At 36.4% G+C, this 71,340-nt stretch overlaps 7 protein-coding genes and 1 non-coding gene across 14 annotated transcripts in view; 1 reads left to right on the top strand and 7 right to left on the bottom strand.

The window, feature by feature from the left end:
- Positions 1,902-5,925, bottom strand: LOC18786918 (thioredoxin-like protein CITRX1, chloroplastic). Its single transcript, XM_007219582.2, has 4 exons — positions 5,585-5,925; positions 4,996-5,118; positions 2,772-2,852; positions 1,902-2,345 (listed from the first exon to the last, which is right to left on the bottom strand). The coding sequence occupies exons 1-4, from the start codon at positions 5,840-5,842 to the stop codon at positions 2,229-2,231; spliced, it is 579 nt and encodes a 192-aa protein (XP_007219644.1). The 5' UTR covers positions 5,843-5,925; the 3' UTR covers positions 1,902-2,228.
- Positions 9,755-12,227, bottom strand: LOC18786399 (trihelix transcription factor ASIL2). The gene is made up of 2 exons (XM_007218171.2): positions 11,183-12,227; positions 9,755-10,396 (listed from the first exon to the last, which is right to left on the bottom strand). Exons 1-2 carry the CDS (start codon positions 11,837-11,839, stop codon positions 10,001-10,003), a joined length of 1,053 nt encoding a protein of 350 aa, XP_007218233.1. The 5' UTR covers positions 11,840-12,227; the 3' UTR covers positions 9,755-10,000.
- Positions 14,831-14,904, bottom strand: TRNAN-GUU. The gene has a single exon. It is a non-coding gene; the product is annotated as a tRNA-Asn (tRNA).
- LOC18784649 (U-box domain-containing protein 11) lies at positions 37,516-38,794 on the bottom strand. The gene has a single exon (XM_007218634.2). It carries the CDS (start codon positions 38,594-38,596, stop codon positions 37,637-37,639), a length of 960 nt encoding a protein of 319 aa, XP_007218696.1. The 5' UTR covers positions 38,597-38,794; the 3' UTR covers positions 37,516-37,636.
- Positions 43,025-45,916, bottom strand: LOC18786829 (aspartyl protease AED3). Its single transcript, XM_007217965.2, has 3 exons — positions 45,181-45,916; positions 44,311-44,785; positions 43,025-43,783 (listed from the first exon to the last, which is right to left on the bottom strand). The coding sequence occupies exons 1-3, from the start codon at positions 45,655-45,657 to the stop codon at positions 43,428-43,430; spliced, it is 1,308 nt and encodes a 435-aa protein (XP_007218027.1). The 5' UTR covers positions 45,658-45,916; the 3' UTR covers positions 43,025-43,427.
- Positions 57,221-60,374, bottom strand: LOC109947116 (protein ENHANCED DISEASE RESISTANCE 2-like). Of its 2 annotated transcripts, XM_020556578.1 has the most exons (3): positions 60,232-60,285; positions 57,657-59,925; positions 57,221-57,481 (listed from the first exon to the last, which is right to left on the bottom strand). In XM_020556578.1, exons 1-2 carry the CDS (start codon positions 60,259-60,261, stop codon positions 57,658-57,660), a joined length of 2,298 nt encoding a protein of 765 aa, XP_020412167.1. In that variant the 5' UTR covers positions 60,262-60,285; the 3' UTR covers positions 57,221-57,481; position 57,657. The 2 variants fall into 2 exon arrangements, with proteins under 2 accessions (XP_020412167.1, XP_020412168.1); XM_020556579.1 differs by having other exon boundaries at positions 57,249-59,925; positions 60,285-60,374.
- Positions 60,427-69,313, top strand: LOC18784770 (lon protease homolog, mitochondrial). 4 transcript variants are annotated; one of them, XM_020556576.1, is made up of 20 exons: positions 60,427-60,906; positions 61,069-61,134; positions 61,357-61,548; positions 61,670-61,735; positions 61,977-62,018; positions 62,117-62,239; positions 62,498-62,596; positions 62,747-62,812; positions 62,909-62,995; positions 63,159-63,198; positions 63,457-63,628; positions 64,774-64,898; positions 65,098-65,228; positions 65,322-65,426; positions 65,585-65,698; positions 66,217-66,384; positions 66,486-66,587; positions 66,786-67,103; positions 67,501-68,034; positions 68,222-68,445. In XM_020556576.1, the coding sequence occupies exons 1-20, from the start codon at positions 60,604-60,606 to the stop codon at positions 68,261-68,263; spliced, it is 2,895 nt and encodes a 964-aa protein (XP_020412165.1). In that variant the 5' UTR covers positions 60,427-60,603; the 3' UTR covers positions 68,264-68,445. The 4 variants fall into 4 exon arrangements, with proteins under 4 accessions (XP_020412165.1, XP_020412163.1, XP_020412164.1 ...); XM_020556574.1 differs by lacking the exon at positions 68,222-68,445 and adding an exon at positions 68,726-69,313 and having other exon boundaries at positions 60,429-60,906; XM_020556575.1 differs by lacking the exon at positions 68,222-68,445 and adding an exon at positions 68,726-69,313 and having other exon boundaries at positions 60,492-60,906; positions 67,513-68,034.
- The window catches only part of LOC18785031 (hydroxyproline O-arabinosyltransferase 3), a 5,824-nt gene continuing 5,588 nt past the window's right edge, over positions 71,105-71,340 (bottom strand). For all 3 annotated transcript variants that reach the window (XM_020558070.1, XM_007218096.2, XM_020558071.1), the window contains exon 9: positions 71,105-71,340. This exon is cut by the window's right edge and continues 314 nt beyond it. The gene's annotated coding sequence lies outside the window, so the exon portion shown is untranslated.

Here is a 71,340-nt window from a genome sequence, read left to right as displayed (position 1 = left end):
TTCTACCCCCTACGGCACCCTAGTTGGAACCCATACAACTCCAATGTAAACCAAGAAGAAACGCGTAGGGTGGTGGCAAGTCATTTAAATTTTGTCCCTAGTGAGAAAGGAAAGAAGTTTCACGAAAATAACATTTAACACATTTGGTTGGCGTAGAAGTCTGATTATTTCCGTGGATGGAAAAAAAGGTGAACTGAAAGGAAAGAAAGATAATGAAAGGGATGTGTGAATACGAAGAAGAATTGTGGCTTATTCTACTTTTGCTATATAGGTGATCATGTTCAATTAATGTTGTGTTGTGACCTCTCGCCTAAGTTCAAAGAATACTCGGGAAGAAAACGAAAGGTTGAAGGGAAAATATAGGAGAAAGGGAAGTGAGGTGAGAAAGAAATGGAAAAGGATGTATAGAAGCTTCGAACCAAGAAATTTTGGTACCATAAAAAGGGAATGGAAGACTTGGAGGTGATCTTTAGGTGTTAAAAAAATGTAAATTTGGAGACGTAAAACTACTTTTGCATCCCACTTTATATTTTCGGAAGATGTAAATGTAATTTTTTGCTATAATATGAGAATGTAAAATTTGGATTTGATATTTTTTGTGTGGGTTTAATATATATTTGGCTTATTTTTACAAATGGTTCTTGAGGTTCACGAAATTGTCACATTGGTTTTTTAGGTTTTTTTTGTGCCATAGTTGGTCTTTAAGGTTACTCTTGGTACATCAAGTTGGTCCTTAATTTTGACAGAACCTCACGACAAGGACCAACTTGATGTACCAAGAGTAACCTTAACCAATTATGTCACAAAAAAAAACATAAATGATCAAATATGATAATTTCGTGAACTTCAGGGACTATTTGTGAAAATAAGCATACATATTTAATATTAGTTTTTTTTTTTTTTTTTGGTGATGCAAGCGATACTGCAGGATGGTGGTTTTCTCACCCATATACTATCAATGTGTTATGGGGGTTAGAAACTGAGACTACTAATTTACAAATCAATGCTATTTTGCACTAGACTAGACCCCGTTATCTAATATTAGCTTCATTTTAAATAACTTTCTAATGTAGTGGTGGTTCACATGTAAACTTCTGTGTCTCTTTCCCTTTATCAGAAGCGGAGGACCGTCAATGGAGATGTAAACTCTCTCATATGCAAACTAGCAAACTTTTTTGTTAACATTTTCCAGGTGGTTGGCTCTTGTACATCTCAAATATCTTTCCCATTTTTGGGAAGTACAAACAAATTATATGCCGAATCACATTTTTGGTCCATGTGGTTCGGTTCATGTTTCACTTTGGTACTTGTCATTTTAATTTTTGACACAGGCACAAAAGTATAGAACTAGTCACTGTAAATTTGTGTGATCTCTCCGATATGTCAAATTGCTCTAAACCACTATACCAGTCGGTCTTTTGACTAAGAATGAAATAAATAAAAAGCGAGAAACTATGATAAATAAAATAAAATGTGAGAAATCCAGCAAGGCACTCATAATTCGATAGAAATTAGTAAAAAAAAATCAAGTGGTTGGTTGATCTGTTAAATCCAAGTGCCTTCCAGATCGCATAAGCTTTTAAGAAGTCAAGTGAGGCATAATTGAAGTCTTTACCATGAGTTTGTAGCTATGCTTTTAGTAAGTTATATACGGACTTTTGTCTTTCTAAAAGAAGTATAATATCAAGCATCTACGCGATTCTGTTTCCACTGCGTCATCAACTTTTACTCTTATCTTATTCTTTTTACTTTAAAACGGAAAAAGAAAATTTGGGGGTTTCTAGTGCAGATATAAACGAAGTATAACATCCAGATCACAAGCCTCCTTGTATTCATTCACTTCCAAATGCAACCCTAATTGTGCATGTTGTAGGGAAGCATGACACCAAATGTCAGCCATAGAAGCTCCGCAATCAGACCTGGTTAATATATTTTCCATGCCCTAAGGCTTGTAGCATCACCAAACATCCTTATAATTTAAACAGTAAAAGGAATCGTAATCGTGCAAGGATGTACGACAGACACATCATATATCTAAACACACCTACAAACCGCATCTATTAGATATCATATGGCTACAAAATTGTTGACTCCAAGGAAATATTCCAATTAGTAAATTAGGACATTACAAACCTCAACAAGCAATGATAATGCTTGTACCATCACCAAACAGAACCATGGCCCCCCAATTGTATGGAGCAATAACCAAATCATTTTCCCGGACTCCTTCACATTTCGTTATCAATGATATCCCGCATCATCTGTAATGGGATGAGCCCTTCAGTCCGGATGGCATCTTTACTTGGATCTGGACTGACAAAGAGCAATGTCGGCAATCCTCGAACCTGATTTGAAAGAGTTTAGGAGGTATTATTTCCCTAGTTAATTGCCATTCAAACTCCAAGATATTAGCAATAAGAGTTTACAATGCTTCATCTGTTGCATAAAACTTTTCCAACAGTGACATTGTATACCAATAAATCTAGATCTCTTCAACCAGTGATATTAGTCAAAGCAATATATCCACCCAGTTTATGTTTATCCAGAATATTTATCACTGAGACTAATATAAAATCTGTGATTTTCTATGAAAAATATCTAGCTAAAAACACATAAATTCTTAAGAGGCATAAAACGTAGAGTACTAAATGCCATAAATTCCATAAAGAAATTTCAGTGCAACAAGTAGGGCTTGAGAGAATGGAAGAAGCTGAGAGAATAGAGACAAAATAAAACTATAAAAATAAAAGGTAAAAAAGAAATGCAATTACCTGCATGTCACGTGCAAACTCGTACTCATCATCTGTATCAACCTTAATAATTTTAACATTGCTCTCATACTCCACAGCAAGCTGTTACGAAAATTCAAATTTCAACGTTACTCATATACTTACAAACCAAGTTTTTTTTAATCAAATTCTGAACAGGGTAGATTCAATTTGATTAACATTAGAATCCTAATACGGAATATAATTTATATGTTAGCTAACACTTGGAATATAAAGACTTTTACCATTACATTCACTTTCAAAAGAAATCTGCATACATGGGTATTTTTATTTTGGATTGGTAAAGATAGTAGGATAAATACTCATATTTGATTTTTGCCTATCTGATTGATAGCCCATCGTTTATAGATCAGAAGTTTGCTCTGAAAAGTTCTAAAATAACCCTTAGCTTAGTTTTCAATTAAGCTAACTACTGTAAGACTGCATCATGGATATGGCTTTGAGTTACCTGGGTTTCCTAATCTTATAACAAGTGGAACATTGGGTTTACTATCAAACTGTTCACAATTGGGTCAATTGACTTAGTTATTCATATATCTTTTGGCTTACATAAAGATATGAACCAGGACAATAAGAACACAAGTTTATCAAAGCTTTTGGTGAAACAAGTGAAAATGTCATGCTCAAATACCCTTTTGAGGATTCATACAACATGAGCTGAATAAATTTAATGCCTCCAGTTTATTTCCTTGAAATGGCAGACATTAATTAGAAAAAAGAGAACCATGTTATTTCTTTCACTTTTGTTGATGTCTATTACCAAGTAAATAGGATTTCATAATGCAAGCACAACATTATCCGACATATTTCAATACCTTTTCTACTTTACAAGATGCACTTTCCCCAAATGCACTATGCAGCAGTTCTACAGTATGGGAATGGTACAAGAAAATATAAAGCTAAGTTTGCAAATGCAATCGTGGTGCATAGACTTGCATCTCACACTTCATTCATCTCATATTCTAGCATTTGATAGAATAAAAAGCTAGCATCACTACCATAAGACCATAGATCCCCTCCAGTAACCAACAACAATGGTACTCTCCTTCTGAAGATTTTGTAATAAAGTAAAACATGCAGAATCACAGATCACAATATGCATATGAACAACTGGACAGGCAAGAAATGTTTTACAAAAAGTTTGGCCAACTTTTATTATATTTAATGTTTTACACGAAATGGGCATCCACATTTGGCAGCATGGAAAGAGTCTTAATCTAATCACCGTTGTAACTAGCACTCAGTAAGCATCTTAAAAGTAAATGTTAATCACATGTCAAAGACATATACTAGCTAATGTTCAGAAATAGCTTGTGCAAATAATGTACCTCACACATCTAAAGACACCACATTTCTCACGTATTATATTTCACTTTCAGCTTTTTAGAAACTTCTATCCAGGAAATACACTTGCGGTTCGCACTTCATTCAGTCATATTACAGCATTTCAGATGAGATTAAAACGCTAACTAAGGTACACTCGTCTTGAAGATGTTGTCATCAATTAAAACATGTTGGATCAGGATTTTCTCCATTTACCACCCACTTGAAGAGGAACACTTCTAAAATCTCATTCATATAATCAACATCATTTTTACAGCCAGCCATGAATGTTTTAAAAAAAGGTGGGGTACCTTTAATAATATTTCTTGCTTTTCAGAAACACTCAAAATCGTCCAATCATGATCAAACAGCCACCATACAAGAAATGGACCCCTACAATTGGGCAGCATATGAAAGTCCTAATCTACGAGAAGTGATATTGGGTTGTTGTTAGTCAAGACTAAAACTTACAAGTGAGAGTGGTTCTCGTTCTACAGTCAATACTAATACATACAAGTGAGAGTGGTTTTCTTTCTACAGACACGATTAAGACATACAAGTGAGAGTGGTTTTCTTTCTACAGTACTAAAACATACAAGTGACAATGGTTTAAAACATAGTGGGCATGCATACTGTGTGCAGTTCAAATTTTCAAATTTCCCCCTTAAAAGATCTTTCCACACACAAAAGATTAGGAAGGTCTAGAAAGGCAGTAAAACAGAATTTCTCTAACAACCAGTTTGAAATCCATATCAAAGTACTAAATACAAGTATTTTATCAAATTGCACAGATGAACCATCAAAACTTCAAAAGAAAAAAAAAAGCCATATATGAATACAGAGTAGCGTCGCTAAAAGTAGTATGCATATGTGTAAAGCATACCATTTCAAGTTCTTGAGCCATCAATATACAAGGTCCACACCATGTTGCAAAGAAATCAACGACAAGGGGTACATTTCTTTCTCCTTTTACCAGTTCCTGAACCTCCTGGGCCGACACCTTCTTCTGCGCTCCCCAAAAAAAGAAATAAATAAGCTCAAATTTATAATTTAAAAATAAAGAAAGATCAGAGAATTCCTAAAACCAATAATTGTTTTGTTTCAATCTCACTACTAATAACTATGCTTGCTTGCTTCTATCAGATGCCTCCATAACTGATAAAAGGAAAATAATAAAGTAAAACTCTATATCCCAAGTTGGCTTTCAAACTAAGCCAAATCAAAAGAAAAGTTCCATGCTTTCCCTTCCCATACAGAGGTAAATCCCAGAATATCAATTCAATAAACTGTAATCCTTTCACGTTTCCTACATTTTCTCACCAATCAGATAAATAATTTGAATATACAAACTGACCCATAAAATCATTACTATATCAAGGAGGAAAAACATATGAATTAAAGGAAAAAAAAAACCAACAAGTAATGGGTAATTGCAATGCTAAAGAAAATAAGCATTTCTAGGGAGAACTTACCACAAGATAGTCTTCTCTGACATGTTTCCCTTGAGGGGGTCTGCAAAGCAACTTCCTTGTAACTGTTGAGAGTGAAAGCGGTGTGTTCTGGATAGAAAATAGTGAATTTTGCTGATGGGTTTTCACGGAGAAGTGAGTAACAAGGCGAGAAGGTGGAGGAAAATGAAATGATAAGACCATGGGAGAATGACTATGGGTTTTCGAGCTAAAGCCATAGCTATGGATAGGAGGAGCTGTTTGGGTTTGGAAGAGAGCCATCTTTTTACAGAGCGAAAGCAATCAAAGTAATCTTTTCGTAAATCCCAGATAAACAAAAAAGGCAATCTGGTTGTAGATATAGTGACTGGGCTTTTGAAGCTTCAAAATCCATCGCCAAAGCGCATAAAATTTCTTTTGGGTTTGATTCCTGTGGACTATAAGTTGAGAATTAAGCCCACATAAAAGCCTATTTGCACATTCTTTTATTGATTTTTTTTTAATCGCGAGTAGTCTCTGTATCACTTTGAATATATTATTTTTGCCCCTAAGTCCATTAATGTCATGTATATCTATCTATATCTTCCTGTAAATCAATGTCATTCTTGACGTGAATTAATCATGTGAGAATAAGGACAGAGCCAAGTACATGCTAGAAGTGGCACGGACTTAGCTCGATCTTCTTTTCTTCATGATTATAGTGCAAAATTACCATTCTTAAACTTATGCCCTCCTAGCCAGCAATAAATATTTTACAAAGTCACATTTTGACATGAATATATAGTGTAAATTTACAAGGTGACATGAATATATAATACTGCACAAACCATTCTTCTTCCACTTGGTACTTTAGTGGGTAATAGCTTTATTAGGACAGAACGAGTATGCAACCAAATGATACCTATACAAGGGTTCAAGTTTCAATCGATATTTGCGGAGTTGATCATCCTTCTCGAAAACGAAGATTTGAAGTGGTCTATAATTTATTGAGTAGTCGGTATAATTCACGCATTCGTGTACAAATTAGTGCAGACGTAGTAACACGAATATCTCTAGTAGTTAGTCTAGTTCCATCAACCGGCCATTAAGAATTCAAGAGGACATTATGCTTGTTCGGGATAGGTCGACCTATCTGTTTTCTTATGCGTCGAGGCTTCCGATAATATAAAATTCTGGCTTCGCTTATGAGTGTGAGTAAGGATGACAAAAATTGGGTACCTGCCCCTAACGGGTGAAGATTTGGGGTAAATCGCTAGGGGGTTGGGTGTGGCGGCAGTGTTATGGGGATCCTTAAAAATCCCCGGTTGGAGATGGGCCGAGGATGGTATTGGTTGACCAAGAAACATATGGAAATTGTTTTTTAATGTGTTCTCCCTTCGTTATTAGAACCTCCTTCCATTCCATTTTGTCTGATGAAGCTACGGTGTTGGTGCTATAGTGCTACCTATTTTTTTGATCTTTTATTTTCGTATGTCTTTAATGTGTTTTGTTGTTCTTAATTTTAGCAATAAAATAAGAATTTTGAGACAAAATTTTTAGTTTTGCTATGGAATATATGATTTCTATTAGTTTGTTAAATTGTTTAGATGATTTTAAGTAGTTAAGTTGAATTTTAGGGTTTAATTGAATGTAATTGAGTTTATTTTTTGGTCAAAATTGAGTGTAGTATATTTTTGATAATAAAAACCGGGGATTTGGGGCTGGTTTGGGAGACAACCTCCCGACGGAGACGAGGATAGGGATTCCCCGAAATTTCTTAATGGGGATTGGGGCAGGGACAGGTGCGGGGATGGGGAGTTGTAGGTGGAAGTGTTAATACAAATTTGCCCTTTAAAAGTTGATCACCGCTTTTGATAACAGAAAATTCAACGAATTTGATATCGAATATGACATTGATGTATGGCATAATAACGGGGACATAAATAGAATTGAAGAAATAGGAACAAAAATGACGTGTTTGGAGTTGTTTCCAATACACATTACCAACTTTCATATTTATGGTCCTTAGCCTACATCAGTTCAAAACTTAAATAAATACATAAAACAAAGAATCCTTGCCTACTTCATGACTTAGATACATCTTATCATTTCACTGATGTAGTTATGGCACACTGAGCATAACTACAACCTGTCCACTTATGAATTTGACCTCATGCTGTGTTGCCCTTACATCAACTTGTTCGATGAATAATATGAGAACATGCTGCTTTCAGAAAATATTCGTTCCACTAACAGAGATGGTCTCAAAGATTAGGAGACATTTTGATGCCATCTATGCTTCGTACTACTATCAGAATGGGATGCCATGTATATACTTAAAAAAGTTGTTTATGCACCTCTTTTTTTTTTTTTCTTCTTCTTCTGTTTCAAGTAAAGAGCACCTTTTTTCTTCCATAAGTAAAGTAGAGTTAGACCGGAGTTAGGGAGCTCCACTTTTAGGCTAAAAATTGAACGATGTTGACTTGAGGAAGAAGAAGAATAATAATTTTAGGAGTTAGGGTTTCTGTAGGTTAAACTTGGGTACCTAGTCTTTGAAGTGTGAAGTTTACGTGTTGATTCAAGTTCAAGTGAAGTGAGAGTTAATTGTGGGAGCAAAAATTTACGTGTCAATAACACGACACCACGTGGCCATCAAGATGACCACACGAATTAAATTTCTTCTAATTAGGATAGGAGAAAGTGGAATGCATTGTATCATGCATTAATCAAGAGCAGTAAGCATTATTACTGACGTTGACGTCGCTGCCTCCGCCGAGATAGAGAGCACTACCACTAGCCACCCAAAACCCTTGTCTATCTCGAACACAAAGATCTGAAGTCTAGTGCAGAAGCTCCAAATCTGCAAAAAGAAAACAAACAAAAACAACCAAACACACCCAACAAACTAACCAAAAGGGGAAAACATCAACAAGAAGCCAAAGGGGAAGCAAAGCAATGGGAAGAGTGAAGTAAGTTGAGGTTCTACCTCAAAACCAATTGGCAATAGGAAAGTAGTCCAACTTCTTATAAATCTAGACTAGATCCCTTAACTTTTCAATGTGGGACAAATACTATCAACAAAGAATAGAGTGAGGGGAAGGATTAAGAGAGGAAAGAGGGGAGGAAGCCACCCACCCCAAAACGGGGGTGGTGGCTGGGAGGTTTTTCTACGGCCTAGCCTTACGAAACCTCCTATTCTCTGCCAGGGTAATAAGAAGTGTGGGCTCCGCTTGAGCCCACATGATACAAGAAGGCCTAGCAATGCCTCTGACCGAGCAAGGCTTACGAAGAAGTCATCCCAGCACAGGCACAAGTGCCTTGCAAGGACAGCACGCCTCTGGCAAAATCAGCGCAAATCCTAAGATCTCCTTATCAATTACAGCAACAAGAACTAAGGGGACTACAGTCACCCACTTTGAGTAAATATCTCACATGTCCCAAGTCAAACGGCTAATCAAATTGACGTTCCAATCAATGAGACTTAACACCCCCAATCAACGTTGAACATGCATCTTCTCAAGGCGATAAACCACCCAACAAAGAGTCATATTTAAACCACCACCATCTCCTGGAGAAGGTAAACGTTCCTTGATTTGAAAAACCCTACTTTGCTTAAAGCTTACGACTTTGATATCGGAGGCTCTTTGGCTCACATCACACCGATGTGTCTAAGGACTAACCTTGCCTTTTTATCTCAATTTCAGGGTATACCAAGGTCTTTACATACTATTGGAGAGATTCATTCCCCACATGATTTAAAGATTGAAATTTGAATTTGAAGATACAACTTCATTTAGATAACTAAGCCACACATTTTTCCCCCGACGTAGAATAAGCGAAGATCAATAGACCAATTCATGCAAATTTAGGCGATTAGGTGCATTATCCATTTTGGAAACCTAACTCTTTAGACGCTAGAGCATCTCATGGGAAGCTTGAGCAAACTGATGATATAGATTAACTAGGAACCATGATCAAATAATAGAAAAAAACTAAATGCAAATTAAAAAAACTTACTTGGCATACATACACTCCCATCTTCCTCTCGTAAAACTTACAGTACCAAATCATCACGGAGCAAGTATCTAGATTCCTCAACACTTAGAAGTTAGGTGGACTCAAAGGCCGTCCTCTTCCTCTCGTAAAACTTCCATTTAACATCTTTCATACACTTTTCTCTATATCTCTCATTGCGTGAAACATGGGATAGGCAAGTTTTTCTAGGTCTAAACACTGATATTGCTTGCTGAAAGAGAGAACATGTACATTACAATGAGGTAGATATGTTATTGTACCTACAATAACTACTTAATTCGCATTATATATTACATGTTAATTAGTTGACTCTTCCTCACCTTTGCTTCCAAAAGGTTCTCCTTTCTTTTCTCTCAGTGTTACATACTACATAAATTCTATACATTATATATCATACTTACTCACAAACCTCACGATTATTGTTCCTCAACTTCTTCCAATTCTTAAAGAAGAATCAACCCCTTTGCCAACACCAGCTGCAAAGAGCCTTGCAATCTCCAACTGTGTATTGGCAATAATTTCTGTGCGCTTGAGATCCATTTCTCCTCTCTTAGCCTCTGCCTCAACTCTCATCCTCTCTATCTCTCTCATTGTGTCCATTCTTGCTTGCTCTGATCTCACCACAACCTCTGCTAACCATCTTATGCTCTCTGCTATCTCTACTTCCTCCCGTCTTCGCCGCTTCTTTTTCTCTATCTTCCTCTTCATTCTCTTGGACCTTAATTTTTCCTTGTCACTGTAAAGAGCTGGGGTGCTACTGTCTATCTCCAAAGGGTTCTTGTCTGATGCATGATCTGACAATTTCATCCCCATTCCATCTTCCTGCATGTTAACATGACTGCAGGTTAAATTAACTTAGTAAGATTTACAAACAATCACATACACATTAATATTTTTTTTCTCTAGACTAGAGTTGTCTAAGAAAATCTTGGGGAGTACAATTGGTTTACTTGGACCTTCTAGAGTGCATTGTAACTTCAATTGTTTACCTCAAATGTGTGTACAATTGCACTACAATAATTGGAACTTTAACCTCAAGTGTTTGTATTACAATTTTTTCTGTACAATTACTGCAAAGCTTGTACCTTCATTGAAATTCAGATGCCAAACATGATGCATCCTTATGTTAGGTGAAGTGAAATTAATGTCTAAATTAATGCCAACTAACCCTTCTTAACTTATATTCCAAAACAGAGATAGTAAATTCCTCTGTCTGTTCAATTTTGATTTTATGAAGGGCTTCTGCACATGATTCAGTAATTTCACTGCATTTGGACAAAGCATCTGAAATCTTCATTCATATTGAACTATGATGAATTCAATGTCACAATATGATCAGAAATAACAATGTTAAGCTTGAAAAATGTTTATCTGTGAGACCACCAAGGCATTCATGTAGGACATATTGGGTTCCAAGAACATACTATGACTAGGGTAGGGAAACAATTTAATACCCAATTATCTCCAGAAAAAATTGTGAGGGCTAAAAGACAACAATCTCCAGGTAACAAGAAGTGTTTATCTGGTTAATTTCAATTGAAAATTCAAAAAACAAAAGGAAATAGGTGTGAAAAAACAAAACAGAGGTGGGGGGTCATGTAGACTGACCTTGGCCACCCTATGATCAACACCATTGGATCCATATGAATTTTGGGCAGTTCCTATAGGTTGAGGAGGAGCAGTAGGTGGTGGCTGTGGCGGCAGCGACACTGATGGCTCCAGTAGCATCAAAGGATGATTGTTCTGAGGCGGCGGAGGAGGCAATTGTACTGGCAGTGGTGGTGGTGGTGGTGGTGGTGGTATAGCTGCAGCTGTTACAGTTGCTGCTGCTGATGCTGCTGTTGGGGATGGCCCACTGCCACGTAGCAGAAGATCAAGCCGTGGATAGAGAGGCCATGATGAACCATCAGCAGTGGCAGACTCAGAACGGTATCGTTTCTTCATGGACTCAATCTTGTTCTTGCACTGGGTTTGAGTCTTGGGGGACTTGGTACAATTGGCACGAGACGAGACATGTCTTGCAACATCTTCCCAATCATGGCCTTTGAGTTTTGCTCTGTTTCTGAGAACCCATTTGGTCTCATAGGCCTCAAGGAGGCTAGAAACTGCTCCTTCACTCCACTCATCTCTTTTTAGCCTGTCACTGCTGCCACCAACACCAAGAGGTTGTTGGGGTTTTGATCTTGGAGACTCTAATTCCTTGGTTGTGGAGGTGTAATTGTTTGGGGGGAGAGATGGGTTTTCTTGGTTAGTTTCGTTGTCCATCTCTCTTTCTCTCTCTCTTTCTCTCTCTCTCTCTCTCCCCTAATGCTTCAATAAGTTTTACCCTTTTGTGGGCTTAAGCTGCTAACATCTTGAAGCCACCAAACAAGTTTAAGCACAAGAAATTGTGAAGAGGGAGGAGAACCACTAGCATTTTAGCGAGAAAAAGAATAATGGGTAGTAAGTAGAAATGACCAACCGAAAATAAAAGATCAAAGAGAGAGAGAGAGAGAGAGAGAGAGAGAGAGAGAGAGTACCCACTAGCTGCTGACTATAGCATGAGGGGGAGAAGAAAGGAGAAAGGAGAAAGGAAAGGCTTAATGTTAGTGGGCAAGGCAACCAAGGAAAATGGGATCACTTTTGTCAAATGAGTTAATGATGTGAACCTGTTAACTTTTCTTTTTCACTTTTTGGGGTGGTGGTGGTGTTATGTGATTGTGGGTATATTGGTTTTATTGTTGTGGTTGGGTTATTTTGGCTGTTAGCGTTGATATGAAGCCAACCAAGACATCCACTGGCCCTCCTCCTCCTATTCCTTCTTCATATTAGAGAGAGAGAGAGAGAGAGAGAGAGAGAGGTGAGAGAGAGGGAGAGGTTTTCTTCCTATTAGTGGTGGTGGTGGGTCAGTCACGTGGGTCTGTCACCCACTCTCCATCCCAATCACCAATTCACCACCATCACCATCTCTCTTCATCTCTCCATCTCTCCATCTCCTCCACCACCACCATCCAATATGCTATATCGCCATTCAAACTTAGCTTCCCTTTTGGGTCCTCCCTTTTTTTGTTAGCTTTACTTTATGCCCTTTTGAGAACTTTTGGTGGATTCATCACCACTTGAGATGAGAGAGTAAGTTGTAAGGCCTTTTTAGTGAGCAACGGCTTGTAATATAACCAACCACCTTCATCCAATTGGCACCAACTACTGATTCCGCCTGCTCATTGTTGGTGGTGCCACTGGCACATCTAGGCATGAAACTTCATTTGTTAGTTGATTTTATAATTAAAGAAAGATTGCTTAAAAGCACTTTTTTTATTCTGCTACAAAAAATTTAATTTGAAACCTCTTCAAACTAATTCGAGTGGAAATGTTTTGTTTGTAGTTGTAATATTATCACATGTTATAATGTCATTGACGAATTTGTTAAATTCAAAGTGACGGACTAGCAGGCCACTACTAACAACACTGATATTGTCACCAACTTAACCACCTACAATGCCCAGTAAGTGTGGGGTTTTATCACAAAAAGCCTCGGTGTTATTAGTAGTAGAACCATTCATTATATTTTGTATTTTATTTAGTCAAGTTTTTAATGTGCGACTCATATTCTTCAACAGAGTTTATACTTGTACGATATTAGTTACAATATAATTGGATAAGTAACATCATCAGCAACATCACTCAGATAAGATTTTTGGGAATCATCCACCGTTGGTATAATGTTGACTCGCCACACACTCTCCAGCTATGTCTCACATTACAATCTTCTATTGTTCTTCAACATCATCATTGTTGTTTTCAATTAAGGAGTGGCTGTAAGCATTTCAAGAACAACCTGATCATTTTGAAGAGCGGTGTGAATCATTTTGAGTGATCGGAAAGCACTTGCAGCGGCCAAATCACTTTCAAGCATTTCAAAAGCCACCTAAGAGACCCAAGAGCTATAGGAACCAAGGTTCCTAGGACTTACTTCTTCTTCGGGACACTTTGGGCCTACTTTCGCGTACTCAAAAAAGGAATCAAGATACTTTTGATCATCATACTCAAAAGTACAATACCAAGCACATAGCAAATGTGCCTTTAGTAGTACTATGCATAAGGAAATATTGAAGAGGTAAATCAAGTTGAAAGAACAAAGTTTCATGGTGGGTGACCACGATGGTTGGATTAAATTTTTTTTTTTTTCAAAATACAATTGAAGTTTATGTAATTTTAACCTTTTAATTATTATCGTGAATATTTAGTTAATAATAATCGAATTGTAAATTGTTTAACTATTTGATTACTATTGTGAATATTTTCCCTATTTATGATTAGTATTGTGAGTCGTCTATTTATTTGACTGAAGTTAGATGACTAAATGTTGTCTGATTTAGTTTTTTTTTTTTTGGTTTTGTTTTTGGGCATGAGTGAATTTTGTATAATGACCTAAAAATAAATTGTTCGGATCATGAGATGATGGTGTGGAATGGGTGAAAACAATCAGATAGTTCTTTTAGTTTATTCCATGATCTAAACCATTCTTTTTTTGTTGTTGTCTGATACACGACTCAAAACCCACAAGGAAAATTAGCGAGTCAACCCGCACGATTAAATTTTTGAGTCATTTTTGGGTCAACTCTTCATGATCCGTTTAATAAACATGTGAGTTTGGAGTCGACTCGCCAACCCGCTAAAATAACTATGTAACCCTTTTATTAAACAAGTCAACTCGCCAACCCGCTAAAATACTCGTGTAACCCGTCAACCCGCTAACCTGTTTCTTTGTTTATTCTTAATTTTTCTTAATTTTTCTAATTGTTTTTAGTTCTTTTAGTTGCTACCACTTAGTGACTCAACCTAATACCCGACTCAAAACCCCGCACGAAAAATTAACTAGTCAATCCGACACGATACGTTTATTAAACAGGTCGTGTTTAGGTTGATTGTTCTTGACACGTATATGATACTGACACGACACGACTCATTGTCAGCCTTAGAAAGTGGGAAAAATTCACACACCCACGAGTACCATGATGATTTGAACCCAAAACCACTTGAAAGCACACCAAAAATCTGAGCCAATCTAAATAACACCCGTTGATTCAAGAGCGGTATTTATATTGGCAGATGTCTTCTTCATACGATTTTAAGCTGGAACGAATTTCATACAAATATTTATAATTACAAACATCTTCTATAAATAAATAAAAATTAAAAAAGAAAAAAGAAAAAGAAGGAAACATCTTATTGTATCTCAGAACGTGTAAAGATTAAAAAAACTGACATTTGTTGCGCTAGAAGGAGGGCTTGAACCTCCGACCTTGTGGTTAACAGCCACACGCTCTAACCAACTGAGCTATTCCAGCTTTTGATCGGTGCTATCTCACAAATACTATTTGTACGTTATAGTTATTAGCAATGGATGATCCATTTTGAGTAGGCTTTTTTTTATTTATTGATAGTTTATTGCTCATATTAGCTCTTGACCATTTTTCCTTTACAAGCTGATTTCGCTCTATCCAACGGCTCTTAACAATATTGGACAATAAATTATCATAAACAGAAGGGAACAACAAAATAATATACAAATGGCCAACTTTTTATGTTAAATTTATGATTGCAGATCATAATCGACACAGCTAAGATGTACCAATTACCAAGTAGACGTCTCCATTTCAATGACTGAATGGAGATCCCAAACATGACCAAAAGAAAATAGCTTTGGGGTACCATTGGGCACTGATCAATCTGATACCACTTTTCTCCCCCTTTCTTAAGTTTCTTTTTGAAGAAAAGTGAAACAAATAGAACCAAAATAACCGAAAGTGAGAAGCCTGCATCATTATGGAGAAAGAAAAAAAGATTTAATAATAATAATAATAATGAAAGGAGAGGAGAAAGTGGTGAACTTTCAGGTGATTGAGTGGACCGATAGTCTGATTGAATTCGAGTAGACTTTGGACAAGGTAATTGGATTTCAGTAGACTTATTAAGACAATGTTGCTGACAAAGATTAGATTAATTAATCATAATATGATATCAAAGTTGGGTCAGCATGGAACAAAATTGACGAAGCAATGATTAAGAACTTTTTAGCTTGGTCTTTACAAAGCTTGGAGTTTACGAAAGGGTTCCGGATTTCAGTGATCTTCTCAAATTCAGACTAACCTAAACACACCGAACAAACTTAGAGAATGTACGTCTTGTGTAACTATTTCACCCATTACTTTCAAGCATGTATGTCTCCCTAGTCCCCAATCTTAGAAGTCGATTAGGAAGCTCTTTTTTGGATGGATTTGAGATTAACAGAATAGAAAATGTGTTAGAAAAAGTTAAGTGGAGAATAACCTGCCCGGATCTAATGGGATTTTCTTTAGGTTACCTTTGTCATATATTTGTCTTATATAATCTTTCTGTTTTGCAATCCACATAATTCCAATATACTTAGCATCATTTTTAGTTTTTCTGTCCCTGTCAAATGGTTGCATACCACTATAAGTGTCAATAAATATTCTCCTCCCATTAATTGAATTGGAACTACCCATTTTAAAAATGATGAAGTAGGCACCTAGAAGAACTCACTTGGTGCCTCCATAACCGTTGGTAATAACACTTCCAAAACAGGCTACCAAACACATAGTTTGCAAAGTATGAGAGATAATGGTTGGGATTCTTTACTTGATCAAGTTTCTTTCTTTTGTGGCAAGTATCATATTGAAATTCTTAAAATGGATTATATTTTTTCCAGTGGAGGGGGACCAAAACGTAAAGCTCAGCCCATCATTATGGTGTTGAAGTTTTTATTATTTATATTTTGTAAGAGGCCCCCAGACACATGAAATCGTGGCTTCGCCACTGATTGTTGGTTGTTTTTTGTTGAGTCATATGGAATAAGTTGTCTCTATAATAACATTATCCCCACTCTTATTACAACTTTCTTACATGATATAAGATTCATGAGATTATAAAATCAAGTGATCTATATACGGCATATTCTATGTGAAAAATTAAAAGAACTGGTGCGTGTAGCATTACTCATTTTCTATGGAACAACTACCAAACTAGAGAGCTGCTCTCCACTTGTTAGAAATGCCGTGCAACATTGGCTCATTATCTTTTGAACTTAATTATATAAAAACTATAGAACTTTACCACCAAATGGATGTCTTTTTATAATTGAGGTAGCCGGATTTCATTCATTAACCCGAACAACATAATACAAGTGAAAAGGAGGAAAAACCCAAAAGCTGCAAAAATAAAAGCAGAAAAAGAAAATAGAATATTTGCCTTTAAAGAGTCTAACAAAAAAGTCACTTTTCAAAGTAGAACATAAGTCACTATAGTAAAAATTTGAAGTAAAAATTTCCTCATGGTCTTGAACCCTAAAATCATTAGGCCTATTTGTGAACATCATTGTTGAAAACCCATAATTTAATCTAATAATCTGAAACATCCATGAGAATCATTCTCCCCCAATTGAAGGTAACTGATGATATGTGGAATCTTCCCATTAGCCCAAATCCTTTCTTCTCATATACTGGATCCACCACTTCTTTATGAAAACATCCACTTAATGCAAAAGCCAAACTCCATGTGCCCTGAAAATGCAGACACAAAAGCCAACAACTTGACCAAGCACCTTTGAAAGGAGAAGCATTCTAGCAGAAGATTGTGGCTCCAGCTGAAAAGAACCTAACCAGTCAACTAACAGTATGGCTTCTGGTCCAATTTTAATAGACAGCTTAACATTGAAACCACAGATGGTACCGATTCACATTCAGTTCCTAAAGCAGATAAGCTTTCGGCGATTGGATTTGATTGGTGAAAAGCACTTAAGCATCACCTAAATGGACTTTGTTTAGTACACACTGTGACAATGATAGTTTTAAAAACGAAAACAATTTTCTGCCTGAGAACGAAAGATACGGATTGTTCTTAGGCCTGTGGCTTTGGCCTTTGGAAAAGTAATGTTAGATAAAGCTGCAGGTTTTAAGCTAACGGTGGGAATGAGACTTTTCTTTTGACCCTCCTCAATCTAGACATTTCCACAAGGTATTTCAGACCCAATTACTAAAATAATTAAAAATCTGATAAATCTTTTTTGTCATAGAGTTTTTAATGATGAAATTATGATTAGTTGTGGAGCCAAATAACATCAACCTCCAGCAGACTTTTCAAAAGCATTATATATCTTCAGGGTCAAAATTAACATGCTCAAGCAGGCAGCGTCTATATCAGGCTGCATTTATTATTATTTTTTTTTGGTCAAGGTTTTGAAGGGGAGGAGAGGGTTCGAACTTGAGCCAACTAATCTGTAAGCAAATACTCTTACCACTAAATTATGGACCGTTGGCTAAATCAAGCTGCAATTAAGCTGCTTCCACAACACCTCTTATATGCCAGTTAAAATTGACCAATTGGCCAAAGACTTCTGAATTTTGCATTGATGAATCAAAGCTCTACCCCTAGGGTTGTCATCAGTGAGCTTCCAAAATTTTATTTATAAGCATTTCGTCTCTGCCTTGATCACATATATGTGATGCTTCAACTCCCTACCTACCAACAACTACCTCTTGACTATATAACGTGGACTTTGTCTAAGATTGTACCGTCTGCTACATCCGTAGTTTGGTTTTGACAGCCACCTAACAGCCTCAAGGAAAGAGGGCTACAAAAGATGAAGGCGTTGGGGTGCATCTTCAATGCCAGCGAATTCATACAGGGAATGCGTTGCATTGGACTGTGATTAATCTATACCTAATTGAAACGATTTAATGACTACAACCGCTTTTGTTTCAAATACGAGTGCCCCACTAATTCAGTGTCAAGTTGACTACAATTCCACTGTGCTCGGGCACTGAGCTAATAATAGCGCATTGTAATTATCAGTCAACAAGCCACTCACTGTCACTACAGTGCCATAGAAACATATGCTTATGCACTCTTTTTGTTTTTGTTTTTTCCTAAAAGTGCAACTCAATTAGACAGGGAGAACCCCAAAGAGCATACAACAGAGGGAAAAGTCTAGTCTAAACCAGGAAAGACCAAATGCGACATTGGTGAAAAAACTAGAAGTACAACAAAAGCAAAGAAATATAGCAAACTAGAAGTGGAGATAATAAAATGCGACAGTGGATTCAGAGCCAAATAGAATACGACGTAGCACCAACAACCACGTCACAGGAGCAGAGCCACATACAGGTCTGTAGTAACTTTTAAACACCTGTTGTAATATTAGTTGAAATATAATGCTATAAAACCTTATAATTATAGTACGCTTCCTTCATTTCAATAGGACCTCTACAATTTCTTATTTAAATAGGATTGGGTGTTCTTTTTATTTAATTGGGCTTTAATAGGGCTTGCACAATTCTTTATTAAGTGGGATTAAGAATTCTCTTTATAAAGGACAAATTTAATATCACCCAATTTTATCAAAGTGTACATGCATCACAAGAATCCTACGGTTTTTTAATTTATTTTTCCTTCTTGAGTACGCCAATCCAAAGTAAGTTGGATGCATATTTTTTTTCTTCTTGAGCAAATGCCAATTTTGTTTATTCATTTTATTAATAATTTTTTTTCTTATTTAGCTCTTTCTCTATTAGTAAGATCAGTATCAAATTCGAGGAGGAAGAGGCTGCGTGACACACGATTCGAGGTATAATTAATTTTTATTTGTTTATTTAATTGATAAACTATAGTCAATTAGTCATAGTTATAGATATAAAACCCTTATTTTATTTTAGTTATACAGTTATGGAACGGTACTTTAAGAAAAAGAGTTTAAATCCTCCTTCAAATAATCTGGGTAGTTCAAATTCTCCTTCAAATAATCCGGCTAGTTCCAACCATCCTTCACATAATCCGGCTAGTTCAAATCCTCCTTCAAATAATCCGGGTAATTCACATCCTTCCTTGAATAATTCGAATAGTCCAACAAAATTGGAGGTCACTGAGTTGGATGAAATATTGGCTAATCTTCCTGCAAACCCTGGACTTAGACCTCTAATGACTTATTATAATCCCAATTTTCAAGAACAAATTTGAAGAGCATTAGATGCTTTGTTTGCTATCCGTCGAATCCAGTTCCAGGCAACTCTGGATAAACTAGGATTTTCAAGTACGACATGACTTTTATAGGTATGAAAAATAACACAATCTTTGCCCCTGCCGAATCAAATACACCTTGCCAATAGCCTGTAGCTACTAGCCTGACCCCTTTTTTTTTCTTTTTTTTTTTAAATTTTAAATTTAATATAAATGTTTTTTTTTTGGTTGGTTAGTTGATATATAAACTGCTAAAATATGAGAAACTATAAGAGAATATTTTTTCTGGAATTTTTGTGTGTTTTCTTCTCCTTGTAAGAGGCCATATTTATAGTACAATAAAACCTTGAAGGCCAAGGAAAGTAATAATTCTTAATTCTATTTATGGTAGTAAATCAGAAATAAAAATGAAATCAAATACAATTAATATGGGACTCCTTGGTGTGCAAGGAAAGTCACAAGTCACAAGTCACACCATCACTCCCTCTCAAGTTGGTGCATAGATGTCGACAATACCCAACTTATCCAGTGACGTATAGAATGCTTTACAGGAAATCTCTTTTGTCAAAATATCTGCCAATTGATCCTCGAACTCCATGAAAAGGAGCTGAATCACTTTAGCCTCAAACTTCTGTAAGATGAAGTGTTGATCCACCTCAACATGTTTGTTGAAATCATGTTGAACTGAATTTTGTGCAATGACTATTGCAGCTTTGTTGTCACAAAATAGATTCATTATGGATATAGGTTCATACCCAAGTTCAATAAGCAACTTCCTTAACCAAATGAGCTCACAAATTCCTTTAGTCATACCTCTGAACTCAGCTTCTGCACTAGTTAAAGCCACTACCTTCTGTTTCTTGCTCCTCCATGTCACCAAATTACCTCCCACGAATGTGAAGTAACCAAATGTGGATCTTCTATCTGTTACACTACCTGCCCAATCTGCATCTATATAACCATCAATATTCATATGATCATGTTTTGGGAACATAAGTCTTTTTCTGAGTGCAGACTTCAAATATCTAAGTATTTGAACAATTGTATTCATGGGGTCTTCACTTGGAGAATGCATAAACTGACTAACTACGCTCATAGCATAAGCAATGTTTAGTCGAGTATGTGACAAATAGTTCAGTCTTCCTACTAGCTTTTAGTATCTTTCTTTGTTAGATGGAACTTGATCCAGGTATTCTCCAAGATGATGATTTTGAATAATAGAAATGTCTGCAGATTTGCAATCTAACATTCCAGTGTCTGTCAACAAGTCCAAGACATTTCCTTTGAGAGAGAAATATGCATTACTTTGATCAAGCCACCTCAATCCCCAAGAAATATTTGAGTCCACCTAGATTCTTCATCTCAAATTCAGTAGCCAAATAGTCTTATAACTAAGATATTTCATGTTCATCATTCCAAGTAATAATTATATTGTCAACATAGATTTTTAAAGTTGTTACCTTCCCTTTTCAAGAACAAAGAATGATCTGAGTTATTCTGCCAGAAACCATTGTTCTTCATTGCCATGGTGAACCATCCAAACCATTCACGAGGTGACTGTTTAGATCCGTACAAAGCCTTTCACAACTTGCTCATCGTTCCAGTCTGAGTAGAAGTGGTATATCTGGGTGGAATGTCCATGCATACCTCTTTTGTGAGTTATGTTAGAAATGTTCCCTAAGAGCCAATACATTTGATGTAATCTCCTTAGAATACATTTCGTATATGATAAATAAAGGGCAAGTTTATCTTGTTATCTTTTGCACCGTGTAAAAGAAAAATGTCCAAGGTATGCTAAATAAAAAATAAACTAATCTAAAAAAGATTAGATCCGGGAGACCTTTAATCTATAACTATAGTGTCCCAAATATTCCTAATCATAGGATTATCAAAATGGGCATTGATAAACCGTCAAGAATAGCACATACTATGTATGCTCAGTTAGGAGGATGATTAGTCTTAAACCATTTGTGTAGATGAAACTAATACAAGTATGTGGGTGTTCATTGGTGAATGAGTACACTGAACACGATCAACTGAAGTTCTCATATGGAGTTTTATCTACATGTCAAACGAGGACTACTAGTTGCAATAACGCAAACTAGTCCTTAGACGTGAGGCATCATGGTTGTCTTGTGATGCGTTATTGATCTTTGATAGCTCGCAAAGGCAAGTCGTAAGAAATTTTCCTTATGTGTTATTGGGATCTCTCATTATGGGGGCATGTGAATGTACAATAAGGAATCTCTACCTTTGATAAAGAAGGAGAATGTTTCAAGATATGATTCAATGAATCTTCGGCCGAAGTTCTTGAGCATGATTTATAAAGTGGTTCGTAATCATGTTCTATTGAATCACATGAGGTTAATCATATTAGGGGTTTAACATAATCAATCCGTACACTAATAATATGATTTAAAATATTGTATTAGCGAAGGACCGTATTGTATTGCAATTCCAACTAAATAGGTTCTTCAACTATTTTGGTTAGCTTGGGTGGCCTTGATATATATTGCTAGATGTCATTCTTGGCTAATCGAAGTCCCACGATTGATTGTGATCGATCCATATAAAGGAAGAACTAAAAAGGGGTTTTAATTCCAGATGATTAGAAAGATTTCTAATATTTTTCCACTGCCTTACTAATTAGAACCTAATGAATCGCACACCATAAATAGTTATCTTTGAGAAATACATTTGAAATTGTAGAAATTAATTTGATCAATTTGATGCGAATGATTTACTACGTGTAAAAGTGTGTTTGGGCCTCAGTAATAGTTAACAGGAAGCCCAAATGGTTAGGTAACAAGCACAAGGGCTTAAGACACCTAAATACTATGATTTAAGTGTCATAAGGCCCAAAATTGGAAGCCCAAAAGGGTTTGGCCGAAATTGCATAAGTAATTGTGTATGGAAATTGTTTCAACAAGCTCATTAACACACAAACACAATCCAACATCAACCAAATAGGTTTAGGAGATCAAAGAGAGAGAGAGAGAGAGAGAGAGAGAGAGAGAAAAAAGAGTTTTTAAGAGTGAAACACTTTCATCTTTCAAGGGGTTTAGATTGAAACCCAAGTCTTTAGGATCTTGCACTAGCATCCTTGAATTCCCAAGATTCTTCTCTCTCATCTCAAGGTTCCATTGGTGTGGAGACTTAGAGGCCATATCCTTTTGTGGTTCACAAGAAGGAGAAAGATCAAAGAGGAGATCGACAAAGGAAAGTCATCAAGAGAAGACCAAACCACAGTTTGGTTCATATTATAGCTTCAAGGGTAATTAGAACTTATCATTTTCTCTTGTACTTTCACTTTTATGAAAACATATCAATGTTCATGATTTAAGATACTTGGAAGAAGTTTTGGTTTTTGAATTTAAACAACCACCATATACTTCCGCTGTGATTAATTTGATTAAATGCACGTTTAATATTCAAATGAACTTCGTAAAAATATTTTAAAATAAAAAATTGGTATCAAAGCCACAGGTCATGAACTTGATATATTTTTAGGGTTTAGAGATGCATATATGGGTTGGAAATGCATTTAAAAGTATAATGGTTATACTTGATTTATTTTCATAGGATTAAATGAAAATCAAATGGAGTGAAATAGGTTGCTTGGGATTTTAAATTTTTGGATTTATGTTTTAATGATTGATGCTCCATTTGTATGCATATGTGTATGTACGAACATTAGAGCATAGTTGCATCAAAACCCCATGATTTTAACTTCATGAAAATATGATTAATAGCATGAGATGGTTAAAATGGAATATGGATTTTTTCGAAAATAGCATGAATATTCATATTAGTTCATATGTTTTTTGTTGGTGTTCTTGATGTTCGTGTTATGGGATCTTTTTGATCCATAAGTTAGGTGACTAATTTTAATGATTGTGTTAGTGGATTTTTCCACCAAGATAGGTTATAAAGATGATGATGATGTTTTGTCATAAATCTAGAAAGTTGGTCAAAGTGTTTCCACTCAAAAAAAACCTTTACCCACCACACTAAATTAATAAGATTATTTTTTGTGAATGTGTAAGGAATATCCAGATGTTGATAATGGTCATATGATATAAAATGCAAAAGTTGATCAAATTATTCCTATCACTTATTCACCCCCCACAGTAAAATTAATTATGATTACTTTGGTAAGTGTAGTTGGCCTACCTAGTCACACTCATGATTATTCACCTAGTTGGACTAATCATGATCACCATTTGTGTTAAACAAATCATGATTTAACCCCCACAGCTTAGTGTATTAACATTGGATCCATTATTAATTGTTGAATAATTTTGAACGTACTTGCTTTTGAGATCCAAAGAATCCACGGTTCTGCCCAAATATATTTCAGGCCCAATGTGATACCTTACCAATAAGAAACCCGATTTGGGCATGCCAATGTTCGTCATATGCACTTACACACATGCCACGCCAAACAAATGAGCAACATGCCACGCTACAAGCCTAAGTGGGCCCAAGCCACTCAAATGCTCGGGGCTTGCTTGAGTGGGTTGTGGTATGGATAGTGATAAATCGACATGAGGCCCATTGATAGGCCGACAAATGGAAGTCTCGGGTTGCTTGGGAGCATCGGGACTCAAGCTCATTTCTTAAGCCCAACATGTGGGTGAGCACAAAAGAGGAAAAAAATAGCCCAATCAAAAATAGCACAATCAGAATAGCCTATTGACTCAACCAAAAGCCCAACATTTAATAAAAATAGCCCACTTACTTAATGAACCACCTTGGCCCAAACAATTACCATAATGAACTACAAAGGCCCCAGCATCTGGCTGGAAAAACAAAAGCCATGAAGGGGAGGTCTGAAGGTTCATTGAACAAAGCTGCTGGGAGGTTCCAGCACATGGGGGAGCAAGTTTCAAACAAAAAACATTCAAGGAACCAAGGGATATAAAGCGCAAGCTGCCAGGAGGAGAAGCACCCTTCGAACCAGCATGTACATCCATTTGTTTTCCTTCATCAGATCTAGCCATGGAAGGAGGAAGGAAAGAATAAGAAAAAATAGTTGAGAATGAGAAGTCTCCCACTGAAACAGCTGCGGGAAAGGGGCCTTGAGCTCCCAAAAATCCCTGATTTTGTGCAAATAGGCAGAGGAAATTTCACCAAGATAGGAAAATTCAAGGGAGGAGAGGAGAAAGGAAGGGAAAAGCTTTGCCAAATTAGGTAGAAACCATTAGGGTTTCTTGGGAAAGGATGGTTTCCAGCGACTATAAAATGAGGCCTCTTTTACCCAACAAAACGAACCCACATCCAGAGAGCAAGCTTCCTCTCTTGCCTGCAAAACCCAGCAATTTCGTGCACTATTCACCCTTCTTCTCCATTTTCCTCTTCTAGCAGACCACTTTCAGAATCTCTGTCAAGCTGCCAGAAAGAAAATTGTTCTTTCTTTCTCTCTTCTCAGCCAAATCTTCTTGCAAACATTTCATTTCTTACCTTAACACTCCTTTTTTTCCCAAGAAAGCATAATTTTCTCTTCAGTGCTAAACTCATGTCGATTTTGCTTCCATGCCACAAACCTCTCATGCCAAGCTAGAAAATTTATCTGTAAGCATTAAGAAATCATCATAAGCTGCTGTTATTTTAGTTGGTGAAGGTAACTAAGATGCTTCCTAAAGCTCTATTGCCCTTTCGAAGTATTTTTGCGGCTTGATTTTCGAATTCAGACACAGGGGACAATTTCATCAATCCGCCCTTCACGACAGCCCATCCAATTTACAGCTGTCGGAATAAAAAGCCCCCTACACTTGCAATATATGATAAGTGTAACTATGCCCACAAAAAGATTTTTACAATTGCTTTTGCTATTGTAGAAAAACGTTTTCACTCCATGGTAAATTCATTTTGAATATGGTTACCACTATGATTAAAGGGTAATTATGGACTTAGACCAAACAATTGAGCTATGTGATTTGCTGCCTATTGGATTTGTATGTGATTTTGATTAGCTATTTTATGCACGCGTAATTAAAATGAATCCCCCTCCAAGACCATGATCCAACATAGTGGCTCAATTGGGTCACCAAAAAAGTCCATAATCATCCTATAATCCCAATGCAATTGGAATGTTCGGTAATTGTGATAATTAATCAATTAGTAGTATTATGTATTCTCACTATATTAAGCAAACAGTTTCTAAAACATTTAGTGGGAGTATTATATGCTACTAATATGTTCCATTGGGAACTATTTAATGAGATTAAATAAGTAATTTTAATTGGATTAAAATTGGATTAAAATGAGACGAATTTAACTACCCTCAAAGCAATATTAAGTTGTTAAGTGAAATGGCACTTTGAATGCTATTTTGTTGCCTTCCACTGTGGTAGTCTCTTATTGGGTGGCACATATACACTTTGTTGTACCTCAGTGAGGCAACATCCAATACTTGTAACCATCCCAAGGAAGCTTGTTAAACATACTTGATGTAGTGCAGATAGATAACAAGTATGGCCAACAAATCGTTAGGTTGAGAACATACTTGAAACCCTATACCCACAAGCATTGTGGGAATAACTTAACTAAGACGAACGAAACCAACAAACTGTTAGGTTGAGGTCTAGTTCTCTAGAGGCCATAGTGATGAGTATTCACATTAATGGTGTGATTGGATAAGAGTATCCTCTGATAGTAACATAGCAATCCAACAAACTGTTAAGTTGTGGAAAACTATGTGAAAATTAGACTCCCATCCCCACTAAGAGTTTCAAGGAAACTCTCGGATTTCAAGAAGGACATGAAATTTGCTAAAAATAGTGGAAGCTACACAAGCCCCATCACATATTCCTCTCGACCCAACATCTACTCAGAAACAAAGAACTCCTTATGAGAAGCATGTCAAGGATGATAGTAGAGGTAAATGTTACTTACTAGCATCCATGAACGATGAGCTACTTAAACAACATGAAGATATGGATGATTGTGCTTCCATATTGTTTCACCTCAAAAAAATTTATGATGAAGTTACTCGTAACTTGCATTACAATACAATATGTGAACTTGTCAATGCAAAGATGACAAGAGGGACTCCGGTTAATCAACATGGTCTCAAGATGATAGATAACTTTTTGCCAAACTTAAGCAATGATATTATCTTAAGACCATGCTGATTAACTTGAGTCACTCTTGTCATCTTTGTATTGACAAGTCCACATATTATATTGTAACACAAGCTACGAGTAACTTCATCATAAAGGTTTTTGAGGTAAAGCAATATGAAAGTACAATCATCCATATCTTCATGTTGTTTAAGTAGCTCATCGTTCATGGATGCTAGTAAGTAACTTTAACCTCTACTATCATCCTTAACATGCATCTCATAAGCAGTTCTTTATTTCTGAGTAGCTGTTGGGTTTGGAGGAATATGTGGTGGGCATCTGTTAACACATAATCAATTTCATCCATTGTAAGGACAAGTTTCACTTTATGAAGCTAGGCCGGATAGTTCGTGCCATCAAGGATGTAATTGTTAAGTATCGATGAGATTGGGTTTTCAAAGTCCATTTGAAGATTATGCAACAACGTAAACAAAGTTTAGTTTAGATTAATCTTCTATCAAGGACTTAAGGTCATTAAGTCATAATGGTAGCTCCCACTATTTTTGGTAAATTTCTTATCCTTCTTGAAATCCAAGAGTTTCCGTTGAAACTTTTAGTGGGGACGGAAGTCTCATTTTCACATAGTTTTTCGCAACCTAATAGTTTGTTTGATTGATATGTTACTAATTAGATAATACTCTTATCCAATCACATTATTAATGTGAATACCCATCACAATGGCCTTATAAAACTAGACCTCAACCTAACAGTTTGTTCGTTTTGTTCGTCTTAGTTAAGTTATTCACACAATGATTGTGGGCATAGGGTTTCCAGTATGTCATCATCCTTACGATTTGTTGGCCATACTCGTTATCTATCGACACTACATCAAGTATGTTTAATAGGCTTCCCTTGGATGGTTACAAGTACTGGATGTTGCCTCAGTGAGGTACAACAAAGTGTATATGTGCCACCCAATAAGAGACTACCACGGTGGAAGGTCACAAAATAGCATTCAGAGTGTCATTTCTCTTATCTATTTAATATTTCTTTTATGGTAGTTAAATTGGTCTCATTTTAATCCAATTTTAATTCTATTAAAATTACCTATCTAATCTTATTAAATGGTTCCCGGTACAACATATTAGTAGCACATAATACTCCCACTAAATGTTTTAGAAATCATTTACTTGAGATAGTGGGAGTACATGATACTACTAATTGATTAATTATTATCATTACCGAACATTCCAATTGCATTGGGGTTATAGGATGATTATGGACTTTCTTGGTGATCAATACGAGCCAACTTATTGGATCATAGTCTTGGATGGTGATTCATTTTAATTACTCATGCATAAAAATAAATTAGACATGAAAGTCATTTCATTATTACATAACCAATCAAAATCGAATACAAATCCAATAAGCGGCCAATCATATAGCTCAATTGTTTGGTCTAAGTCCATAACTATCCTTTAATTATACAAACCCTTTAAACAATTACACTGGCAATGTAAATACATGCTCTTGGAGTGCATACATATATGGGTTTAATTATAGTGGTAACCATATTCATAATGAATTTACCAGGGAGTGAAAACGTTTTACTACAATAACAAAATCAATTGTGAAAATCTTTTAGGCATAGTTCCACTTATCATATATTGCAAGTAAATTAAAAATTATTCAACAATTAATAATGGATCCAATGTTAATCCACTAGGGTGAGGGGTTAAATCATACATTTATTTAATACAAAGTGGCGATCATGATTATTCCAACTAGGTAAATAATCATGAATATGACTACGTAGGCCAACTACACTCACCAAAGTAATCATAATTAATTTTAGTGTGATGGGTGAATAAGTGATAGGAATAAATTGATCAACTTTTGCGTTTTGTATCATATCACCATTATCAACATCTAGATTTTGCACATTCATAAAAAATAATCTTATTAATTTCATGTGATAGGTAAAGGTTTATTGAGCGGAAACAACGAACTTTCTATATTTTTGACAAATCACCATCATTGTGGGAACCAAATTCTAGCCAAACCCTATGTCAAATATTTCCTTCCATTTGGGGATTATTTGACCTAATTGGGAGTTACTTAATTTAATTAGGAGTTACTCAATTTAATTGGGAGTTACCTGATTGAATTGTGATTGATTTGATTCCTACCTTAATTAGGGATTAAATCAAATCCCTTTAATCCCTAATTAGAATAATTTCTTTTCATCTACGGAATTATTCTTCTGAAACCCTAGCCTCCGAGACCCCTATAAATAGATGACTATGCACAAGGGTTGAGGTACGTCTAAATTCTTATCTAAAACTCTGCAAAAATTATCCCTCACAACCCTAGCCCCTATACTCTTTCTCTCTCTCACACAAGGCTCCAATCACCACACATGGCTCTGGCCACCCGGTTCTCCCCACGAGAGCTTTGTACTCATTTTAGCTATTGTTTCTCTACGAATCAATCGAACTAACTTAGGCATTGGAGGGCCTTTGGCCAACACCCCCCTGGAGTGGTCCCTTTACTCCGATTTGTTTTGCAGGGAGAAAGAGAAGCGAAGAAGACGAAGGAATCTTAAGCGAATATTCTTGTGGGACGAAAATCACTCCCACAGTCATCATCTTTATGACCTATCTTGGTAGAAATATTCACTAGCACAATCATCAAAATTAGTTACCTAACTTATGGATCAAAAAGATCTCATCACAAGGACACCAACAACATACATATGAACTAATATGAATGTTCATGCTATTTCTGGAAAAATCCATATTCCATTTTAACCATCTCATAAAATCATAGGGTTTTGATGCAACTATGCTCTAAGTTCATACATACACATATGCATACAAAGAGAGCATCAATCATCAAAACATAAATCCGGAAATTTAAAATCCCAAGCAACCTCTTTCACTCAATTTGATTTTCATTTAATCCTATCAAAATAAATCAAGTATAACCATTATACTTTTAAATGAATTTACAACCCATATACGCATCTCTAAACTCTAGAAACATATCAAGTTCATTACCTATGGCTCTGATACCAATTTTTAGTTTTAAACATTTCTAAGAAGTTCATTTGAATATTAAAGTGCATTTAATCAAATTAATTGCAACGGAAGTATATGGTGGTTGTTTAAATTCAAAAACCAAAACTTCTTCCTAGTATCTTAAACCATGAACATTGATATGTTTCCATAAAAGTGAAAGTACAAGAGAAAAAGATAAGTTCTAATTACCTTTGAAGCTATAATATGAACCAAGTTGTATTTGGGTATTCTCTTGATGACTTTTTTTTGTTGATCTCCTTTTTTATTTTTCTCGTTCTTGTGAGCCACAAAAGGATATGGCCTCTAAGTCTCCACACAATGGACAATGGCGGACCTATTAAGGTGTAAGAAGGTGCAGTTGTACCTCCCTTCACCAAAAAAACTATTGTAAGTACTTCAAATTGCCTCGCTGCTCAACTGGTGGTGGTGCATTCCATGTGTACAGATTACCTTATTTCCACTTTCAGCATTTAAGTAAATGTCTTTATCATTTTACTTTCATTTATTTTTATATTACTCTATTTACTTAAGTTTACAATGTAATTATATGAATGCATGAAGGGACCTAAGGTCAATCTAGGTATAAAAAAAACCTTAGATGTTCAATCCACAAAGAGTTTTTAGCCTTTCAAAATTGCACCTCCGCTGAAAAATTCCTCAGTTCGCCAGTGCCAATGGAACCTTGAGATGAGAGATTTACTTGATTTCAATCTAAACCCCTTGAAATATGAAAGTGTTTCACTCTTGAAAACTCTCTTTTTTCTCTCACCTATTTGGTTGATGTTGGATTGTGTTTGTGTGTTAATGAGTTTGTTGAAACAATTTCCATACACAATTACTTATGCATTTTTGGCCAAACCCTTTGGGCTTCCAATTTTGGGCCTTATGACACTTAAATCATAGTATTTAGGTGTCTTAAGCCCTTGGGCTCGTTACCCAACCATTTGAGCTTCCCGTTAACTATTATCGAAGCCCAAATACACTTTTACACGTTGTAAATCATCTGCATCAAATCGATCAAATTTATTTCCACAATTTCAAATGTATTTCTCAAAGAAACCATTAAGGTGTGCGATCTATTATGTTTTAATTAGCAAGGTAGTGGGAAAATATTAGAACTCTTTCTAATCAACTGGTATTAAAACTTCTTTTTAATTCATCCTTTATATGGATCGATCACAATTAATCCTAGGACTTCCATGAGCCAAGAGTGATATCTAGCAATATAGGTTACCCAAGCTAATTAGAATAGTTGAAGAACCTATTCTGTTGAAATTGCAATGCAATACGGTCATTCCCTAATACAATGTTTCAAATCATATTATTAGGGTACGGATTGGTTATGTCAAACCCCTAATATGATTAACCTCATGTGATTCAATAGAACATGATTACGAACCATTTTCTAAATCATGCTCAGGTACTTCGACCGAAGATTCACTTAATCATATCTTAAAACATTCTTCTTTTTTATCAGAGATAGAGATTCCTTATTGTACATTTACATGGCCCCATAATGAATTAAGAGATCCCAATAACATATAAGGAAAATCTTTTACGACTTGCCTTTGCGAGCTATCAAAGATCAATAACGTATCATAAGACAACCATGATGCCTTAGGTCTAAGGATTAATTTGCATTATTGCATTTATGAGTTCTCATTTGACATGTTGATAAAACTCCATACGAGAACTTCGGTTGATCGCGTTCAATGTACTTATTCACAAATGAGCACCCACATACTTGTATTAGTCTCATCTACACAAATGGTTTGAGACTAACCATCCTCCTAATTGAGCATACATAGTATGTGCTAATCTTAACGGTTTATCAATGCTCATTTGATAATCCTATGATTAGGAACATTTGAGAAACTACAGTTCGAGATTAAAGGCCTCCCAAATCTAATCTTCTTCAAATTACTTTATCTCTTATTTAGCATATTGTGGACATTTGTTTCTTTACACAAAGAAAATGATAACAAAATAAACTTGCCTTTTATTTATCATATACGAAATGTATTCTAAGGAGATTACATTAAATGTATTGGCTCTTAGGCCACATTTTTAAGGCAAGACATAAAATGTATTGGAATGTCCATGTATACCTCTTTTGTGAGTTCTCCATGCAAGAAAGCATTTTTTACATCAAACTATTGTAATGACCAATTCAAATTAGGTGCAAGAGACAGTAAGACTCTAACGGTGTTTAACTTTGCTAATGGAGCAAAGGTCTCTTCATAGTCTATACCGTAGGTTTGTGTGTACTACTTTGTCACAAGCCTTGCCTTATATCATTCGATATATCCACCAACATTGTGATTTACAGTGAACACCCATCTACAACTAACGGTCCTTTTCCCTTGTGGTAAAGGTTCCATTGTCTATGTCTGATTCTTTTCGAGAGCCTTCATCTCTTCCTTTATAGCTTGAACCCACTTAAGATCTTTCAATGCCTCAGTTATCTTGGTTGGGATATGGATATCAGACAACTAATGCACAAAAACCTTGAGTGGTTCAGGTAGTCTCTGAGTGGATAAATGATTGGCAATCGGATGCTTCGATATTTTGCCAATCTCTGAGGAATACCGATTTGGTAGTTTTCCACGGTTTTCCCTGAAAGATAATTTATATCCAATATAATTATCAACCAAATTTGTAGGTGTCGTAGGAGCATTTACTTCAAGGATATTTTCAGAAAATTGATTAATAGGTACTGCTGGCGGTTCTGGATCGTCTTCAAGAGCGAGACCCAAATATGAAATATCTTCATTGGTGGAAAGCGATAGATCGTCAGGGTCTAGACGATCAATCATTTTCTGGCCGAGAGGAGTATAATCTTTAGGACTCCGAAGCGATCGATTTTCGGGGTGGCAACGATCGATCATTTCTAGGCAGAAACGAATTCCTCCATCTTCCAGGTTGCTCTAATTGTGCTCTTCACTCCTTATCCCCCCAAAGCGTAGAATTGGATGTTGGGTCATGGAAGAACATCTCAGCTTCCAAAATGGTCACATCCAAAGTGACATAGGTACGCTGTGTAGTTGGGTGATAACATCGGTAACCTTTCTGATGAGTGGAATATCCTACAAAAACACAACGAAGCGCACAAAGATAAAATTTGCTGCGATGATTTATGTGGAGATGAACGAAGGCCACACATTGAAAGATTCAGGTGTGAGCACCAAAATATAGGGCAATGGCCCAAGTTGTGCAAGAACTTGTAAGGGAGTTTTAAAGTTCAAGACACTGGAAAGCATGATGAACTGCGGTGACAATAACATCATCCCAGTGATTGAGAGGAACATGAGCACCAATCAGAAATGCTCAGGCTATTTCAAGAAGATGTCGATTCTTTCATTCAGTAACATTATTTTGTTATGGTATCTGGACAAGTCGTCTCATGGATAATTTCATGTTGTTGTGGTATTTGAAAGTCATGATTGACAAATTATCCACTATTGTCAGAGCGAAGAATCTGTATTTGAGCATTGAAGTGAGTTTTCATCTGTTTGTGGAAGAATTGAAACCGTGAAAACACTTCTTTTTTATTCTTCATGAAATAAAATCATGTCATCCGGGTACAATCGTCTACGAACGTGACAAACCATAGAATTCCAAACGAAGTAGTGATATGTTAAGGTCTCTAGACATTAGAGTGAATTAATATAACGGAGTAGTACACTTGCTCGTACTCAATGGATAGGGCACACGGTGACTCTTGGCAAAATACAAGTGTCACATTTGAAGTCGGAGTCTTTGAAACCTGAGAATAAATCTGGTTCATATAACTAAAGGATGGATGTCCCAAACGCGGTGCCACAACCAGATTTGCCTTTGTTTGCTATCAGAGGAATGCGTCACACTGTTAACCATGCATGTGCTGAAGGCATCTACATAATATAGCCCTCATCTTTTAATACCACGACCAATAATCTCCTTAGTGTGAATATCCTGAAGCAAACAAAAAGTCTGATAGATTAGTACATAATAATTCAATTATTCAGTAACCTGACCAACTAACATCAACTTATTGGATAGAGATTGAACAAGTAAAGTGTTAGGAAATGATATAGAGGATGAGAGAGCAACCGTGTCAGCCCATGTCACAAGATAAGTAACTCCATTGGCGTTAGCAATACTAGTTCATCTGGTCATTAGGACCAAATGTCATATGATCGATTGAGTCGGAGTCAATGATCCATCTCGTGGAATCACTCGTATTTGAAGTACGGAATACATAACCAAAACCACTCCTTGCAGGTTTATGTCGTCTTCGATCTTTAAGTTCATCTCACCAATTGGGGTAGCCATTGAATTTGAAACAAGTCTCACGAGTGTGTCTAGGATCGCCACAGTATGTGCAATCTTTTCCATTTGTCTGGGGCACTATGCGAGAAGTCATAATATGTGCATCGAAAAATTCATATGGTATAGTCTGGGTTGATATCTGGGTCTGGATCTGAGTCAAGATCGGGGTCGGGATTTGAGTCTGGGTCGGGATCTAAGTCTTGGTTAGTATCTGGGTCTAAATTCTTCAAGGTTCTTGGTTGGGGGTCTAATTCTGGATCTTCAAAAATTAGGTCATCTGGGTCTTCAATTCTTCTAGTTTCTTGGTATGGGTGGTAAAGGAATCAGTAGTGCTACCTCCATGGGGATGATCACATCGTGATCCCCCATGGCAGCATCGGCGTGTGTTTGGCTAAGGTTTTGCAACAATCCCAAGATCGCCGCTTTATACCATGCTAAAATATGAGAAACTATGAGAGAATATTATTTGTGAGAATTTTTTGTATATTTTTCTCCTTATAAGAGGTCATATTTACAATACAATAAAACCTTGAAGGTGAAGGATAGTAATAACTCATAATTCTATTTACGATAGGAAATCCGAAATCAAAGGGAAATCAATTACAATTAATATGGAAATCCTTGGTGTGCAAGGAAAGTCATAAGTCATGCCAACATAAACGATATTGGAAGAACGGAATATTGAACCTAGGACTTCAAATGCATGGTAAATACTCTTAACCTCTTAAGCTATAAATCATTTGCATTTAAAAAAACGAATTTGATACACAAACAAAGCAACATTTTTAAAAGTTTGATCATTAGTAAAAAAAAAAAAAAAAATTTCTTTAAAATCAATTAAATGTTTGACCATGTTGTTGGTCCTCCTAGAAAGCAACCTGAAAAGATTTTATTCCAATAAATTGCCCACCGCTCGCCCACCCCTTTTACTTTTTTTCTTACAAAAAATAACAATTAATAGGTCGATCATCATGGTCAACAAAGTGACTGTGTTGATGACGAAGACGGACTAATGCTGAGATTCCTCTTAGTGCATTGTATTTGTACAATTTTGAATTATTCTTATATTTGATAAGATTTTTAGCATCCATTTTCCGTCTTTTTAGTTTATTTGGGCATAAACTTTTCTTTGGCTTCATTTCACACGTGAACTGCTTTTTTTGTCAACGAGATAAACTCTTCTCTGGGGTCATTTAAGAAGCTAGAAGACGCTTCTCACCAAAGTGCTATATAAAATTGATTTTAAAATGCTTGTTTCTGTCATGAACATGATGCAGTTGCAATATTTAAACGTTTTTACATAATTTAGTCCATGAAAATACGAATTAATTAGACCAGAATTGAAGTTCAAATATATTAATTCAATCTATAAGTTTCACCAACCTTGACAGCTTATAAATTTATGTTAATGAAAACCTCTGTCCTGAAGTCGATGCATATAAATCATGAACATGAGGGGGAAAAAAAGCCTATCCTCAGTGACATCAACTTCATGCATGACCCTAATTTGAAGTGCAGCCCACTTTCCCTTGAAGAATTTCTTTAAATGTTTTTGGGTCTTCAATGATAGGCCCCCTTATTACAATACTACAAGTTACTTAAAAACACCAAACCCATCTCAAGATAATATCTATATGGATATTATCCAATATAAGTATTTTATATTAAGGATTGGTTATATATTTTTAGAGATTTTCTATTTAAACCTCACACTTCTCTTAGTTCACCCTATGTTCTAAGTTCACCCCAACTTTTAATTTAAATTTTCACAATTTCTAAGAAAACCTCACTATCTACCCAAACTACCCTTAAATCCACCCCAAGCTGAAAAAAATAAGAAATAAAAGAAATTTTCTATTTAAACCCCACAATTTTCTTTGTTTACCCCAATACTTAAATCATTAAACAATATTTGTAGTATACATGAGATCTTGTTGTTTTCACAAGTTTTTATCATGTGATTAGATCATATGGGAAATTGTAGTTTGTTATGGAGGTCTAAGCAGAGAAACATATATAAATCAAATATTGTCGAAGGGAGTGCCAAAAAAAAAATCAAATAGCAATTGAAAAACCTGCTGAAAAATTTATCTCCATCCTAGATTCCCCAACTTATAAACAGATAAAGGTAATATGGGGGCAATATCTTGATGAGCGTCAACAAATCCCAGCCATGGGTATTAACAGCTTCCCAGGCCAAGTTCTTCGGGATTGGAATCCAAGCCTTCTGGGCAGCAGACCTTAGAAGCCTAATAGTGGTTACATTGGCATCCCAGAAGGACAAACGCTTGTAAGGCAAATTGTGCTTCTTGCATAGGTCATTCTAAAACTTAATATGAAGAGTGGTGGGATGTGTGTGGTGTGTGTATAGATGATGCATTAGGTAGGGTTAAGTATTAAGTTGGATGACCTTTTTTGTCTTTTTACACAATAATAAAACTTACAGCTTAATGATTTAAGTATTGGGGTGAACAAAGAGAAATGCAAAGTTTAAATAGAAAATCTCTATTTTTAAGGGAGATTCACTATTATACCCAATAAATGGGCCCAAATAATAATAAATAAATAAATCCTAATTTTAGAAACATGCCCAAAGCCCATTTACAACATAACAAAGAAACTTTGAAATTCTTATAAATTACAAAATTGCCATCGTTTCTTAAAACAAGTCCAACCCCAAAATCTCCTTCTTTTTTTTTAAAAAAAAAAAAACCCAAAACACTCTATAGGACATCAAAGTAATTTAATAATGAAAATCAAATTCAATAGTATCAGTTGTCATTTTTTGAGTTTTTTTTTTTTTGTTTGTTTATAAAAATTAAATGGTGTATGGTTTATCTATATCACTAGTGCTAAAAATGGGTATATAATTAAATATCTCAATCTCGGTCGTTGGATTGCAAATCTGTTGCATAATAAATCTACCAACACATCTAATGAATGCAATCCAACGCCCGAGATTATAAACATGTAACCAATCCTTAACTTATTGATATAAATATCTATACATTGATCTCAAATCCCCTAAGAACTCAGAATATGTTGAGAGTATCCTACATAGAAGATGAAAACCTTCCAATAGTGCTTAAAAGATATTAGGCATTTCTCACTTATCACTTTGTTTTGGATTGAATATTCACATTTTAATATGCAGAAGTGGAGAGGGGAATTCTAATCTAGGACTTCAAACATAAGATAAATACTCTTAAATACTTCAACCATACAAGCCCCTTGTTAATTTCTTTTTAATGCGCATGAGAATCCTCAATTAGCGCCGGTCATAACAATTAGAATCATCAAAAGAAATTCTTTATTGATGATCTTGCTTGTTTGCTTGCTTCCAAAATTACGATATAATTTGGTTGAAAATTCAAGTTTCCAACACATAAAACTCGAGGCCCATTCCAACTTGATGATCTTGAAATTTGTTGTGAAAAGAAAAATGGATTGGCAAAAATGAATAAGAATTCTGAGACCAAAAATGAATGCAAAAGCATTGCGTGAAACTGTTAATTCAATCATTTCCTATGTAACATTAAGCTCGTAAAACAACGATATCTACATGATCATCTCTAATCTAAACAGAACCCAATTCACGACGATTGATTTAGCAAACAATCAAACCGTTTATCTCTGAAAACGCTAGCAATGCTTCCACTCCCGCCATCAATCACCTTCAGCAGCGCCACCGCCTTGCTCTTCCCCTTGGCCCCACCATTCTCCGCCACGTCAGCAACCCCATCGACCACCCCCATCCCCTCCTCTCTCACCTCCCTCACTGCCCTCTCGCTGCAGCACCTCGCCAGATTCAGCAGCGCCGATACCGCGTTCTCCCTGCTCCTCAGGCTCGTCCCCGTCGACGGATCCAGCAGGTCCGCTAGAACCCTAACCCCTGAAACCCTCCGGAACTCATCCTCGCTCTCCTCGCACCCCGCCACCTGCGCGATCACGGCCGTCGAGTCCTCCACGATCCCCACGCGCCCGTCCTTCACCACCAGCGTGAAAAGCGCGGGAACCGCCCCGAGCTCCACCAACGCGCCGCGGTTGAGCGCGTAGAGGGAGATCCCGAAGAGCGCCTTCAGCGCGTCCTTTACCGACCGCGGAGGCGAGTTGAGGCTCTTGACGATGTCGATGAGGGAGTAGGCGATGTCGCGCTTGGCGCCGATGATGGGGCGGTAGTCGTCAACGACGAGGAGGCTGTGGAGGGTGGCGGCGGAGGACTGGACGGCGAAGGCGGAGGAGGAGGGGGATGCGTGGTGGCGGAGGACGTGGGAAAGCGCGTCAAGGAGGCCGCGCGTGGAGATGAGGGAGTGGCGGCAGGAGATGGAGAGGTTTAGGAGGGTCGCAGCAGCGTCGTCTTGGAGGGAAGGGGAAGAGTCGAAGAGGGTTTCGGAGAGGTAAGGGATGGCTCCGGCTTCGGCTACGAGGGGGCGGCTGTCGGGGTCGAGCTTGGTGATGAGCCGAAGCTCTTTCAAGGCATCGGAGCGGGTTTGGGATGAGACTGAGCTGAGCTTGGAGACCAAGGAGCGAGACGTTCGGAGCTTCACTTCCATTTGTTGTACGCCTGGATTTGTTGGGAATTTGGGAATTTTGGGTTGGAATAGGGAAGGGATAAGAAGAAGATTTGAGTTGATTGATGTTAATAGAGAAAATGGATGGGGAAGGTGGCGGTGGGTTTGTTAAGTTTGAAAACGAAGTGGCAGCTGAAAAATTAGCATATCGCATGTCCAACTTGTATTTATACACTTTCGAGACCAAAAAATAAAAACTTGTATTTATACACTTCTCTCCCACAAATACAATAAAATATTTCCAACAATTTTTATTTTTCAACAAGTAAGGAAATTACAAAGATATGTCCGTACAATCAGAATGAAATAAAATTAAGAAATGCTAGCTACTAGCTAGCTTTCCCTCATGACTTCTCCTTTTTGTCTTTCTCATTCATTTTGTGTCGCGTATATTTTAATCACACATAAATTTATATATTTAATATATTTAAAAAAAATTTATTTTATTTATAAACAAAATTTTAGTATTTTACATTGAATATATAGATTTTTTTAGACACAAAGATTTCATTAATATCAGGAAATCAATATAAAGTAATTGACTGTCAATAGTTGCATCGTTAAAACCTTTCCTTGAAAAACATATAGGATAAAACTCCGAAGTAGCAAAAAATACCATACAAATTACAGACTAATAGAAGAGTCAAACCAATATTTTTTCGATTTATGTGTAAGTTATGTCCTCGATTAGTTAAAGTATCAGTTATTCTATTTGTTTTTATGCAATATGACATTATTGTTTTTGTTTCTTTGAAAATACAATGTATAGAAATTTGAGAGAATCAATAATTTGGTTTAACACGGAACTTGAATTTAATTTAAATTAAAAACAACTAAATACTTAAAATTTAATTTATTTCAATTAAAAAATAACATTTTTTTAATTATTCTCGGCAAATAATGTAATGACATATAAAAAAGTTATCTTACATATCATTGCATTATTGATTAGAAATAACAAAAAATGTTATTCCCATTGCATGAAAGTATCTCTCCTAATAGACGTCTCTACCAGCAAACAATCTAACCACTAAAGAAATGTTGAACTCTGTGATAGAAGGAATATTAAGTGTTTACATAGTGGGGAAATGTATACAAATTTTCAAAAGATGATGACCTAATATATAAATTTAATGATAGTGCGGAATCGGGAATGGGAATGGCTGGTTTCAATCCGCACTCAGCCGTAAAAGATCCGGGGACAGCCGGCCAATTGAGCAGATTGCTGTTGGTTTGGTTTGGTAGATATGAACCATATTGGAATCGAATGGCTATAAATGAATCCTGAAAATATGTGTAGGTTTAGGAGAAATAATTTATTTTATTTAATGGTGATGATGACAAGGCAACAACCTGCATAAATGCGAGGGTAGAAATGTAGGCTGGCGCTTGAAGGAATAAAATATTGTGTTGTGTTGTCTCTCAAGGATAAGATGAGGAGTATATGTTTATTGTTTGGAGGGGATTCGGTCAAACGAAAGGGGGTGGTGTGCGTGATATGAGTGTTACGTCAGTGTTTGCTCTTTATAGATACTCTCTGAAATATTCCTGACCGGGTATGCAGTTGGGAACCACTGAGGATCACCGCGTAACTTGTACGTTACGCCGGACTACTCTATTTACAAGTGTTCTCACGGCGGACTACTTTTGCACACTGCTCTTACTATTTTGACGTGATTATATGATAGTAACAATCATGATTCATATAAAAACTTTTTCGCGTGGTAGTCTATGATAGTAAAACTAAAAGTTATAGTTGCCGCTTTCCCTACCTCCTCCTCTCTTTCTTTCTCCTTTTCTCTTATCCACTCTCCTCTCGTTACATCCCTTCAGGCTGGCCATGTCTTTTGAGTAGTTCAAGGCCAAAAATTAAAATGAGGCTCTTAATTTGCCTTTGTATGTAATCATAATTTAATAAGGAAAAAAAAATTTACGCATGTATTTTCTTTGAAATGTCATATGGTTGACAATTAGAGGTGTCAAATAGGACGGGTCGGCCCAGCACATCGCGAGCTCAGTCCGTTTAAATGAGGCACGGCACGACACGAACACGAATATTAATGGGCCGTGCTCGGCACGACACGAAAACTTGGGTCAGGACAGGATCAAAAAATGAGGTCTAATGGACTAGGCCGGTCCATGACCCGACATGGGCTGGGCTTGGCCTGAGCCCACTTCAAGCATGGCACGAGTCCAAGCCCGCTTCAAGCATGGCCCACTTAACATTTTTTTCTTTCTCAAAAGTCAAAATGTAATAATTTGGCATATAATGTCATTGTTTATATGGTTTTTTTATTATTTATATAATCATAAACATATATTAATTAAACATATCAACTTCAAATTAATTAAACAATATTGGACTTAATATTTAATCAGTACATATGACATATGCACTTCTCTTATAATCAAAGCAAGACATTTCTTCACATATAAAATAATAACTTGTTTAAAGATGAAAATTTGAAGTGGACTTTGTGGAGTTGGATACTTTTTGCCCTCCGCCATTTCATATTGTTTGGATGTTTGATTGATTAATGTTTTCAAATAGTTCATCATTTCTTGCCTTTAATTATATTTTTAATGTTTATAATTTGAATTATCTAGTGGAAAAAAAACATCAAGTGAAAAAAATTCAAACTAAATGAGTTGGTTCTTGGGCCCAAGTATGGCACGAGCACGAGCATGGGCACGAGCTCGGCCCGGCCCGGGCCGTTTCAATGTGGACATGAGCTTTGGGCCTGGCCGGAATCAATAATTTTACTAAATGGGCTGGCACGGCACGACCCGACCCGATAAATTAAATGGACTGACCCTACACGACATGAAAACATTAAAAACACTAGTTTAAATGGAACAGATCGGCGGATTTATTGTATGTTTTCCTTCAATTAAGGTAATATGCAAAATTTTGAAGGTTGGATACTAATTTGATATATATATTTGCAAATAAATCTAATAGGTATCAATGAGAAATAGCTCATTTCCTATAAATTTTCCTTATTATATATGTATTTGGATGGAGGTTGTTATTTCAACCACCTCTATGTTTGGAAGTGTTTTTAAGGAGCCAAAATCACCAAACGCGGGACAGCGACTTATATAAGAAATGGGACGACGGGGGCCCTAATCTATTGGGTAATGAAATGGGCTGACGTTGTTAGAAGTTGAGTTGAGGTTTCAGCCTTCCAGGAGTGAAGTGGCCAAAGAAGACAACACAATGCATCTGGGCCGGAGCTGGAGAGAAACATGCTTTGTTTGTACCATGGAGTTTGTGGCCTAAAATTTCAGAAAACAAATTATTAACATGTATACTGTTGTTTTACAAATTGTCTTCTTTTTTGAAACAACATCCATCTCCTTTAAATCATTCTTTACAAACTTAGGGTCAGTTTGGCATTGTTGTGCTGTTAAAATAATTGCAGTCAGATTTGCTGAAAGAGAAATCAACTGTGAGAGAAAGCAGTTTGGCGTTTGGTAAACTTTTTGTTAAAAGTGTTGTTGGTACTGATTCATCGTATAATCAGAAAATGATTGTCGCATAATCATTAAACACAACGCCTCTTCAAATTCGATTCCTACATAATCAGAAAATGAAAATACCTCATTAGCTGCTTTCCCTTATAACTTTCTCTCACAGCAATTTTTAATAATAAGTGATTTTTTCATAGTTTACCAAACGGGCTGGACTTCCCAAATTTGTTTTAAAATCACTTATCACCTCAAATAAGTAATGCCAAACTGGCACTTAATATAACGGTACAACCACGTTAAATCTATAGTGTTATATCATCTCCTACGCACTCTATTAGTTTATAGCATTGACCTACGCTAGCCTAGATCCCTAGGTGGAAACCCTATTGGAAACTCCAATGGGCTAAAGCTTTGCGTAATATCTGATGTATCAACTTACCTAGCTAAGGAGATTACTCATTGTTAAGCCTGTAAAATGGGTCAGCTCGGACTAACTTGTCTTTGAGAGTGGTTAGTCAACGCCCTACTTAATTACAGACTTTTTCCAGCCTAAGGAATAGGTCAGCTCGAACCAACTTGTCTCTGAGAGTGGTTAGTCAACGCCATACTTAATTACGGGCTTTTTCCAACCTAAGGAATGCATTAGCTCGAACCAACTTGTCTCTAAGAGTGGTTAATCAACGCCTTACTTAATTACGGGTTTTTTGACCTGCCCTATCTATGCATATAGCAATTGAAACATGTAAAATGTAGAGTGATGCAAAAACAATTAAGTCCTTTGTAGTCAGCTTAAGTGAGAGTATATGTAGTGAAATGAGTCCTGAATCGGATTAGATATGTTAATGATTGGACTCCTTTTCCATGTAAGATTTTTATATAAAAAAAGTGAAGCAAAATAGTTTCCTTATAAGCAAATCTGAACTATTTAATCAAAGCTCAAACAACAGAAAAATTATTACTGAAATTTATTGAAATCAAAACCCTTGGATACAGGGTTCTTGCAAGCCTTTTGCAAAATAACCCGTGACATTGTACGACCGCCTATCTAACAAATCTCAATCACAAATGAGAAAGGACACAAAGCTACAGATCCCTTTCTCGTGATATATGTCGGTACAAAGCTACAAATCACTTGAAATCTGGACTTTTGCTACAGATCACTTTTAGAGAAGACCTTCACAGTCAGTCAGCAATTAATTTAAAACTCTGACATACAGGCCAAAATACCCCAACAAAGCCACAACCCCAATCCAAAGTAAAAACAACAAAATAGTACAGGTACTAAGCTAACCCTAGTTTACCAAACATGGTCATGGGACTTGGGAACCAAACAAAGGATTTAAGTGCAGCGCTCACGGGCCACCCCAAGCCTTGAATTGGGCACATCAATGAGTACCCTGTGGTTCTGCTGCTGCATATTGGCAATCACATTGAGCACAGAGTTCACGTTGTCTGGTGCCGCTGCCATGGCTAGACATGTGATGCTCCCAGCTGTGCTGTGGATTACAATGTTGTCTTCAGGCAGTGTCACGTTCATGCCTGAGAACATGAACGTTATGGTAGGTACAACAAAGGGCACGGAGTAGCAGGTGTCGAACCCGCCTAGGGTTTGAAACGGGTATTTACCGACCCGCCTGCGGAACTCGTTTCGTACTGCTACGTAGGCCGGTTCCACTAGCCGGGTGAATACGGTTCCTGATTAGAGAGAAAAAAGAAACTTTAGTTATAAAAAGTTTGTATTACAAAAGTGAGATAAATGCTTTACCACTCGACTATAAAGAAAAAATCATGTTCACATAGGGATCTCGAATTTTGGGTCTATACTATTATAACTAATCAGTGGCAAATGCATGATTAAATCACAAGCTTTTTGACTTAAAAGTGTTTCTAATCATGTATGGCCACTTTAAAAAGTTAAACATATCTATCTTATAAAATTAAAATACACTAACTAGGCCAATCAAATTTTCACAAAAATGAAACCAACCGAGAGACACGGCATAACAATAGGACAATTATAATTTGAGCAAGGGAAGTTTTGTCTCTAGGGTTAAAACCAAATCCAAGTCCAAGAGGGGTCCTGTAGACATGTGGGCTAGTCACATGATCACAGAAAATGTACATTTAAATATCAACTCCGTGACTAGACCACATTCTCAGCAATGGCCCAAAATAGCGTTCATGACCAAAATTCTTATAAGAACAAAATTTTAAAGTGTTACCTGAATCAATGATGGTCCCTGCACCGGTTGTGGGATTGAAAGCCAAGGCAGCAGGAGGGATATCCACAATTCTCCTACCAACCCTAATTGCATTTAAGTTCACATAGTAGAGTGATGATCTTCTAGGGTTCTTGAGCAGTGGGGTGTACTTGATCCTTATGGGTTGCCCAACAGGTCCAAGCCTCAATGACCCAGAAAAGTTTAGGGACTTGAAGCTAGGTAGGCAGTATGAGAATGTAGATTGGTAGAGGTTTTGGGTCTGAGATAGAAGGGACAATGGGCCCCGGCCCAGACCCAGAAGACCCTGCGGCGGCACGGAGCTGCCAGTGGTCTTCTGGAGGCAACCAAAGGTGTACCCGGGGACGGCGTCGGTGGCTAGGGTGAAGGTTTCTTGTGAGAGGTTTGCGGCTAGGGTGGAGCTGCCGTAGCTGGTGTTGAAGCTGCAGGTGCTGCCTAAGCAGGTGGGGTTGGGTACCTGAAGGGTTCACATGCATGTTAGTGTTTGCCCCATTTTGATAAAGTAGACATATAATTAACCCATTAAAATAGATTTATAAAAGAGGATCTACTTTAAGAGATCTGATTCATTATTAAACCATGTGATAGATCTAGTTTTTGTGAAGCATAATTAAAATAGATACTAGATATGCTTAGCTGAACCATACCTAAAAAGGAAAACTTGACACATATTTAAGATGTTACGTTGTCTAGCTATTACTATAAGTCACATATTGAAGTAAATTGTCACTTGATGAACGGTTCATATTTACATTTTAATTGTCGAACATAATATGTCAAATTGTCTACTTACACTTTAAAGAGAAGGTTCTTTAATTTAAAGTAATTAGAAAATAACAAAATATGATTTACCTGCTTGCACTGAGCAGTTTGGCAACCGAGGGTCTTGTAGGTTGTGGATTTGGCAGAATTAAAGACATTGGAACCGCAGCCAACGCAGCCGTTACATGGGACCCAAGCAGCATCATTGCTAGTATCGACAGCCATGAGCAAGGTCTGAGGTGGGGTGCCAATCTTGGCCCTCACAATGTACGTAGGGCTCTGAATGATCTGCCTGCCGGAGGCAATCGGAACAACCGATTTCCTGGCCACGAGGCTGGACAAGAACTGGAGCCTGGCCTGGTCCTTGGCCTGCATTTGGAGCACACTCTCCTCCCATGACATTGGCTTGGTGGGTCTGAAAGGAGAGCATGGGCTGTAGACATGGAAGACTTGGAGGTTAGAGCCCTGGTCTTTGGCCTCACTACATTGGGGGTTGTTGCTAAGGCCTTGGGCTATGGAGAAAAAGAGGAGGCATAGTGAGAAGGCAACAAAGGATAGGGTTGCCATGGCTATGAGGGTAGAAGTGTGTGATGATTTAGTGTGTAGGAGAGAGTATATATATATATAGTTTGGCACAGTTCTTTTGTGGGTTTTCCTTTTTCTATTTCATTTTAAAATTTTATTTTATAGGAAAGGATATTTTTTCCTTGGAAAAGGAGAGAGAGAGAGAGAGAGAGAGAGAGAGAGTTTTGAGTTGCTAGAATGGAGGAAAGGGGAGATAAGTCATGGTATGTCTAGTGGGTGGCATACATACTGTAATGTAGAATGGGTTAGTGGAGTAGTTTGGTAAAACAGACTGTACTCCATTTTCTTTTGTAGCCTGGCCCTCCTCTTATGTCTTTGTTCTGATATTCAAATCTTTTACTCTGCTCTTACTTCTCCCTGCTCTAATTTTATCCCATTTGGTTAGAGAGACTGAGAGAATTATATCTTATATATGTGTGGTTAAATTTTGAGGAATTTGTGTGATGTTCAAGGAAGTGCTTAGATACTAATCACTCCCAAACCATTCAGAAAATCCTACAGATATTGGTAAAAGAATAATGAAAATGGCAATTGTCCCCAAACAAGTATAAGGACCATTTTTGATGATTGCACTGCCAAAAAAGGGCCAAAAGTCACGGATGTCATTTCAATGCCACGGCACCAAAACAGTGACCCTTTCCTACTCTAATAGCCACAAATTTACATTAATGTTTACAAAAGATTGCTCACGAACCACCCAGCTTGAGATTTAAAAAAAGTACACGAGCTGAAGAACTCTTGAGAATATAGTAATAAAGAGTCTCCGATGTCTAAGTCGGTATTTTATAACGATTGATCGGGCAAATACAAGTGTAAATTGCTGAGTCGACACAAAGCCTGCCTACCGGAGTTGTCCTACCTCTGCTTATATAGAAATCCTTCCTCATGCCATTTGACATTCACGGTTAATAATGTATCTTGATGCTATCTTTTCCAATGCCAATGACCATACTATACATTGCATAATTATTTATTTCACTTTTGTGGCATGGCCACAACCCCATTGGATTTTGGTGCACGCCACAAAGAGTCACTTTCATTATGTCTAGTCTAGTGTGATGAGCTGAATTCTGACCCCCACGTGCTTTGGAGCCCGAAATATAGCTTTATATAGTAAGTAATAAAAACACTACACATTTATAGGTGATATTTCGATACGGTGTGCACTAGCAGAAAAATTTAATTGTAATGAGGATAATATTATTATATTATTCTATGTCGATAATGCTATACAACATAATGCATATCATAACGTTATTAGTCGGGAAAGTCTTTCTCATGCACTAAGGGGGTTAATTATTATAATTTGAATTACTACAATTGGTAGGGAAGGATGGTAAGTTTTAGGTGTAGTGGAGGGTTGACTAATACACTCTCATGAGCGTCATGCCTTTGTTAAACACAACTTAGAGATATGGATAATTAGTTGTACTCGCATGTACTCCGTATTATAATTCAATAATTCGAACCGTCTACTTTACATTGTTAAAAGAAATCAAATGTTCAAATCCGAAGATATCATCGAGTTGATGCTTACAAACTAAATGGTTTTGATCATGAGCTACAAAACGGAGTGGGTCACAAAAACAAAAACACACCGACAGAATACTAAATCAATTGCTTTGTCATTTGATGAAAAATGTTTTCTTAATATATTATTATGTCTTCGGTCACATGTTGTCTCTTAAAATAACATCACACGTGATCTGAAGATTTGAAGAATGAGCACGCAAATCTGGATGTCCTCTGGCACACACAAGATGTGCTTCTTCAACATGACAAATATTATTTTTGGGTACTTTCTTGAATTGAAACACAAATATCACAAACAAAAATACTTTTCTTCTTTCCTTATAAGTACGAACTTCTATATTTATGTAAAATGTCAGTATATGTATGTATGAATTTTTCCTTTTATATTTTCGATGAATTATTTTTATACATATGTCGAACTATGATATGCAGAAATGAAGAGTATTTAGAAGGAGGCTATAATAAGGTATTTTCTGAACCCAAAAAGAAAAGAAAAAAAAGTTAGGTATCTGGACGATCGGGATCACAACCACGTGTATATATAGTATTGGTGCAGATCAGAGGGTCGTTTCCAATAATACTAGTATTATTATATTAACTAGTGTGGCAAAGCTTCCACTAGGAACATGCTGTGGAATCTAAAGGAATCTACCCCATACCCCTGTAAGTGTGATTAAATACTAGTTTACTGTAATGCCCAAGTTGCTAAGCCAGATTAAGATCTGTCAGCTTTACGCTATGTAAAATTCCATGATGTTGACAAAGGGTAAAATAATGTGTAGGGCCATATTATTTTAATTCAAATCTAGATTTTCTAAGTAACCCACTTTATATTGGCAAATGTATATGCATGTTAGCATGGGATGCCAATTTTTCTATTGGACTGTATATCATTGAGTTTAAGGTCTAATGGCAAAGACTTAGAACGAGAATTTACACTTCATACATGTAGCTAATTGACTAGTTTTTCGTCTAGTGATATAAAAAATTCGGATATTTTCATGTTTGTGAGTGTTCAAACATAAAAAATATTTGAGTTTAAAAGCTCGTCTCATGCTTTTTTATTGACGTTTAGAGTCACTTTTTATAAAAAAAATATGACGTGAAATAACGAGGAGATCCTGAAAAGTGAGTCAAGAACACTTGACTTTATGTAACGGTATATTAGATCGAATTGTTAGGAATATGAGAGTGAATGATAGATTCCTCAGTTCTATATAATTTACAGGAAAAATAGCCGTTTATCCTAGTTTCCCATTATAGTATTTTTTTTCTCTGTCAGAATTTTCCCATTCTATAATGGGAAAGGTGAAAAGCAAAAAAGCTTTATGGCAAGTTTGGGTGACGGGAGTTTCTGTCACATTGCTGATTTCCTTTTTTCCCCCACATTCACATTAAATTCTCAGACTTGCCAGGGATATTATCAAATAAAAACATTTCACATTAATGTGTAGTCAAGCTCAAGCTCAGCTATGATAAGAGTCAACCAATAAATGTTTGATTTTTGTCTATTTGCTCATATATAACATTCATGTAAGGCAATTGCATGTGATTTTTTTTGTCTATTTCCTTATCAAACCCAATCCAAATTCTAACTTGGGGTATGGGTTCATCCTGTTTTTATCTCTATGATTCCAAATTATAACTTGTGGCCGAGGTTTCTTATTGACCAGACTTGTCGTCATGCTCAAGCGCCAAAATAACTCTTCGAATAATGCAGTTTGGTAACGTATTCAAAAGAGACATTTAGGACTTCGAGTGTAAGAACAAATACTCTTAAGAGCATAAGAGCATTTTGATAATAAGAAGGATATCACAAATTCAGGACCCCATTTCCCGTAAATCAAAAAAAGATGCTAAATCTTATGTGGCATATTTAACGCGTAAAAAACCTAACCGAAATTTACTACAACTGAAATGCTACATTTATGTGAAAAAGCATCTGAAACCTCTGCTGTCAAATTTAACGTAAGATGCTGGAGATGTCAATTGATTTTTTGATTTTTGATACGGTATGTGATTATTTGAATTTTCCTTCTTGGCATATCATGTTTTTGCTTTTTCTTTTTGTTTAATACTTTTCCCTATTTTTTTTTTTTTTTTTCCTTCATGTCACTTCACTTCGTTTGGTTTCATTTGTTGTTTTTCTCTTTTCTTCTTCTTTCTTCATGTCACTTCACTTCATTATGGTGATTTTTTTAAAATGTCCTTTTCAGCCTTTTTTCCTTCTATTCACATTCAATTTTTGTTTATACATATATCTCTCTAATTGTAGTTTCTTAAATAAAATAAAAATTGTGCTCGAACAAAATTCCTTAAAAAAAAATATTTTCATCATAAGTCTAACCAACGTGGAGATGGATTGTTTTTAAATATATACATATGTGTGTGTGCATTTTATAATTAATTTATAAATATTTTAAAAAGGGTTGGTATTTGACATCTTCCTTTGAAGATGCTCTAAAAAGATGTCATCTATGTTTAAAGAAAAAGTTGATGTGATATGGGTTAATTTTAAACACATTGGACTCCCTTTCAGAGATAAAGGGTCCTTGTATTGCTTATCCAAATCCTTTTCTCGGATTGTCTAGAAATCATTATGTATGGTTTTAGTTCTCGTGAATCATGAAACATTTGTGTAAAACAAGAATAGTACTATTTTGCTATTCTGTCCGGTCATGACATACCACTGTTTGGGCCCAAATTCGGCACACCCAAAACCAAGAGACAAGCCCATGATGAAATTGCCTGCCCAGCCCAAAGACTTGAGAAAAATAAAAATAAGATCCAGACAGATTGGGCTTCACACCAAGAATGTTGAAAACAAAGCTTCAGCCCAAAGAAAGGCCCAAAGAGGAAACTGACAAGATAGGCTTCAAAAGATCAGCCCATGAATTATTGATTAGGTTCAGACCCAAGGGACCAAAAACATACCCACGTGATTGCCTCAGCTTTAGAAAAGTCAGCAATACCAACTGAAATTTAAAAATATGAAAGGGACGTCTCTGAAACACTGCCAAATTGAAGATCAAAAAACCATCTATGTTCAAGATCTTGCTCCAAATCAATGCACCACCCCCCCCAAGTGATTCACGGATCACACTTTCTAAATCAGAACGGGAAACAGGGAACCATTCAGAAAATACAAAAGAAAAGGGCAAACCGCCATAGAAAGCCTACACAGATAGTGGCGGTGGTTTTAATTAGAAGACTGCCACCCAGGAAACCAGGGAAGGGACTGCTTTAGGAGGTGACTGCTCAGAACCTATCTGCCTTGATTGATAAGAAATCCTTCTTACTTTATGTTATAAGAGATCTTTTTGCCGCCCATTATTTAGGATTAAAAATCACCTCCCCAGGAAGATCTCTTATAAAAAACGAAAGTAGGCAAAGGAAAAAAGGACACTCAACTCATCAACCAAAAAAACAACAGCAGGAAAAACAGCCAAGAGCTCACTTGAATTCCAAGAGAAACCAACCTTAAATCAGAATTCCAAGGTTCAGACTTAGAAAACAAATTTCCTAGAACGAGATCCCTCGTTACAAATTTGGTTCAGCAAAAGCCAAGACAAACATGGTCTGAGTTTTCACAACTATGAAAACCTCAACAAATTTTACAGCATGGTTCCAGCTTGCTAAATCCTCGAGAATAGCCACTTCTGTCCCTTCAGACTGAAGAAGTCACAGTTCTGCCCGCTTAAGAGCCTCCCAAGGCTTGAAGTAGATTGAAGCTCTGCCAAAATCGAACTTTGGTATCGATTTACAGCTGAAGCCAAGCAGCTAAAGTTGTTGACAGTACAGTCCAGCATAGACATACCCAGTCCAGCCCGGATCAGAAGTTTCTACCCAGGCAGAAATGGGATTCCAGCCATCCTTTTGCCTTTCTAGAGTTGATTTCTCCCTTCTTAATTTTGTAAAAGGCAGTTCTGCCTGAAACAGTACTTTATTTATCTATTCTGGCCAGAACAACCATTTTTGATACTGAGATAAATTGTGAAAGTCCTCACCAGTCTGAGGCAAGAAAAGAACTTACTTGGGAGATATTCCTCACCCAAATTCACAATCGTTTGTTTTAGAAGTCAGTAACTTGAGGCGCAAGTTATCCACTCTAAAAATAAGTCTGCTAGAATTTACATTGCTAGCAGTGGCACGCTCGCACACCAAAGAAAGCTGACTTGCCGACCAACAAGTGGTCTCCAAGCCAGTGGGGAACTTCGCCCTTCCACATCAGGAGTTAAACACGAAAACGGGTGAACAACCACGCATAATAACTTTTTCATATGTTAATTTGTGATTGATTAAAGATAGCAAAACAGTGCTATCCCATTTTATGCAAGTTTTCTTCTTGTGGATTAATTCATGATTCTATCACTTGGCAAAGGAAAAATTATAAACTCATTTAATAATAATTGATTATTAATTAAATGGTAAAGAGATAGTTTGATCCAACCAGGACTGACCATCAAACTATGGTTACTTCTTTCCTTTCTGTAATGCACTACCAATAAGTGACTAACAACGTGTGATGTTTTGAAAGAAAGTTAGCATATTGAGGCAAAACTTATTATAATTACATGTTCTTTCCTCTATTTTCTGTTTTTTTTTTCAAGTATAAGAAACAACCATGTTCTCAATGAGGGAGAAGAATTTACAAAACATATAAAACCCCGTAAAACAAACAATAACCAAACAAAAAAAGGGACAAAAAGTCACCTTTTTCCTTATTTTCTTTTGCAGCTATTTTGTTTTTAATATATATTTTTTAAAACTTGTTCTTTATTTCCAGAAAGAAGGACAAAGACTACCTAGAGCAACAATTTCCAGGAGAATTGGGAAAAGTGTGTGCAGAAATTTAAACAAGAAAAAAAAAAAAAAAAAGCAGTACAGAATTCCCTAGCTCTGAAATTGAAGGTAAATGCCAAAGTGTTGGGAGGGGTGGTCCAGTGTAGGGTAAACAACACAGCACTGTAGTAAATTAAGGTAAAAGCCAAAATCATAAGAAATTAAATACCACCAACTTCTGCAGGAATTGCAGAGGCCCTTCTTTTTCTTCTTTCCTTTTGAGTATGTCGCATTGTCACGGGCCTTCCTTCTTTTGCCGACACTGAGGGTGGAACTGGGTCGGGTCAACCAACTTTTAACCCGATTGGGCGGATTAAAATTAGGTAAAAATTTGCTCGGGCAAATAAAAACTCACTCGAATTCAATCTGATTTTAATCCACAAGAAACTTGTAACTTAAGTGGTTAAAAGTAGTTATCTCTGCATTCAAGGTCTTAAGTTCAATTCAACCCAATTTCTAATATATTATATTTATATGGATATATGCACATTCTACACATATTTAATTCACTTTATAGAAGGAATAAGAATCTGTGAATGTGTATTGGGCTGTTGCTACTAGCAATGTTGTTTTAAGTGGTTGTCCATTTGTGTTTTCAATGTTTTTGAATTGGACTTTTAGGGCTTGTTCGGTAACGTTTTCGGATAATATTTTCTTAGAATATTTTTAGAGAATGAAAACAAGAAAACGAATTTGCATTTTCAGGATTTGAAAATGCGTCTGGTATATTAATTAGAAAATAGATTCAGAAAACAAAGACAATGAAAATGTATATGGTAGTACAATTTGATAATAATAATATGTGAGTTATTTTTCAAGTGTATTTTTGCTAATTTATGTTCTAAAAAGACCACCATCATCACAGTCACATGAGCTATGATAATTGACTGTGATGGTTGATAATCGTTGCCTCTTTGCGAATGGCTTTTTTTTAATCACGCCCGCTACGCTCGACTTACAAAGTTTCGTAAATATTTTTTCACAATTGCATTTATATAGATGTCCGTTTCAACAGTTTCATATTTTAATCGCACGCATGTGATAAATCATCGTATTAAAAATTTTCCTTCATCGCCCGTATTTTTCTAGACGTCATCTTAACAGTTTACACGCTATAAAAGAAAAAAGAAACTGCTAAAATGGACTTCTAGAAAAATACGGGCGACAAAGGAAAACTTCTAAGACGACGATTTATCACATGCGCTCGATTAAAATATGAAATTGTTTAAACGGACATCTATATAAATACAATTGCCAAAAAATATTTGCGTAACCTTGTAAGTCGCGCGTAGCGCGTGATTAAAAAAAAGCCTCTCACAAGCGCTGAAGCGTCTGCAGGGAGACTACTCTAATGAACTTTAAGAGCTAGGGGGATTCTTATTCAATTAATGACCAACACGTTAATATTATCCAAAGCAAATCCAATATTAATAGGAAAATCTCAAATAATTGAAGTAACATAATATTATCATTCTACAGAACATCGCGTGATTAGATTCTGGACATAAATATTTACATAACATGCACATAGGAAGAAGATATGCAATGATCAAGACCACTTGTGCCACCCGTTCTTCTCTAAATGATCTTTCACTTTTTCATTGTCAATCTATACATAAATAACATGAGATGAGACCAAGTTTAAACACTCCCCTTTAAATTTTTAATTGAAATAATTTGGGAACACGTATACTCACCTTCACTTTGATAGTTTATTCTTCGCTACATGCCTACTCCAATTATTGGAAGAAAAATGTACCAAAAATAGCGCCAATTTCAAAAGTCAAGAGACAAAGGGAAAATCCTTTCGTTTCTATATAAGAAGCCAAGTTTAACAATAAAACAATGAATAAGAAATTGGTAGAGGATTAACGGAACAGTTTCATGATTTGCTACCTTAATTTTGTGCTCTAATTTCTCCACATAGCAACGGGTACGGTGTTTGTAAAACTAGTACAAAAATGAGTACAAAAATAAATTAAAGTGTAAACTCATTCACTTGAGATGCTAAAGTGATATAAAGTACCTGGCGTAGAAAGTCTTTATGTCTTTGATTAAGTTTTCTCCTATACAAAAAGAAAAATGTTGTTTCAAAATTAGAGTATCATCATAAAGGTTATGATTTTTTTTCTTTCTAATTTTAAATAAAAACAATACCTAATCCAACAAACTGTTATGTAGGTCCAAATGATATGACGAACATTTGCATGTCTGAGCTGCTCAAGTGCACGATTTTTAGGCCACCTATATTTGTCACTTGTCATCATTAACTTATAGGTAGGTAAAGTAAATATTTCTCCAATAAAACAATACTCACTGCTCTGTTTTCTCTTTTTTCCATTCTTTCAAAATTAGAAGACCAAGATCACTGTTGTTCATTATAATTGAATAACTCCAACCCGAAGAGACAACTGAAACATGCCTATTACACTCTGCATCCTGGTATGAGATTTTGTCAAATACACTATTTTCATGTACAATCATATGCAATAGGAAGGTTACATACTCTTAAATAAAGATTTAAATAAATTATAGAAACATAATTTTTAATGTTGTACTGGCTGAAAAGTAAAAAAAAGTTTACCTTATTATCATCATTTGTTGTATTAACACGCTGAACCAAACCACCACAAACTCTATTTGTAAGCCCATGACGCTCCACTTTTCCTATCTATATTGGAATACAAAATGACTGATGTACATGAAAATTAAAATTAAATAAATTTAACAACCAAAGCATGTACAAAACATCACATTTATCTTGAGGTTCTAAAAAAGAAGGGCATTATGTGCATTGTCCTTTCTTTTTCTTTTTTTTCATCTTCCTTTCTTTCTTCCTCTTCTCTCCGTTCTCTTTTCTTCTTCCTTCCCATCCAAGGCCTGATATTTCTCTCTCTCTCTCTCTCTCTCTCTCTCTCTCTCTCTCTCTCTCTGGCAATTTCCTGAGTGGGTGGTAGTATTGATGGTAGGGTTGATTGGGTTCGACTGGGTGGTGGTGCGATTAGCAGGTGGCTAGTCTGTTGTGGTGATTCTGGTTTGATTGGCCTGTAATGGTTGTTGGGTCGAGAAAGGGGGAGAGAAGATTTTTATTTTTTGGTTAGATGGGGAGAGAAGATTGAGCGAGAGATTGACGATAGTGAGCAACGGCAACTATTCTTTTTCAACCTCCCTTGTTTTGAGCGTTTCTCATGAGAATGAAAACATCTTTTGTCTGTTTTCTACAAGTACACGTGAACTTGTTTTCATTTTATGAAAACATTCTCAGTGTTTTCTGCTTTTGGCTCACCGAACAGGTTCTTGCTGTGTTTTTTTCTATGAAAATGAAAACAACTCCTTAAAACTTAACTGAACAAGCCCTTAAGTTTTGTATACATAATTTCATTTGTCATTGTAGTAGATTATTATCAATTTTTTAAAACAAAAATATTTACAAAACAAGTTATGGTAAATATTGTAAAATATGTCAATATGGAGTTAGAATCAACCCCATAAAATTGGGCAGCCTAGACCTAGTCCAAATTAACCCGAATTCATGATGAATTTGATTGGATTAACATTTTTTTTCGATGAAACCCAAACTAAAACCCGAGCCCAAATTATAAAGGATGAGTTATGATTTGGTTGACCATCCTGCTTTCTGTTATAAAATAGAAATTAAAATAAAAAAGGTGTGACTATCCAAGTTTGAAACAATACATCTTTTAAGTGAAGAGATGCATTACTTGCCTCTTCAAATTAAGTCACATACTTTGGGGAATGTCTCTTCATCATCTATAAATAGAGAAGCCCACTACATAAGGAGGCTATTGTATCATGGGAGACATTTGCCATTGGAACCTTGAAGCACGAGTGAGGAGCAATTTTGTCTTAAATAGATAGAACGAAGTTCTAGACTAGACCGTGTTCTAGTTTTTCTAAACTTTTATTTCTATTTCATTTTGATGATTTTATGCTTTAAATTGTGTCATTAATAGAATGACTAAATTTTGATTTTCTATAAACCCTAAATCCCAAATGCTAGAATTCTAAAATCTCCATGAAAGTCCTTCCAAATTTTTTTGCACTTTGTCTAAACCCAAAGCAAAGAGCTTATAGTTCAAGAGGTTAAGAATGTTCACCCTGCACTTTAGGCTCTAGGTTCGATTCTGCCCTTCAATATCACTTGTATATAAAATAAAAAGAGTGCTACTAAACAAACCCTAAAATTAACTGAGTACACCATACTACCAAACTATTTATTGAATTGTTAATTTACCCTAATATAAAATGACCAAAAAGGATATATTGAATTGTTAAACACATATAATTTTAATAAGTACACCATATTCACTATATTCAAATCTAATCAAATGTAGAGAAATTTTCGTATTACTTGGTGTTCACGAACAACACAGCAAGCACTGATGGAGACACAATGAGGTGTCGTTGAATGTTTGAAGGTGCAAGGAGGTGGGTTGTAATACCGATGCTCATTTCAAGGCCACAAAAAAGAACAAAACCCGCTGAGGTTGACTTCCGATTCCTATGCTTTGAGATTCTTATAGTTTCAAGTTTTGTTAGTTATAACATCTTCAATAATAGTAATAATCTGATTTATCTGTTTACTCATGGGATGACGAAACAGTCATCCAAGATTTCAATCTGTAAAAGACAAATATTCTTTTGGAGTTTTGACCACAAAGCTTTACAAACAATCAATGGATGGTTTCTTGCTTTGTAAAAGAAGTGCGAAACACTTTCATTTTACCCAGAAAAAACAAAAGGAACTCATAAAACTTTCATAAGATGATAGAACATATTTGGAGGGCAATAAGTTCAATCCAAAAATAAGAAATAAATAAAGAAAATCACAAGGATTTATAAGAATCAAGCTTTAAATTGAAGGAGCTAGCAAATCTACTCTACATCAGCTTACAAAATTAAAGATTTTGATACAAACCTAAAATTTGAAAAGATGGCATAAATTCATGTTAAAATAGAAATCTGGTTTAAGATTGATATTAAGGTGTGGTGTGATAGAATTTGTATTAGGGTGTACCAAGGGTATTTTTGGTAGTTAAATAGAGTGTGCTTAGTTAATTTTATATTTTAATTACAATATTTGAGTGTACTTAAATCATAAAATGTACTCAGTTAATTTTAGGATTGATTTGGTGCTCAAACTTTAACAGGGTATAAATGGCCCAAGATATTATATATTGTAGTGCAAAGTGTGAAATTCCCAACATGGGAATTTTAATATGTTCTGTAAAACATAGTATTAGCCACTGAGTGGCAAAGTATCTTCTACATCATTTACAAAATCATTCCGTATTTAACTATACACTGTAAATAATGTACACAACACTTTGATGTAGCCTTCATCAATCTTTCCATCCAATAGATGATCATGCAGAATGCCTATGCTGTCCATACGTCAACATTAACACACCTGAACTTGGAAATTGTAAAGTACATTTTATAAACATATAACAGAAAATGTATGAGAGTCTATACGTAGACTACAATTTATTATTCTACAGTGTGCTGTAAATTGGACAAAAAATATTGTTGAAGTAATAACTCTGACAAATGTGGATAACATGATTGAAGAATGCCAATACAACCTCAAACCTCCAAATGAACAGCAGACTCAAGCTTCACACGGTTGAGTCGAACAGTCCCAAGAATATACTCAGGCAACTCTGCTTCCTCCTTTGCCTCTATCAAAATTGCAAGGTCAACCACTATGTTCGTGACATATCCAAGAACAAGTCCGATGATACTCCTCGCCACGGATGAGGATCCAATATCCACATCAATTTCTAGAAAATTATCTTGTCTGAGATATTTGCAGGATACAGCTTTCCCCAGTAGGCAAGCTTTTGTTCCAACAGCTCGCTTGACCATCCAATATCCTTCAGCAATACTTGGAATTAATTTTAATCTTGCATCGCGAAACATGTCACTGCCATCCACAAACTTAGCAAACAAAGAATTTGGATTGGGAGGTCTGTCAGCAGCATAGTAAAGTACCAAACTATAGTTTGGTTTTGCTGGAACCTGGAGATTAAAGATTAGCACAAAAGGAAGCTTCTTTCCAGCTTCTGACTGAATAAGGCACCTGGGATGCAGTGCAAACCTATCTATGCTTTTATCAACTTTGAACCAATCTACTGCTATGAGCTTGAGAAGTGGATCTCCTCCCTTTACCTTCGAATTGTCCTCTAGGTAGGTCTTTCCTCTGATCATAAATCCCACACCACTTGGAGATGTCCAACAGTTTGTGTCGGCCTCATCATTCCCTTTGCAGAAGGAACCATGGAACTGCTTTGTGTCAATTGTGATAGGAGCTGCTTTGGGATCCAGTTCTTTATTAGCATTTGCAATTGAAGCTCGCTTCAAAGCTAAGCTTGAGATGGCCCATGCAACATTCTTCAGTTTCACTTTTGCATCCTTCTGGTCAAGCTCATCACTCTCACTTTCTTCATCAGAAGATGAAGAGCCCGCTGAAATTGCATCATAAAACTCATCCTGCACTGCCTCAGCCTCATATTCAGCATTGGAAACGGGACCATCAGGTACTTTTGATTTGATAACAGAAGCAGCAGATTTGAATTTGAGTGCAGGATTTGCTCCAATATAATCCTTCAGACCTGCCACTTGGCACAACAATGCATAAGGTACACTCTTTTCAAAGTTTGAGAAGTGATTTTTCTTCCATCTCCACCAGCCCTTAGAAGGTATCTCCACCATTTGTGTGACAAGACATCGTGGAGTATTTGAACCCATGGATGCGTTCAAATTTCTAATCTCCCAACTAGATGGATTTATTTTTGTACGATGATATCCAGACCTCTTAGGCTTCTTCTTATGAATTGCTGGGAATTGCAAGATTGTATACGTTCCATCTTGTCCTCGGAACCATTGCCTAGAAAACAGAAAATCTTTCTTGGAATGCCACCGAGAAAGATACATAGGATCAAATGTCCCATAGACAACATCAAAGTATCCATCATAAGAATCTATCAGCTCTAAGTCACCTGTCAGCGTATCCCACTCATATCTCTGATGTCGAGCAGTGTTCAAAATCACTTCAAAAGCAGTATCTGCAGTTGCTTCAATAACACCAACAGCCTTGACGATAACACCTTTACCACTCTCAGTGTTAGCAACATCTTGAAATATTCTAACACCATTAACTGTTCTCACGCATTTCCACTCATACGCCTCAACTGCATCTCCAAAGTCCGTTTGAAAGTACCCCTCTGAGCTATTTGGGCCCAAGCTTGAGGATTGGCGCAAGAGCGTCTCCGGGCCTTGCCCAATTTTTATAAGCCTTTTCAATCCATGTGCATAGTGCCTAACTCGAGGTCGATGCCCTTCAAGATCAATCTCCTCTTCCATGTTCAGTTTGTTTCTGGCACTAGCTCCTCTTGCAAGCTCATACTCAGCCTGTTGCTTGGCCTGATCAAATGCCTCCATCCATTTTTGGGCTTCTCCAGCCGTAGCACAAGCAATTTCTCCCTTTTTTGTTTCATCCAATCGATTGTAAAACCGAAGAACATAAATATCCCCACCCTTGCCTCCATGCTGGACCTTTCGGCGCCCGAGCTCCACTACCATCAGTGTAGGCCCAACAGCACCCCGCCGGATGGGTCTAATGCCGGGGTTCTCGTGAGGATCACGCTTGTACATCTCCACATACTTGCCCCGGATGAAGAGAAACCGGAGGTGACAATACTCATGCCCTAACTTATTCAAACCCAGATGATACACCCACCCAAAATACTCAAACATCCCTCCTCCAACTCCACTTCTGAAGGAGCTGTGCTCCGACCCATCCCCCTCAGACCGTTGTTCACTCCCCACGTTATTAAAAAACGCCGCATCCATCTGCAAAAATCTAAGATGTTCTAATTCGGAGCTAAATAATCACAAAGCCTCAAAATAAGTAGCAAATTCAACAAATTGAGCTGCGTGTGATATGCTTATTCCGAGCTATAATGATGCAAAGAGATCTAATCCAAATACAATTCTACAATAACAACCTACCCAAATTCAATAACATAATCGGCATTCAGAATTTAATCCATGCACACAAAGAAAACGGTCAAAGAAAACAACTTTCAAGGGAAACATAACGGTACATTAAGATCAAAGTTCCATTCCTATTTTCTTCAAAGAAATAATCAAACTTACTTCAATTTTCCGAGAAACCAAACAGAGCATAATAGAACGAAATGTTAGCGTACCTGATCTTCTCGTCTGGTCGTCTTGGAGTTGATTGACAGACTGTATTTACTGTAAGTCCACTGGAGTCTGGACAACTGGAGCCACACGTTTACCGACAGCGCCCTTTTATACTTACGTTTGGTTCATCAAGTAATTACTTCCGAACAGTAGGGTTGATTCCGTCAATTAAAAAAAAAAAAACTTTTCTTCTTTCTTCTTTGTTCGTCTGAAAGCAAAACAAGGGTTTATGAGGGGCTTTGAGACACAAAAATGGCGGTTTCGTTAAATTGAAGTTCCGATTTTTAACGACAGTCTCAATCCATTCGCTGCCTTAAGCAAATGCTGAAGCTTCTCTCGTCTTCCTCGTCGTCATGCCTTCATGGCCAGCTCCACAGCCTCCGCCGCGGGCCCACCGAGCTGGCCTCGCCGGTTCTCCGTGTTCTCGGCTCGCTCACTAGGTTGACTCGGCCGACCCCTAACTCGGCTCGCCAAGCGTTTTTTTGCTCGGACCGCAGCGACGGGTCTGATCAGGTGGTGGAAATTGAGTTCAAGGGGGCGGGGGCCGAGGCAGAGGCTGAAGCGGAGTCCAAGTCTTCGTCAGCCATTGTGTCCACCAATCCTAGACCCGAAGATTATCTTACGGTTGGTTGGCTTTGGAATCTGGTTTTGCTAAGTGGTCTGTTCGGATTCCGAAAAAACATAAGAAAATGTCTTGGCTTTTTTCCATGTATAAATTGCGTGATGGTTTCTTCCATAGCCATCGTGCTAACATGTTTGTTTTTTGGCTATTGTTATATGGGGCAGGTTTTAGCTTTGCCATTGCCGCATAGACCACTCTTTCCTGGGTTCTACATGCCAATTTATGTGAAGGTACATGAGATTCTCGAGTAAAGTGAAAATCAGATTGTTCTTTTGGTTATCTCATTGTTGGGTCAACTTTTTAGCTACTGTTACTTCAAGGTTTATGCAATTTTAAATTACTTAAGCATATCAATAACCACCTTTGACCATGCACTCGTAGAAATAACTCTGAGGTAATATGAAGGGGATTGAAACTAAATAATGTAAAATAGTGAATTACTTTTCGTGTAGGATCCTAAATTGTTAGCAGCTTTACAAGAAAGTCGAAAGCGACAAGCTCCTTATGCAGGTGCATTTCTTCTCAAGGATGAACCGGGGACTGATCCTAGTTTGGTGTCAGGTTCTGAAACAGATAAAAACATACATGACTTGAAAGGAAAAGAGTTGTTCAATCGTCTGCATGAAGTTGGCACGCTTGCCCAGGTATCTAACTTTGCTTTAATGTTTCATGCATCTTTAGTTTTGTGGTTTAACTTGATATACATCTGTTAGAATTTCCTTTCAATTTTTTTATGTTGTAGTTACTTGTATCTTCGTGTATCAGATTTCAAGCATCCAAGGGGACCAAGTAGTCCTTATTGGTCATAGAAGACTTCGAATTACAGAGATGGTGAGTGGAAATAATCAGTAATCTTGAAAATCCATCTTAAGGCACCATTTTCCATGACCTTCCTCATATTCATTTACAGATTTTTTCCTGAACTGATTAAAACAGTTGGCTCTTGTGGACATTTTAGAATTGAATGCCTCAAGATTTATGTACACTCAATTACGTGTATATTAATACAAATTAGTATAAACTTTTTGGGATAAAGATTGTTAAACTGAGAAAAGTTATGGTTCCTCTACAGGTTGACGAGGATCCCCTGACTGTAAAAGTTGACCATCTGAAGGCATGTTTATTTTATCTTATCCCATATAAAATATTAATTTTTGAAGGTTCCACATATATTTTTCTTTCTTATTTTTGGGCCATATACTTATATTGCAGGATAAACCATATAACAAAGATGATGATGTCATAAAGGCAACATCATTTGAGGTTATATCAACCTTAAGAGATGTCCTCAAGACTAGTTCCCTTTGGAGAGATCATGTTCAAACATACACTCAGGTTTGTTCTGTTTGTGTGCTTATTTGCTTCATCACCAATCTCTCTCCTTGCAACTTCTGTGAAACTTTCTGTCCATTCTAATTGGTTTTCCCTATTTTTAAATGAGTTGATGAAGTTATAGCATGTGATGCATAGCTTTATGATAACAGTTGGCCTAGTGAGAAAAAAAAGTGTTTCACATACATCTCTGTGTATTGAAATCACTTGGATATATAATTTAGTTCATGATAAATTTTTCTTTTTTTTCCATTTTTGCAGCATATAGGTGATTTTAATTTTCCAAGGTTAGCAGATTTTGGAGCTGCAATATCTGGTGCAAACAAATTGCAATGCCAGAAAGTGCTTGAAGAGTTAGATGTGAGTATCACTCTATCTTGATTACAGTAGAGTGGCTTATAATTAGAGAGCTCAATTGTTATGTTACTTATTTTTAAAAATAGAACTTTGTCAAGCCTTTATATTCAAATTTCTTATGTTTTTTTTTTTAACTCTTCCATTATTCCTCAGGTGTATAAACGTTTAGAACTCACTCTGGAATTAGTAAAGAAAGAGATAGAAATCAGCAAGATTCAGGTATGAAATGCCAATATGCCATTGTTTTTGTACTTGGCATGTGTTCTCCATTACAATTTAATTGTCTTTTGAACTTTCCTTATGGATCATACTTAGGAGTCTATTGCAAAAGCAATTGAAGAGAAGATAAGTGGTGAACAGCGTCGATACTTGTTGAATGAACAGCTTAAAGCCATAAAGAAGGTATTCGCCTCCACCGTCGAGAGATATTATTGTATATCATGAATTACTGCTGCTTCACTGACTGTAGTTTATTAAATAATCTTCACTTTGTGGTGGCTTTGTATCAGTTTCTTTATTTCAACCCTGGGCCTTTATGGAATTTATTTCGCTTGATATAATGCAGGAACTGGGATTAGAGACAGATGACAAAACGGCACTTTCTGGTTAGTTTTTATTTGTTTTGTGTGTGTGTGTGTGTGTGTGTGTGTGTGTGTGTATACTTGTATGTATGCAAAGCGTCTAAATTTTGTAAGTAGCTTGGTTGTAATCTGTGTCCATCATGGTTGTATGTTCTCGGTGTTTTCTGTCCATTAGTTCTAAGTATGACTTAAGCATTTATGTGGCAAACATTAATTAGTCTGAATATTGATTGTTCATGTACATAAAGGTAATTGTTGCATCACTTTTCTGATCTTCTGCAGAAAAGTTTAGGGAGAGGCTTGAACCAAACAGGGAAAACTGCCCACCTCATGTTTTGCAAGTTATAGAAGAAGAACTTACAAAACTGCAGCTGTTGGAGGCCAGTTCAAGTGAATTTAATGTGACACGCAATTACCTAGATTGGTTGACTTCAATTCCCTGGGGAAACTACAGGTCTTTGCAATACTTCAAATCTTATTTTGGGGCAATCTTTGAGATTCAAATATATTGAACTCCTATCTGTGACTGAGTTGCTGAAAGATTTTAATAATTTGTTGAGGCTATACTATAAGCATTGTTTGGATAGAATAGATGACCATTTATTAACACTGTTGCCACACGTGATTTTTATTTTTATTTTTCATAATGCTTTAGGATTTCATCTTGTCAATGTGTCCTTAGTTTTATATATTTTAGGGTAGGATGATATGGGTAGTAAGAAACTGATGTGGTGCAAACGATTTTGGAGGACCATGGTACTAGCATGACTATGAATTCCAGGGTCAAAGAGGAATGTGTAATAAGCAATGTTTCAAAAGGGGAGGCGTTGAGGCTTTTGAAAATGTAAATATATATATATATATACACATACGTTAGAAAATAATTAAACATAACTACTAATTGTAATGTAAGCATAATATCAATCACAGCACATAAAATATTCATTTTTTTTTTCACACAACATTCATACAATAATCAATCCTACGGGCTTATCATATTTGGTTTTGGGAGTTGACATGGATCGGTAGGACTTGGGAGGAGAAGCTATGGTTTTGCTGGAGGAAATATAGGGCTAGGACTTTATTTTGGGGCTGTAGTATGGGCTAGGTTTGGCGTTGAGATGGAAGAGGGAACAAAACACAGCGTTTGGAGGGGTTTTGTAGTTCTTTATTTATTTTCTACCATTTCAAGTGAAACTTGCTATTTCACTTTAAAATATCTTGGGCTACTAGGACGAAACGACGGGGTTTGCATAAAAACATTAAGGAAAATAGGGCATGAAGTTATCTTTCTCTCTTCCCTTTTTACACCTTGGCCGACATTGCAGGGCCTCATAACGGCACAACAGTTTCTTGTACCCCTAATGGTAAACAAAGTGTGTCAAAGCGATTCATAATGCCTTGCCTCAAGGCGTGCCTACGCAACGTCTATTAAAACCTTGGTAATAAGGAGATATCTAGTATATAATCTAAAATGGGGTGTACTATTTTGTTGAGTTAGTGCATTATTTTATTGAAGAAATGTGCCCCATTATTGCAATTTTACATTTCTATACAATTTTCAATATAATAATATTTCTTATCTCAATCGTAATGCAGTGATGAGAACTTTGATGTTCTTCGGGCGCAAAAAATTCTTGATGAAGATCATTATGGATTAAATGATGTAAAGGAAAGGATATTGGAATTTATTGCAGTTGGAAAACTCAGAGGAATCTCACAAGGTCATTATAGTTTGATACTTTTGTAATTGCGTGTCTTGATTCATGGGCATTGCTCACTGCATGCCATGGGTTGGTCCTGTTTTTCAGACACTGATCTTGGCTCTTATCTTATGTTTGTTTCTCTTTGGTTTTAACCAATGCTGCAGACTGCTAGTTCTCATTACACCCGAATTATTGATGTTTTGATTATATATCGCAGGGAAAATCATCTGTCTCTCTGGCCCACCTGGAGTGGGCAAAACCAGCATTGGTCGTTCAATTGCACGTGCCTTGAACCGTAACTTCTTTCGGTTTTCTGTAGGAGGGTTGTCTGATGTTGCTGAAATTAAGGTATTTGGAAACCTTTTTACTCTGAAATATTGATAAACATCTGTGTATCATGCAGCTATATCTTATACAATTAACTTTGAAAATTACATCCAGGGGCATCGCCGAACCTATATTGGTGCTATGCCAGGGAAGATGGTACAATGCCTTAAAAATGTGGGAACAGCCAACCCTTTAGTTCTGATTGATGAGATTGACAAGGTATATAAATGGCCGGTTGGCTTTCTTCATATTGTATTTGAAACACATCCTATTTGTTGGTTTTTTTTTTTTATAGTCCAGAGTGAGTAGTTTTATAAAATACTTATTTACATAGATTATTGATAGTTTAATCTGAAATTTGTGTTGTTTTGTTTCAGTTGGGAAGGGGACATGCTGGTGATCCAGCAAGTGCTTTGTTAGAGCTTCTTGATCCAGAGCAAAATGCTAATTTTCTAGACCATTATCTTGATGTTCCAATCGACCTGTCAAAGGTTAACAAAATGCTAATTCTACTTTTTGCAGAGCAAAATGCTATTTTATTATATGCAATAAATTTTGTTTCTTAAAAACAATTAGGTTGCCATATCCAAGCCATCTGGTGTATGTGTGTATGATTGTTAAATTGGTATAATCTTAACTTTACAATATGGAAAGGAAACGGGATGTTTTGGGTTCCCAATTCTTTTACTCTCTCTACCTAGTGCAGATAAATGTATGCATCATATCTCTAGTACTTTAAAGTTTAAACATTGTAACATGGAATTGATCATAAAGTAGTTGAAGAAATTGGTTGTATTTGGAACATTATTTTTTCGTGTGATAGATGTCTGGTTGTAGTCAACACCATAGGGCTGATGTTCTTTCCTCACACATTCAGTTTTTACATGATGCATCTGAGAAGTGTCCATGTAAGTTGTAGCATGGATGAAATGTAATAAGAATCAAGGATGGTTTATTTTGAATCCTTATTACTAAGTTGAGGAATCATACTTTGAAATTTTTATTGTAGGTTCTCTTTGTTTGTACAGCAAATGTTGTGGAGATGATACCTAATCCCCTCTTGGATAGAATGGAGGTGATTTCAATCGCTGGATATATCACTGATGAGAAAATGCACATTGCTAGGGACTATTTGGAGAAGACCACACGTGAAGCTTGTGGAATTAAACCTGAACAGGTACTGGTATCTGTCTCTGTGTGTAGGTGTGTGGACATGCACGCTTGTTTGTATGCTATATTTCAGTTAGCTTTAGTGTGTTAAAATTACTATCTTTTCAGGTTGAAGTGACCGATGCAGCTCTTCTTGCTCTCATTGAAAATTATTGCCGAGAAGCAGGTGTTAGGAACCTTCAAAAGCACATAGAGAAGATCTACCGCAAGGTTTGTAAAAATATCTAAATCTTGATCATCATCATAAACTTGAAAACATTTTTTCCACATGATTTAAAAGTTTCCACATGGTTTTCTTAGGTCCAAGGAACTACTTCTGAAATGCTGAACAAATTTATGGCTTTGTTAAACAATGATATGGGTCCTTGAACAGTAATATGCTTTAACCTACGTTTTATGCTGTGGCAGATAGCTCTGCAACTTGTTAGACAAGGAGCATCAGATGAAGCAGCAGTTGCTGATCAAATACAATCTCTCCCAGATAGGCCTGCTGCTGTTGAAGTTCAGCTTGTGGATACTGATGAAACCCAAGTAGAAGATGATAAGTTGGATCAAAAAGTGGTTTCTAGCAAGAATCAGACTGCAGCTGAATCATTGGAGGGCAATGATCATGACCATAGTTCTGAAACCTCTGCAGAAGAAGTCACTATTCAGATGGCTCTCCCTGATGAACCTGCAGTTGTTGAAGTTCAGGTTGCAGATACTGATGAACCCGTGGATTCAAAGGTATGTAACAAACTATAAAGTCTGGGTACTGATTTACTCTGCATCAGAAATTTCTTGAATGCAGTTGATATAATTCTCTTTTGTAAACTTATTTTGCAGCTAGGTATTTGTTGAGAGGTAATTAACATTCTTTATGGATCTCCAAGATGAGAGAGTTTAGAAAGATTCTTTTAGTTCATTTTACATATGTTTATATGATTTTTGGCCACATTTTTTTGGAAAATAATATATAGACACCATGGATGATATGCAAGTTCCACATAATATTAAAGCTTGTTAAATTTTCCTTTTTGGTGCTCATCTTTTTCCTCGTGACATACTTTCCCTTCAATGTTTTCATGCCATCTGTATTGATGTCTGAATTTATGTGTGTTCACCCACTAAAAATTTGTTGTAGCTATATTTACAGGATGCAAAAGAAACTGAGAAAATTCAGGAGGGTGAAGCAACAAAAACAGTTGAGAAAGTTTTGGTTGACTCATCAAACTTGGCTGATTTTGTTGGCAAACCTGTCTTCCATGCTGAACGTATCTATGATCAGACTCCAATTGGAGTTGTTATGGGTCTTGCTTGGACTGCCATGGGTGGCTCCACCTTGTATATAGAAACCACTCAGATTGAGGAAGCAGAGGGGAAAGGAGCCCTTCATGTCACTGGTCAACTTGGAGATGTTATGAAAGAAAGTGCCCAAATTGCTCACACTGTTGCCAGAGCGATATTGCTCGATAAAGATCCAGATAACCACACTTTCTTTGCCAATTCCAAGCTTCATCTCCATGTTCCTGCAGGGGCCACGCCGAAGGATGGGCCTAGTGCTGGTTGCACCATGATCACATCCATGTTGTCCGTTGCCATGAAGAAGCCTATCAAGAGGGATTTAGCAATGACAGGGGAAGTAACACTAACTGGGAGGATCCTTCCAATTGGTGGGGTATGTTAAATGACTCTCTCTCTCTCTCTCTCTCTCCATATGTGTATATATATATATATATGTATGTAGGTATGTATGTATTTGTATGTATATGTATACATATAGTAACACTGTATTACAAAGTCTTGTCCAACAAACTAAAAATCAGAGGTGGCCAATGAAGTATTGATTTGATGGCATATGCCAGGCTATACATTTCCAGGGTATGTTCTTTTGCGAGGCAGTCTAACAACGTGAAGTGCATATGTTGTCAGACTGTCATCTAGGCCACACATTCAAGCAAAATCGACGTAAAAGCTCTGGAAACCTAAGCATCTTATGTAGCCAGTGTCTGGCAAGAGTATGTTTCCATGTATTGCTAATAGAAGTGTTATATATTTCTTATGACTTAAATTACGCGATTTACTTTTATTTTCTATATTTAGGAAACTTCAGTACATCTGATGTTATGCTTCAGGGTGTACTTTTGGTTTCCTCATGATGAATTTTCAAGCTCCATGTTTGCGTATTTTTGGTGTTTGTGATTTTGACTTCATGAAAGCTTTGTAAAAATGATTTCCAATTGACATGCATAGTCCTGTAGGTTTTGATTGATGCCTGGTTTTTATTTCTATGTCTCGTTATCTTTGTGTTTGAGTACATGGTGTTGCATCTCAAACTTGTAAAAATTACATTTTTGTCAACAATATAGGTTAAGGAGAAAACGATAGCAGCAAGGAGGAGCGATGTGAAGACCATCATATTCCCTTTAGCTAACAAAAGGGATTTCGATGAGCTTGCCCCTAATGTAAAAGAAGGTCTTGACGTTCATTTTGTGGATGACTACAATCAGATATTTGATTTGGCTTTCAGTGATGGTCAAAATGAGAAAAAATGAGCCATTCTTCCTCACTAATTCTCAATAGAACTTCAATTTTCTGCAAAAGCGAGTGAGAGTTTGCTGTGACGCCCAAATCAAGACCATGTCCATTTTCGAGAGGACGGTCCTAGGTAAAATTAGAAGAATTGTGATAGTTCAGTTGGTGGGGGAACGATGTACATTTTCTTTATTTATTCCCTTATATTTTCCCATTATTCTTCTAAAATTGAAGCACCCATTGGCCCCATTTTGTAACCCGCAGGCCGTTATTTTTTCACAGATTGGTGGTCTGAGTCTGATAGAAATGAGATAATACGAGTTTCTGAAATTAGTCTGTTTATTTAATAGATCTGGAATTAAGCCTTTCATTCACCTCTTGGGGCTAGCTGGATATGAATGATTCAGACTTGTGGTTGCCATATATGTGTGGTCTACCATCTTAGGTGTTGGTTGCCATGTCTATGTGTTTACCATGGAGAAATGGGAACGGAAGGGAAATGGAAATAAAAATGAGAATGGGAAAGAAACATATGTGAGATTTGGGTCATCGGACCAAAAAGAAAAAAGAAAAAAGAATTTTTTTTTTGATTTGGGTCGTAGTTTTTGGGGGCACTTAAGCTAGCCCCCAGACTTCTTTTGGTAATCAAATCAATATGTACTTCAACAATTAGGCATGCGATGCATTGATTATAGATTGAGTCATGTGCACGTAAAATGAGTGAAGGTATTATCATTGCATGGAAAATGAGTGAATTTATTTGTCATTCTTCTCTCATGACCATTTTGATTGGCACGAAAATATTTGTTTTCAATGGCAAATCGCAAAGTATGGGTGTGTTTCGTGATAATTAAGAATGAGTTTTCTTGACAGGTCAAGAGAAAAATGTGAGAATTTGATAAGTTCGGAGGGAGAAAAAGCATGTCATGGATTTGAGGGTTAGAAAAATGGGATATTGGAGAAAACCAAATTGAATAGCAAGTGATTAATATCTTGGTTTTTCATTAGGTGCAAATATGATGTGTCCAAGAAGAGTACATGCTAGCTATAAAGATTCTCAAGTTCACCGCTAAAGGAAATACGATTGGATGATTTAAGGCAACTTTTGCGGTTGGATTCACCACAAAAGTATTATATGCGGCTTGTTTGGCCAAGTTTACCATCTATTTGGACTATCCAATGATTTCATTTTTTTCGGACTAGGGATATTTTGGCAAATTCTGGCGCTTTTTCCAACTGAGTTATATGTCAACTTGTTATGTTCTTCCTTTCTGGTTGTATTTATAAACACATATTTGACATTTGCTGGTTACTATTTATAATGCCCTTACTTTTTTTATTTAAAGAGAAAAACATATGGACTTAATTACTCAATCAAAGAAATTATCATATATATTTTTTTATAAATAAATTTGTTACTCTACATATGTGTTATTCTTAACCTATATAATAGTATAAACCCCTTTTATTACTTGCATATTATTCATTTTTTAAGTTATTGCGTTTGTTAGCTCGCACTATACGCAACTTAAATCATAAAAACCATCATACAACGTATTTTCTTCAATTTTTGTGTGTCAACAATAAAAAAATTGACTAAATGAACATCTTCTAAAGTTTTATTGAAAATTTCCATGTTTTTCTAACAATTTCTGTCGTTTTTATTCAATTTTTACCGATATCGACATTTTGTAAGTATTTTCATTGATATTTCCGTGTTTTTGGACTACTAATATTTCCGAACCCTTTGATATTTAATACCTTGGTTGGGAGAATATCGGACTAGTTATGTTTTTTATATTTCTTTTATTAGTTCTGTTTCTGTTCGTATTAAAAGACTCATAACTTAGCAGAGTCACGAGGGATGTATATTAAAACAAAACAATAACTAACAAGAACAATTTCGACATATACTGATTGCAATCATCAAGTAATTCAGCTAAAATATCTTTTACTGCAATTATTTTTGGATCATGCTGGAGTTGATACATCTGCCAAACATATCTTCATCCTAAATAACACGTTACACAGATCGAAACACAGCCAAGATAGAATAAAGTCCAAATAGAATGGTTCATCCAATGCACGCAATACTTGGTAGTTCAACTATTACTTTAATACCAATTTAATCTCTTACACCAGTTACTGTAACAAATTAGGTACAGTAATATAGTTTTGGCTGTGTCACACCCATTTTGTCAAAGTGAATAACAAAAGGAACTGAAACATTGTCGCTATATCATCCACAATTTGAAGTACCAATGTTCAAATGCTTTGAAACGAGATTAAAAGAAAACAAAGCTCCTTTCCTTCCGAGGAAATTAAACAGAATCTCAACGAGGGGATGTGTTAATCCAAAATTAAAGCCAGTTCCCCCTCTAAGGCTGGATCCTGTTGGCTCAGGGATTACAATGAATGATTGCATATAATCAACTCGAAATAATCCACA

Source organism: Prunus persica, chromosome G2 (genome assembly GCF_000346465.2).
Source record: "Prunus persica cultivar Lovell chromosome G2, Prunus_persica_NCBIv2, whole genome shotgun sequence".
NCBI lineage: Eukaryota > Viridiplantae > Streptophyta > Magnoliopsida > Rosales > Rosaceae > Prunus > Prunus persica.
Note: the sequence above shows the minus strand (reverse complement) of the source record. Positions and strands in the feature narration are given on the sequence as shown.

Coding starts and splice junctions, on each gene's coding strand:
- LOC18786829 (XM_007217965.2), bottom strand. CDS start 45,657: ATGGCAACCCTATCCTTTGTTGCCTTCTCACTATGCCTCCTCTTTTTC. Junction 44,786..45,180: donor AAACTGCTCAGTGCAAGCAG/GTAAATCATATT, acceptor TGAACCCTTCAG/GTACCCAACCCCACCTGCTT. Junction 43,784..44,310: donor AGGGACCATCATTGATTCAG/GTAACACTTTAA, acceptor CTCTCTAATCAG/GAACCGTATTCACCCGGCTA.
- LOC18784770 (XM_020556574.1), top strand. CDS start 60,604: ATGCTGAAGCTTCTCTCGTCTTCCTCGTCGTCATGCCTTCATGGCCAG. Junction 62,597..62,746: donor AAGTGCTTGAAGAGTTAGAT/GTGAGTATCACT, acceptor ATTATTCCTCAG/GTGTATAAACGTTTAGAACT. Junction 62,813..62,908: donor TAGAAATCAGCAAGATTCAG/GTATGAAATGCC, acceptor GATCATACTTAG/GAGTCTATTGCAAAAGCAAT.
- LOC109947116 (XM_020556578.1), bottom strand. CDS start 60,261: ATGCTCTGTTTGGTTTCTCGGAAAATTGAA. Junction 59,926..60,231: donor TGGTTTCTCGGAAAATTGAA/GTAAGTTTGATT, acceptor AGATTTTTGCAG/ATGGATGCGGCGTTTTTTAA.
- LOC18786918 (XM_007219582.2), bottom strand. CDS start 5,842: ATGGCTCTCTTCCAAACCCAAACAGCTCCTCCTATCCATAGCTATGGC. Junction 5,119..5,584: donor TCAGAGAAGACTATCTTGTG/GTAAGTTCTCCC, acceptor TGGGGAGCGCAG/AAGAAGGTGTCGGCCCAGGA. Junction 2,346..2,771: donor AGTTTGCACGTGACATGCAG/GTAATTGCATTT, acceptor CTTTCAAATCAG/GTTCGAGGATTGCCGACATT.
- LOC18786399 (XM_007218171.2), bottom strand. CDS start 11,839: ATGGACAACGAAACTAACCAAGAAAACCCATCTCTCCCCCCAAACAAT. Junction 10,397..11,182: donor TTGATCATAGGGTGGCCAAG/GTCAGTCTACAT, acceptor GTTAACATGCAG/GAAGATGGAATGGGGATGAA.
- LOC18784649 (XM_007218634.2), bottom strand. CDS start 38,596: ATGGAAGTGAAGCTCCGAACGTCTCGCTCCTTGGTCTCCAAGCTCAGC.